We start from the raw sequence: 72089 nt of genomic DNA, 5'->3' as shown, positions 1-72089 counted from the left end.
TCTCAAAGTATGATTCTGATTCACATAATAATGCCATTTAAGACTTTTTTTCTCGTGTCGTATGCTCTTTAACATCAAGGCTTCCAACGCAGTTTGGGAAATTCCACAGACGCCAGAAATCTGCTCTAGCTTCCCGTTGGCTGGTTGTAGGACACGGCAAGCAATCGGGCTGGAGGGCTTTGCAGACATCGGACAAAACGCTGGACGCAGTGCTCGACGCCAGTTTGAAGCTAGCCGCCACAGCTAGCTGGTTTTGACCAGAGGCTAGAAGAACTTAATGTGGCATCATAAGTTGGACAGACTGCCTCGAAACCGTCTTCTGCGTCGCCTGCGCCTCAACATTTGTAGGATTAACATTTATTCAATGTTGATGAGCTGAAGATCCACATTCAAGCATTCCATCTTGCATTGTTTATATTTTCTCCGTTAAACTAGACAAGAGGAAGTCAACAAGCATGCCCCAAAACCGTACAAACATAACACAACACCCCTCTAGTGGCTTGGCAGTGAATTACAGAGCAACGCGTCACCTGGCCGGAGAACCATCGAATGACGCCATGGTCGCTGCGCCGTCACCGCAACGCGGGAGCATAACTCAGGCTTTACTCACTGTACCCCTGAGGTTCGATCGAACCCAGGTTAAGAATCACTGATCCAGACCCATATTTAAACTCTAAACAATTACGATACAATAGATCTGTATAACAACATACATCTAGCTAGCCTGGAACTCCAGACTCACCGCTGTTCCAGCAAAAGAGTCTGGGACCCAGCTCCCTATTAGCCTCTTTAGCCCAAACGAAATCGTCCGTGCAATCAGATTCGTTAATTTTTGTGATGTGTTCTTAATGAGCAATGTCACTCTTGCGCGTCGGAAGTCGTCTCTACAACAACACAGATGGCCAACGGGAGTGCCGAAAATATGTTCCTATCCGCGGTAAATTCAGTTTTGAATGACCAAAAACACATTGAGTCGCTAAAACTAACAGTCTGCCTCGCGCTAGCCATGTTAAATAAACTTCTCCGTTCTCTGCTCTCCTCGTATGTTTACGTCCTCGCGCTAGAGTTTCTTGTCGCTTTACCAACGTCACGTCCGTCCGTCGCTGATTGGTCCACTCCACTGTCTGTTTGCTGTGGCTTTCTCCTCCCTCGGAATTGGATCTGCGGAACAGTCGACAGACTCTATAGCTGGAACAGCGGTGAGTCTGGAGTTCCAGGCTAACATCCAGCTGGATGCATTGGTTTTAGTACATCGTGGGAAAAAATATATAAAGGCTCAGGCGTTACATCCTGGAACTGTTGTGACGTCACTCAAGGTGAAGAGCTGAACTAACTGCAACACCATTGTTGACTCCGATGTAATATCGCTATCCGATTGCGAATCGGTGGATATTTCTTGCAATATATTGGACTTTTCCGAGGAAATTTGCTCAAGTGATGATGAAAAAGAGTTAGGGGTCGAACTGCTGCTCGCTGCATATGAGATTTCGACCATTGGCAGGTGAAGGCATTTTGCATATTGATTGAAGGCAAGGCAAATTTAATTGTATCGTACAAGTAATTCAACGCTGTGCTTTTTTTTTTTTTTAAATAGAATTATCCAAATGATTCCGATTGTCCATGTGTGCACACTGTATTTGTAACTACTAAATACAGTGGCACCTCTACTTTCGAGCTTCTCAACAAAGACTTTTCAGGTTATGACAAGCCTCAATGGGAAAATATTGTCACTTGTTAAGAAAGAAATTTCATATTACAAGAAGCAAAAAATACTATACAGTACTGCATCAGACACGTATGTACTTCCTTCTTTCTGATTTTAAGTGTCGCGCCATAAGATCCTGCTGCCCTATTGGTCATAATATTTTCCCTCATGCTTCAGTAACTCGATTCTGCTCTCCTATTGACCTATTATTGATGGCATTTCAATTTGGGTGTTGCAGTATGATGATGTGTACAGACGCAACGGTCAGAATATTTTCGATCATGCTTTGTAACATGGCCCTGCTGCCCTATTGGTCAGAATATTTTTTCATTTAGGGTGTCCTAATTTATTCACATGCCTGCACTAGGAAATAAAAATATATTTTTTTGTTCAGAAATTAAGCGAGAGGGTCAAGGGCTGGGACAGTGATTAGTGAGTTCGTCTTGTATGAAGACGTTTTCTTTGGTACTAAAATGTTTTTTGTGGTGTAAGAACTCAACTAACTGACCTCACTGTCCATCCCTTTTCCAGGTGCGTGTGTGTGCAGGGGTGTGCGTGCGTATGTGTGTGCGAGACTGCTGATTAATGAGCAGCAAGGACTGATGGATTGTCCTGATCACAGAAGGGACAGCCTACTCTGGACAGACACACAAAGCAGAAGGGTATTGGCTACAAAAGAACACACCCACACATACTCACACAGATCCAAATGCAAACATATGTATGAGCACACACAGTTGGACAGACATGTATGGACACGCTCACATCTATTCACGTTTGCTACAGCTGAAACCATTACATTAGGAAGAGTCAGCTCTATCACAACTCTTCACCTGCTTTGTTGCCCACCTCACACACACACACTTGTCAGACTTGCACACCTGGTCTAGCAGAAAGAGCGCTTCTGACCCGCGTGGGCCAGCACCATCATCGTCTCATCTCTCTTCTAAAAGTTGTAATCAGGAGATGAAAGGTTTCTTGGCAGCAGCAGGTGAGGCACGCTCACACGCGCAAGGTCAAACTGGTTGGTATGTTCAGGCCTATGCAGTGAGCATGTAACAGTCCCGTCATGTTAGGTCGCTGTCACGGCTGTTGCTTTGCACTTTGCCAGGGTGACTGTTTGACTGAGTTCTTAAGGAGATTTACATCGACTCAGCCAGGGCTTGCTCAGCTCCAGTGCATCACATTTTGAATGTTCCATTTTGCAACACAAACACATGCAAAAGTATGGATGCGCACACATATACATACACTCCCCTCGAGCAAACTGATAAGGCCGGCTTATCAGAAAAGAAATAGGAGGGGAGAGGAGGTGGGGTCGCTGTGTGATAATGGCTTTCACCAAATCCCTCCTCTGTCACAGATTAAAATGCCTTGCTTGGAGAGCATTAGCAATCTCTCTTTTCATCTGTCTCCCCTTTTTTTCTTCAGTCTACCGCCGAGTGCCATCGGATTTCTGAGCCAATCTATTGTCACAGGCCTGCCACACATACAAGTAGAAGTCAACCTCAATCTGATAGGCCATTGTCTTATTCTCCCCATCGCTGATTCCTGCTCATGGTATTGATCGCAAAGCTGTCCCCCTCACATCTCATCACATCGTTCTGTGTGAAGGACCGAGTTTGTCTGTGAGCACATATTTGGACTTGTTTGATAGAAAATGTGGTTGAGGATGCAGTGGAAGGATCTTTTCAGACCGTGAAAATGCTAATAATGTACCTACTTTCTGCTTTAATTTCAAATAAATCGGATACGCACTAAGACTTTATCAAGGAGACAAAGTCAGTGGACTATGTACACACACAAGAAACTTCATTACGCACACCATTGTGAATGTGAATATGCAAGTACACAATTGTTCAAAAGTTGAGGTTCACCCACCCGGACAATTTGGTTCTCCATGAAAAGTCACACTTTTATTTGTCAAATAAGTTTCAAAATGAATAGAAAAGAAACAGGGGTTGGACAAAATGATGGAAACATCTTAAAAAAACAACAAAAACTAATTTAATATGGTGTAAGTCCGCCTTTTGCAGCAATTACAACCTCAATTCTCTGAGGTATTGATTCATCCAACTTGTGAATTGTTTCCAAAGGAATTTTAAGCCATTCTTCGTTAGAACACCCTCTAACTCCTTTAGAGACTATTGCGGTGGAAATTGATGTCTTAATTGACCCTCTAAAACTGACCATAAATGCTCAATAATGTTGAGGTCATTGTGCCGGCCATACGAGATGCTAGACTTCATTAGAATGTTCCTCATGCCATTATTTAACAATTATATTCGATGCTTATGATGCCAAAATGTTAGGTATTTCCATTATTTTTTTCCAACCCCTATAGTCAAGACATCGACAAGGTTAGAAATCATGTTTTGTTTTTTGTTTTTCAATTTGAAATGAGTTTCTTCTTTAAACTTTTCACTCATCAAAGAATGCTCCATTTGCAACAATTACAGCACTGCAGAACTTTGCCATTTTAGTTGTTACTTTGTTGAAGACTATCTGACATTATGTGTCAAGCATGGTGGAGGTAATGTACCGATCTTTGGTTCTGGTAAGTGGTAAAGTTGAACAAGGTAGAAGGGATTTTGAATAAGGAAGACTTTCAGTCCATTTTGCAATACAATGCCATATCCTACACACCATACAACAGGACAATGACTCAAAGCCCACCTCCAAATTCTACAATAATTGTTTAGAAAATGGGTTGATAGTTCGTGACTTTTTATGGGAAACACAGAATTGTTAGGGTGACCCCAAACTAAATGGTCGTATAAGTGGTTTATTCTGAATATTGATCTTGATTGACTAATATTGAGCTACACAGCTAGAATGAAAACATTTTGTATGCATTCAAAAGTTTTTTCTTTTGAATAAGTAAAAAAAGAACAAATACAAAAGAATAAGTATTCTACAGCAAAGAAATGAAAAACAGATTACAGGAAATCCCTAAGCATGAAAACTACAGTACAAGCACAAATTTTAATTTACTTATCCAAATGGGTGAGGAAAGCAATTCAAAAAAAGATTAACACAGGGGGCTGCTCAGCAAAGGTTTGCCACTGCCAAATACGGGTCTATAAAGCTTCAAGTTTTGTGCTGGACTGGTTTTCATTACGTTGTGTAGGTGTACCTAATGAAGTGGCCGGCGCGTGCCACAACTCCACCACTAACTCTTTCTCTTCCCCTCCCTCCCACTCGCCTCCTCCACCATGCCTCACAGGCCCGTCTGTCACCCCCCTATAATTATGAGGAGTGAGAGTAATGTGTTGCAGTATGAATAGGATTGTCGGCCTGATTGTGATGTATAGGCTTTCATTACCATGTCCAGGGCTGTGGCCTTCGCCATGTAGGAAATCCTATTTAGGCCCTAATTTGGGAGCCTCCCCGACCGTCCCGCCTGATAGCAATCACACACAGTAATTGTGTGCTGGGGCAAATGACATGAGTGGGGACTCAGACATGGAGGGAGGGAAAGAGAGGAGGAAACGAAGAAGAGAATGGAGGGGGTCCTGACAATGATATATCTGCATATTTTTATACCCAAGTTATTCTGTGCTCAATATTTTTGTTTTGCATGTACAGTATGTATTTACTTGGGTGGTTTGTTAGTGCAATTTAGGGGCCATATATGCAGAATTGCCCGTCAACTTTGATGTGATGTTATGATGGACAATTGCGCGCCCCCCTAACCCAACCCTTCATCATTTCGTCTCAACAATACCACTAATTGGGAGGAGGGGTTGCACTAACTCAATAATTATGATTTATGGGACAATCTCTGGAGAATATCTCACATTATTCCCTGATTTGACAACAACATGTAGCCAGCCCTGGAGCAATCAATATTTACACATTTGCCATGTCTAAGTAGTTAACTTTTAAATATTTCATTAGTTCCTTTTTAGGCGGGACTTAGTCCCTGCGATAACATTGAAGCAGTTCTGAAGCCACTTACGGGCTCGGAGATAATGAATGTCTAATTGACTCATTTAAATACTGTTTGCCTGCAGGAAGGCCTTTGCATTAAATGTTTGATTGCCCTCATATTAACTATCATTAATCCCCTCTGCTCTTAATAAGGACTTTATGGGTCTTTTTTTCTTAGAACTTCATCTACCTTACTATTCTCTTTGCATTATTGAGTAGAATATTCAAAAATATGGAAATGAAGAGGCACTCAGGATTTGAATAATTGTCTTTGTGCCAAAGAATTCCAATTACGTGAAAGCCTCTGTATTTTATGTTCTGCATCGGGTCATGAATCATTAGCTTTGGTCAATGTGGGTTGAAGACTTTGGCTCTTCTAATTTTTTTTAACCATGATACTGGTAGTGATAGGTTTTTACACCTGTTGTGTTTCTGCATTATTACTTCACCATGTCCTTTGGAGGAGGCTGCTCAGCACAGCAAACTTTATCCATCAGTTACAAAGTGTCAACAAACCTGACAGGCTGAGACACAAAAACTTGTCTGTGTTTATTGTTATTATTCTTTACTCCCGTAGATTGTGCTGTGCCCTAATCTCTGCAGGGATCTTACTGGACAAACATGACAAATGGGGAGGAGCGGCTCAGGCAAGCGTGGGCTCTTTGGAGAGGCTCAAGCTGGAAGTCTCAATAAGCCTGCTCAGTTCACCCTGGATCATCACTGCTGTGGCTTGCTCTCACCTTACAAGTGGAGATGCCAAACACAAACTCAATTAAAAGTCCGATAAATGTATGGGCATAAGAATGTAAGACAATATGAATCAAAAAAACAAAAATAAAACAACAAAAACAAATGGAGCTCCCATATAGCCTCATTCGGTACAATAGCACAATCCACCAAGATACAAACAGGATCACTTACCATACTATATATATGTATATACATATATTAGGGTTGTCCTAATCGTATATTTTTGCACCAGAGTCCGAGTCACCGGATTTTGAGAATCTCCTGTTACCGAGTCCTGATCCGATACCGGAAAAAATGTGTTGTTTTTTTAACAAAAGTTCCAAACATGTTACTATCCCACTGTGGCACCTTCATAATGTAAACTATTTACATAGAAAAATGCTGTCTTTATTAAAGGGAACCTCGGACTTGAACACTTGTAGGCTCTAATAAATCAAGTTCTCTTTTACTAAAATATGTTATTAGAAACACATAAAATATTGCCATTGATTTAAAAATCAATATTTAGTACATTTTGACCTAAGGAGGGTGTCATGTTTTATGCGCGCAATGGATGCTCGGGGTGATGACGTAGTTTTTCACGTCACTAGGCGAACACTACCGGTGTTCTGTAAATCCTTCTACGCGGTGAGACGTCCAACACATGTGCACATTGGTTAAAAGTGGCGAGTACTTACTATTTGTGTTTTTATTGAGTCTTTTATTACCTTTTCATTTCAAAGCACACTTATGCAAGTTTAACGAGGATTGACAGATTTGTGCATTTGAAAGTAGAGCTACCAAAGCTTCTCTGGCAAGATCAAAGATACAAACCTGTCAATCATCGTTAACTTTAAGTACCAAACGCAAGACAGATATTTTGGCCGCACTGCTTAGCGGAAGGGAGGGTGAGAGTCTGTGGCGCTGTAAGAGCATGAAGCAGAAAAACATAAATATATTTGTTTTTAATTAAAAAACCTGATCCTTTTCACCCCCTTCCCATCCTCCGAAAAATGACAGATCAGTCCGATTTCCAATCACGTGATCCGATCGCGATGTATGTTAGAGCAAAGGCAAACTGGTTACAAAAGTTAAAAAAATGTTTCTGATAAAATATCACAAACTTCAAGTTTCACTGCCTGTGCCAAAGGATATCATCTTTATTGTTAGGCTTGTTTCGTAGGTTGACAACATCTTTATGTTAAACCAGGAATGTGAATGCTATATTACAGATTGTATTTGAATATTTTGTTGATTGTAGATGCAAATGTGAGTGTGAATGCTGGTTTGTCTATATCCCAGAATTCACTTTAGGCTTGCATCAACCTAATGAGGACAATTGATCAGAAAATGGATGGCTATATATACAGTAGTTCTGATATTTGGATCTCATTAGGTTTTGCTGTTGTACCTAATGAACTGACCCGACACACACAAAACCTTTCCCGTTTCCAATTTGCTCATCAATCCAGATCAGATGGATGAAGCCTTGCCAGCTCTACTTTAGTACACATATTGCCTGAATACAAGCATGAATAAATGACTACAGTATAATAGGGTGGCTGTGTGAATGTACTCTAAGCCATGACACTGACAGCACATGGGAATATAACGCATGGAAGCCCGCAAACACCTCCCCACCCCCTTTGTGCTCTATGCTCCTCTGCACCCCGCTGCCTCTCAGCCACGGGATCAGCTGCAGACGCTAATGAAACGTCAGTCAGGTAATTGAGGTTCTGGCGGTGGCGGGCCAACCAGGCAGGTAGTCGGCCCGTAAGGGTGATGACACGAGGACGTTGGCAGCCACAGGAACCCAGCAATAGTCCACCCCCACCATTGCACCCAGCCCCCTATGGAGTATCATAGCAGTGGCTGCTCCAGAACCAGCAGGGTGTAAAATATAGTGTTTATGCTGACATTTCTCCATGTATTCCTCTTTGGACTTAAGGTGGGTGCACAACATTGTTAACCACATGTTGTGCAAGCTGCCCCAGAGTTGGAGTCAGAGGTTAAAATCCTTTGTTATTGCACCCCAGAGTGATGTTGCCAGCCCTGTCGCTTACTGACCTGCGCAGCACCCCAGTGAGTTATGGGTAATGTTTAATTCTCCTGCTGCGACAGCTGTGGATCCACATGGCAAATTGGATCCCACCCTTTCTTTCTCTTTGCTAGGATTGTGTTTGAGCAGGTACGGAGATGGAAGACATTGGCTATCCTGCTTGGCTGAGGTCTGTCACATTTGGCACATGGGCCTCTCACTCAAATCAAGTTTCTTTCTGACCATCATTGGGTGACCTCAAGTGGAGCTGCTTTATCCAAGTTAATGGGGAGTGTGCAATCACATGCGTGACCTGGGTGGAATGCTTTGTCTTCAACCTGACAGGATTGCTGACTTCATCACGTAGTACAGTACATCCAATCATTGAAAAGTCAAATGTTTGAACGAGGTGTCTTGTGTATTAGCCTGGGGTGAGGGAGAGGAATAAGTCACAGTTTGTCCCTTTTGCAACAGTTGATAAGGAAAAATGAATGCAATTACATCCCTCTTTAATATAGGACATATTCTTACATTCATGCGCAACCCCGTTTTTTTTTTTTTTTTTTTTTTTTTTTTAACACGTCGGGCACTCCCTTCAAGGTAAGTAGATTCTCTGCTCCAGACTTCCGATGGACTCACCGCATTTAAGCGGCTCTGGTTCACGTAATGACCACAGGGGTGGGATTCATTTAAGTCTGAGAGTAGTTGAATGGAGGTTTCCTGAGATTTGTGCAAATTGGCATACGTGAAATGTGAATTAACTGTAACAAATTGAGAAGGTGATCATCGCTGCACTGCTGGTTATGTTCCCACTGTTCCATATTCACATTGGCCTATTGGTTAGCACAATGTCTCACTGTTCTGAGTAACAAATCTCAGTTTCCGTCTTTAGAGCTTGCATTCTCCCCTGTGTTCACATGGTAGGTCCAAGGAACTCCCAGCCAGAGGTGGTTAGTAACGCGTTACATTTACGCCGCTACTTTTACTTTAGTAACATTTTGAGAAAAATATACTAAGAGTACTTTTACTAAGCCATCTTTTACTTGAGTACATTTGTGAAGACGAAACGCTACTCTCACTCTGCTACTTTGGGCTACACTTTTCGTTACATATTTCCTCTTTATTCTATATACTAGACTTTTTTTTTTTTTTTTTGCCAGAGACGCCAACAGTGGCTCAACCAGTTTCACGTTTGAGACGTCGCAACAATAATCATATGACTCCATTATACCAATCAGACTCAAGCTTGCTTTTCTATGATCACACCAGCCTGTTCAATCACGTGTCGTCTTTAAAGCACCGTAAAAAATTAAGTATTTGACATAGAGCGGCGCCATAAATATGACTCGAAAGCATGGATTTTAATCTCTCTCCCAGATTTTATTTGGCACCAATTGACCACAGATAACCAAAGATATAAGTCTTTTACACTGCTGGCCAACAGTATTGGCACTCCTGCAATTCTGTCGGATAATGCTCAATTTCTCCCAGAAAATGATTGCAATTCCAAATGCTTTGGTAGAAATATCTTCATTTATTATGCTTGCAATTAAAAAACACACAAGAGAATAGAAACAAAAATTAAGTCATTATCATTGTACACAAAACTCCAAAAATGGGCTGGACAAAAGTATTGGCGCCCTTTGAAAAATCATGTGATGCTCCTTTAATTTGTGTAATTAGCAGCACCTGTTACTTACCTGTGGCACATAACAGGTGGTGGCAATAACTAAATCACACTTGCTGCCAGTTAAAAAGGATTAAAGTTGACTCAACCTCTGTCCTTTGTCCTTCCGTGTACCACATTGAGCAAGAAGAAAAGAAAGTAGAACAAAGAACTGAGGACTTGAAGCAAAATTGTGAGGAAGCATGGGCAATCTCAAGGCTACAAGTCCATCTCCAAAGACCTGAACGTTCCTGTGTCTACCGTGCGTCGTGTCATCAATAAGTGTAAAGCCCATAGCACTGTGGCTAACCTCCCTAAATGTAGACTGAAAGGAAAAATTGACGAGCGATTTCAACAAAAGATTGTGCGAATGGTGGATAAAGAAGCTCGACTAACATCCAAACAAGTTCAAGCTGTCCTGCAGTCCGAGGGTAAAACAGTGTTAACCCATACTATCCGTCGGCGTGTATGAAAAGGGACTCAGGGAAGACAACACTTCTGACCCAGAGACATAAAAAAGCCAGGCTGGAGTTTGCCAAAACTTACCTGAGAAAGCCAAAAACGTTTTGGATGACTCTTCTTTGGTCAGATGAGACAAAAGTAGAGCTTTTTGGGAAAAAGCATCAACATAAAGTTTACAGGAAAACAACGGGGCCTTCAAAGAAAAGAACACGGTCCCCACAGTAAAACATGGCAGAGATTCCCTGGTGTTTTGGGGTTGCTCTGCTAACTCTGGCACTGGACTGCTTGACAGTGTGCATGGCATTATGAAGCCTGAAGACTCCCAACAAATTTTGCAGCATAATGTAGGGCCCAGTGTGAGAAAGCTGGGTCTCCCTCATAGGTCATGGGTCTTCCAGCAGGACAATGACCCAAAACACACTTCAAAAGGCACTAGAAAATGGTTTGAGAGAAAGCACTGGAGACTTCTAAAGTGGCCAGCAATGAGTCTAGCACTGAACCCCATTGAATACCTGTGGAGAGACCTGGAGCAGATGACCAAATCGTCTAAAATTCCAGCAGAGCATCGTAAGAAACTCACTCATGGATACCGGGAGCGGTTGTTCGCAGTTATTTTGTCTAAAGGTTGTGCTACCAAGTAGTAGGCCGAGAGTGGTAATACTTTTGTCCGGCCCATTTTTGGTAAAAATGAGTTTTGTGTAAAATGATCATGATTAAAAAAGTTTTTTCATTCTCTTTTATTTTATTTTGTTTCATTGCAAAATAAATGAAGATATTACTACCAAAGCATTTGTAATTGCAATCATTTTCTGGGAGAAATTGAGCATTATCTGACAGAATTGCAGGGGTCCCAATACTTTTGGCCAGCAGTGTAGTTAAATAAAAGGAAATATCACTTCTCCACTAGAGGGCGCTGATGCCCTTTGGAAAAATAATGCTTAATTTCTGTAGATTTTTTTCTCTCGGCGGAATTCAATCTGGGTTTTTTTCCCCTTTGACTTGATGTGGTTGTGTAATATGTTATAGTGCAGTATAATACCATTAATATCAGTTCATATAGATAACTGCTGAGAAAAAAACTATCGTTTAAAAAAAAAAAAAAATCAAACATCTTAAGCGGACTCTCATAATGTTACTTATTACTTGAGTATTCTTTTCACTAAATACCGTTTTTACTTGTACTTGAGTACATTTTTGGGATGACTATTTTTACTTCTACTTGAGTAATATTATTCTGACGTAAAACAACTCTTACTTGAGTAAAACTTTTGGTTACTTTACCCACCTCTGCTCCCAGCTTCCCCCCACTTTCCATATGCAGAATATGCACTTTAGGTTACATTGGCCTTGACATAAATTTGAGAATCAATGGTTTGTCTACAACCAGTCAGAGTTACACACTGCCTTTCAGTTCAAAGTCAGCTTGAGTAGAGGGGAAGTGCTATATCAAATGAACAAATCAATGATTAATACTCCATATATGTTACACTTGGTTGAATGGAAGACTATCGTGAAAACTGAGATTTAAGTAATCATTTTTTGGTATGTGGTGTTTTTAAATAATGACCAAAATTAGACACAATGTACGGTATTCCCATCTAGCAAAGTAAGGGAGCTTGAAGGACATCGGCTGACCTGAGGCCAACAGCAGCATAGAAATGGGGAATAGGAAGTCTAGATTTAGTTCACTCTGTCCTCCCTACACTACACTCTCCTATTTCTCCTTAGGGTTTTAATGGGAAGGAGGGGACAGTGAGGTTAATGCTTCGCTGTAAGCACTGCTTAGTACTAGTGATTGGGTTTACATCGTAGCAGGACTACCCCACAAGCAAAAAAATCCAGTGGAAATGACTTCTACCGTCCACCCTCTGGGCACTTGTGATTTTCAAGTCCTCTTCTTTCCCCTTTTGTAGCTCTGAGTCCAACAGAGGGCATAGGTGAATTTGATGTGATGATTAAAAGTTTTCTTCCCCAAGGTGACCTGAATAGCGGTGGAGGTGAAAGGCAAAGTCAGCGACATGAAGATGAGAGACGAGCATGGAGGTGACAATCTGTTTGGTGAAGTACTCGTGCAGACATTACACAAGACACGCTCCTACTGGGGCCTCCTCCTCCCCCCCTTTGCTGCAATCAATGATTGTATGTGACATGATAGGTATAAAGTGCCACACCTCGGAAAGGAAGCATTGACAATCTAATCATTGTCACATCAATGATTACCAGAAGGCATGATGCATTTGAAGAGACTTCTATCACATCTGCAATTACCTGCCTCTTCCTACATTAGGCCCCTCAGTATACAGCCTTTCTCTTAACTGTGTGTTCAATCACTTGCACCGGCGGCGGCCTATTGGTACAGCTGAGCGACCCTTTCCGCCCGACACTGACGTATGCCCACAATTAGCCCGGATACAGTTCAATTATTATAAACAGCCTGGCGCCTGCACACCTTTTAGGCTGTGATTAAAGCTTCATCTGGGCCTTGAAAAAGAGATCCCATCAGCAGCACATTGCACACACTCATGCTTCTCGTGCTGCCAAACCTACACTGAAAAGCCTGGATGTAGCTCCTCTTTATCATTCACACACGACTGGTGAAGCAATACTCCCAGCACACCGATTTTCAATTTAGACTATAGTATTTATTAATAATCTCTACCTTCTCAAAGCCCAACTTACACGATGCAACCACAGCAGCCACCCGATAACTTAAGATGGGTTTAGATATTGAGATAATCGGGTGCGCAGTTTTGATGAATGGATGAGCAATGATGAAGAGATATCAGAAAGAGAGGAGCATTAATCCAGCATTGGGCCAGAGCTATGGAGCCAGAAGGGGGAAATGGGGGGAGGGGTGTATGAGGGAAGGAGGGTCCAAAAGAAAGATAGCCTCTTGGTTGTGTTCTGTCAAGGGAGAAATTACACATTTACGGAGGTTTTTTCAAGCAACGACGGGCCCCATAGATCAAACCACTGGATTTATGAGCCAATTTTCAACATGAAATATAGACACAGGGAATCAATTTTACCCATGTTTACTTGCCTTCTCCTTTCTTTCTCTAAATCAAAAAGCATACACACAAGTTTGTAACCCCAACAGCACACTTTGATGATGGAAATCAACTACCTTACACTTTAAATGTGTTAAGAGTATCCTTTTCAAAGAGTTACTATATACAATCCAATTCAAGCAATTTTCAGCTTTTTCTATCACATTAAAGCAAAACGCAGTACAGGTGGAGTGTTCATAAATAAATCGTCATGGAACTAACACAGTTGTTACATAATAGTAGGAAAAGCTTATGTTTTGTTACCGCAGACTGAAATTTTGGAGAAAATACAAATTTAAAGTTTAAATTATTTTGGTAACACTTTATAATAACTATCCGTTTTCCTAGTTAATAGATCATTAGTAAAATGTTTACAAATGATTTATTGTTGATTTGTGAAGTATTTGTTAACAGTTTGTTGAGCATTTACAGGGTGTTTCAATATGGTTGACCCCATTCTAAATGCCCATGCTAGTTGATGGATCTTAATAAAACTATGTACACTTTATGTTGAAGGTCATAAGTTTTATTGGTTAAATATACAAAAAGTACAAATATTTGTTGGTTCTATGGCAGATTTTCATAAATGTGCAACATGAGCGCTGCCTGCAAAATGCCTTATCAAAATGCCTTTTCTTTTGAAGTGAACGGCATTTCTTAACCTGAAAAGATAGAAATGCCAAATGTTACACACAAAAAGTTGAAACGTTTCTACACAAACTGTGTTTTAGGTTAAGAACACCCCTGTAAATGCTTAAACTGTTAACAAATACTTCACAAAGTTTACTAATGATCTATTAACTCGTAAAACGGATCGTTATTATAAAGTGTTACCATTATTCAAAAATATAGGATTTTGAAAGTACTTAAGTGTTTCCAGACACACGTGGAAACCCTGTTTACAATTTTTGTGTAATTAAAGATTCCGAGTGATCCTCTTTTCTGGGCAACATGTTCACAATTTGCATAGAAATGATGTCAACATAGGTTAAACGACACCATTGACATGCAATTAGCAGAATTATCAGGAGGGAAACTAATTACGATCCCAGGACTGTGCCAACATACTGATCGGTGCTTAATTATTTCAGTAATGAAGTCTTTAGTTGTCACTTAATGTAAATGACACATAAAGTGGGGATGTAATGAGTCTACAGTCGCCCTGTCAAATGTGTATTCTAAAGTAATTTTCATTACATTGAAGTGCCTGATAATGGAAAGGTGCTTGAAATGTGAAACGTACATAGATTAAACATACATGGGCACATAAAGTGAAACAGCACAATGAGGTTTATTGAAACATTGAGTAAAGCATCATCAAGGTCATTGGAACACAAAATGAGATTTGTCCAAAATGATGGTAGCAGAGCTAGTTGAAACTACATCAGTATAAAAAAAAGCATCTCCACTCAACATTACAGCATTAATGGGCTACCGAAACATGGTCTTCCCAATCCAAATGCTCCTCTTTCATTCCAATTCATTTCAATTACCAAGTCATTCCCATTTTCTTCACCATGTCACGATTAGCTTAGCCTGGCAATTTACAGTTGATCTTTCTTCATCTAAAGCTCAACATTGGCAAAACGGGTAGGAAAGCAGTAATGGAATGAAATGTCACTCAGTCGTCGCCTTTGTCCCAATGATGGTGAGCAGCCCGAGCTTGGATGGGTCAGGTAGGTGCCATTAGTAGCTGGGAAGTTGCATTTTTGACTGCGTGAGGCATCCTGCTCTGCCTTGTCTCGCAGCCGTCATGTTTTCTTAAGGTGAGCCTTTGTTCCCGTGCCCATTTTGTAGAGTCCAGTTCAGTCCTCATCAAGGCTTCTTCACCTTCTTCACTGATGAAGAGCTAGATGCAGATTCTCGCCGTTTGCGCTGGAAAGTAATAAATGACACAATTTGTCAAAGGCAATTAGGTAACAACGCCACTTACGTAACTCTGTCCAAAGATTTAATTTATACTTTTAATCTGTTGATCAGCATTGTTGTTATTACGGCATTTAAAGAAAACATCGTCAGGCTTCTGATTGTTGCAGCTTGACAGTTGGCAAGCCTAAGAATTCATTTCTATGCGAGTGAAAAATGTTGAAGACAAGACTTTTTCTCCTAGAATTATTATTAAATGTACATGTATTATGTTTTGTTTAATTGATTGTATTGTACTTTTTACAATTCCTTGAGAGGATATTCAGCTCAAACTATTATGTATTGTCAAAAGTAATGACACTGAAACGATGTATCCAGATTCTGGAGATGATTTATGATTGCTTAAAGTATCGATACTCATATAGGCATGTGCCGGTATGAGATTTTGACGGTACGATAACCGTGAGCAAAAATACCGCGGTTTCACGGTATTGCAATTATAGCTCCCCAAAATTTTGAGATGTATGGGTTAAAAAAAAACAACTTTTTTCCATTGAACAGGATTTTTTTTTCCAGACCATAGTTACAAATTGGAACATGAATATATTGTTAAAATAAATAAATTATCAACAAAAAAATATTTGAAATAAAATTAAAATAAATATAACTTATAGAATATACTCACACTCACACCCTCATGTCAATATTGTTGTGGAAAGGTTTCATCTAAAAAAAAAAAAAAACAAACAAAAAAACACATTGGGAGTGAGACCTCACCTTGATCCAGCGAACGTGGATTTGTGCTTAGGGCAAGATCATCGTTCGCAATTAGCGATCTTTGATGCTATCAATTTTTCCCCTTTATTCAAGCGAATCAAGCTTGTTTTCTCACTCTGCGGCTGTAACACTCAACGAAGTTGCTCTCCCAGCTGAGCCTAGGCTAACATTCATCTTTGTAAGCTTTTACTTAGTTTGTATATTGAATTTGAAAGGAAAATGTGTGTTTTGTTTTTGGCGAACTTTTTCCATGGTGCTAATCTGTGGAAGCTACTCACATGGAAAAATCTAATTGTACAACATTTTAAATGTATTCATTTTGTATATTAAACTTACCACGATTCAAGAGCTCAATAAATTGAAGAACAGTACGCCTCATGTTTGGAGTAATTGTTTTTGGGTTAGCTGGCTGTGTAGCCGATAGCGTCACTCTCACACACAGCAACAAACGGGAGGGGGTAAGCGCTGCTGCGCCAAGCCGCTTCTGGCTGCATTTTTGACACAAGAAAAATAGCGAATACCGTCCTACGGTCTGACGGAAATTTTTTGTGGTTTTGAAACCGCGATGTTTTCACACCACGGTAAACCGTGAAACCGGTAACCGGCACATGCGTATACTCATATTGTCTTATTGGTGACTAATCGGTTTTATTCATTTATTTATGTTTTCGCACTACCATGGGTCACCAGAATTTATTGCCATGGGAGAAATTTGATTTTGCACTAGACTTGATACTAAATGGAGAATATTTTTGCATTTTCCTTGTTAATGAGATTTTTTTTTTTTTTTAAAAATCTTTTTGAGTATCGATATCAAGTTATACATTTTAGAATCATGACAACAGTGGTATATTGGTAGTTGCGCAACACAAAGAACAACATCAAACATAAGCATGCAGAAAGAAAAATACAGTGGTACCTCGACATACGATCGCTTCGACACACGATCTTTTCAACATCCGACGTAAAATCTGACTCGCCATTTATTTCTACATCCGACGACAGGCTCGAAATACGACAATTTATCACAGCGCCGCAGTTTCTTTGTTTAGCCGGAAGACTGACTCTCTTGTGAGAGAACTCGACACTGGTTACAAGAAGGTTAGTGCATGTGGGGGGGGGGGGGGGGGGGGGAGTTGACGCTTACTATTGAAATGAAGACATAAATGATAGCAAAATATGAGCATGGTGCGTGTGCATCCGTGAACTGGGTCAAAAATACGGCCGTAGAATGTCCACCTCGACGTTCTCCTCCGACCTCCGTTCACCAGTCTTTATAAGTTAAGGTGACAATTCTTACTGTCACCACCTCGCCAAAGAAATCGGCACCTTTGTCAGGTTTCTAACCATTTATTCCATCCACGTGTGCAACATAACACGCCTAGTATCCGCTGCAGTTGACGCCAGCATCATAACATTAAAAGACAAAGTAAAATAGAACCGCACTCTCTATCTCATTGTCACATCAACCCCGTGGTGCGTTCAGTTAGAACAAAAAACATCCGATACATTAGAACCTGATTCGATACATTATTACAGTTATTATTATAACTATTATTAAATTATTATTTCTATTTTATTCATAAATTATTTGCTTTGCTTTTTGTAATTGCTATTTGCAATAGTAACAATATTCATTAAGGATTTAGTGTAGGTTTTTGGGCTATGGAACAAATTAATGGAATTATAATGTATTCTATGGGAAAATCCTGCTCAACATACGACCATTTCGATTTACACACAAGGTCCTGGAACGAATTTACTTCGTATGTAGAGGTACCACTGTACACCTTTGAGCTGGGGACATGGGGATGGTGTGTTGTTCATGGGTAACTTGACAGTGGCAAAAAACAAACAAACAAACAAACAAAAAAAAGACTAGAATGCCGAGAACAACTTTTTTCTATATTTTTTGTTTACGGCTGTACTAAGATCAAACCTTCACAGATGTGCTACTCCTGGATACTAAAGCTATTGTAGGTGTTGCACTAAGCCAACTCGTTCTTTATTTAAAGTAATTCAGCCACACTTTTGATCGCGCATACCACTGCACTCAGGTTTTCATTGGTGTTTGCGGACTAGATGTCGAAAATAACAACATACCACAATGTTACACTTCTGTGCCAATTCAACATTCCATTAATCAATTCCTGTTTCATACATCCCAAGCAAACTCACCGAATTGGGTGTCAGTGGAGCTCCCACCACGTCAATGATCTGCTCCTTGGCTTCAATCTTAATGTCATCAGTGCCAGGCCACGCCTGGGCTTCTCCCACCGGAGTCGATGCAGTCATGCTGTTGGCGCCACTGGGTTCTACGACTTGCGATGCAGATGTCGCCATAATGCTGCATGCGCCTCCGTTGCCAGCCTTCAGCAGAGCTTCGTAGCGGTGGCGCAACATCTGTTGTTCGTACTCACAATTGCTGTGTGCCTGCTTCAGCTCGTAAAGAAGCACCAGATCGCTTCGCAGCTCGTTGAACATCTGCACAATTTCTTCTGTCGGCATTGGATTAAGATCTGTCGTATGAAAACAAATCCATTAATGAAAAAAAAATCATTTGAACCAAATATGGACAAAACCAAACTAAAAATACTGTATGTGGACTGACTCCAGACATGGCACGTCTATTCCAAGGCTAGGCAAGTGCTACACTGAATATTTTAAAATGAACAGATAGGCCAGGTCATTGAGGTAAAAAAAATAAAAATAATGATAATTAAAAATGTAAGTGGCGGAAAACACTCAGGTGTCTTGAAGTTGCACTCTGAGTTCCTCAATTTGGCCAACTTTCAAAATTGGCTGGTATGCATGCGTGATACATCATTGGAAACCTTAAAATCTCAATTTTCTGGTGGAAGAAAGTTTTTGAACAAAAGGGCTTTTTTTTAAAAAAAAGAAAACATTTATTTTAAACTGCGAAACCCTATCTGGAGGTGAGGGCATGAGAGAGCAGAATTAAAGACGCCATGACTTTAACGTGATATTATCGCGTACTTACCTTGTTTCTAGGGCTGTCCCAAACGACTAATTTTCTCCCGATTAGTCAGCCGACTATTTTTACGATTAGTCGACTAATCTAATAATTAATTAAAAAAAAATTTTTTTTTTACTAATTTAGCAATGAAATTTTTGTTGACTCTTATAAATTCACAAAAAACATATTGGAACACTCAAATCATTTATTAAAGTACAAATAAACACGTAAATAACAATAATAAATCACAAATAAACAATGGGTTCAAATGCTGATAGAATTAACTAGTGTAGCATCCCGATTGAAAAGATGGTCTCTTAAACTGATGGTTTACAACTTTTATTCCATCCTTGATGTAAACACACCGTAAGAGCTACGGTGCACACAAATAAAGCAACATAATTAGAAATTAACAGAAACTTTTCACCTTTTTCCTTTTAAACCTTATTTATATATCAATGAATTGCCTATATGAATTGCCTTTACCTTATTACCTTATCATTGACAATCTCTCCCTTGAGTGCAATCACTGTATATACTGTATATATTTATGACCTTTTAACCTTATATAATTTTCTATACCATAAAATAAACCATAACATGAAATAAACCTTTCAATTAGCATTAAGAACAATACTAATAGCACTTATAGGCCCATTGTCAATGAAACATTATTATTTAGTAAGGCGACAGCACCCTCTGGTGTACAAAAAATGAAAAAAAAAAAAAAATTACAAACTGCGTGATGGCGCTTAAGGTGTTTATTCACGGCCGACGTGCAGCCAAGCTTGGCACTGAAGAGACAGGACAGAAGAGTGTACTCTCCTTTGTTTCTTTGAAATAAGTCAATGTTTTGGACACTCTGGTGCGCTTTTTTTGGCTTTGTGGCGCTTTCCCCGCTTGCAAACAGAGCATCCGACATTCTAACTTCCCACGCATATATTTTTTTAACCCTTCATTAACCGCCGACGGGATGTTGTGCTCGTCGACGGATTTACGTCATCGATGACGTCGACTATGTCGACTAGTCGGGACAGCTCTACTTGTTTCGATCCAAAAACTCCATGTAGCATGTAACACTGAGTGTCAAGACACAGCCTTGAATGGCCACAGCTGGATTTTTGTGGGATTTTATGGGTGAAACATGGTAATATACAAGGGTGGTGATCCAGAAATCGCAGACCTCAAGGTCTTTTTTTATGGATCGATTATTTATCATCTAACATATCGGGGAAAATGCGACAATAACAAAAAAATACAATTAAGCGATAGTTATGAGGTAGATATCCGTGACTTTTTTTACAGACGCCATTTTTGTCATTGTGACGTAATTCGTTTAAAAGTTTAAAATATGCGAGTGAATAATTTTTTTAAGTCGTCTTTTTTTTTTTTTTTTAAACGAAATATTAGACATCGGATAATGATTCTAAGCTGAAAATTACATTTTTGAATAATAAATAAAATTAATTACCTTTGTTTTATGGCTGGATTGAAACAAAAGCGGTTACGCGACGTCTGTAAACCGGGGTTTCCAGGGTAAAACGAACAAATTAAAAATAGTTCGGGGGCTAAGTGCGCCATGAATCTGCTATGGCAGCATGTAGACATATTGTTCTATCAAACACAACAGTTGTTTTGGCTTAAAATACAGTAGTTTCTTTAAAAGAGGACTTCAAGAGCAGAAACTGCTTTTTCAGTCTTGTCTGTGTTTTCCGCCAAGTGTAAAAGGCTATTGTTTTTTAAATAATAAAACAAATTCCCCTTGTATTATATTTAATTATAACTAAATTAAATATTATTTACAAATGTTAGATGTGTATGTAAAGTTGTTTACTTCTATCTCAATGAATGCAACAAATAGAGTCCACATAATAATGTAAATGCTCAGTCAACATTAATCTACAAATCAGATACAAAAGGCTCGTTATCAGTATGCATCTACATATTTGGTCATACACTAATAGGCAAGCACTTAAGCTACATGAAGAATTTCTGTTGCAATGAGTTATACAATGGTTCCACTCACCCACTCCCTGATCCACAAGAATCTGCTCAATTGCCTTGATCTTCTTCTGGCCCACAGATCCTGGCAGTTTCATCTTAAATCATAAGACAAAACAAAGCATCAGAGAAACAAGCACACACACGCACAGATGTGATTTCCCATAGGCAAGGCATATGATGATAAACAAATCAGGCTTTTTAATTCGTATGAAATGCACTTCAGCGAGCCAGATCAAAATGTCTTCATTCACTGAACTCTGTCTGACTGATTAGCGGGGTTGGAACTCCACTCTGTAGTTGGGCTAATGCATTTCCCATCCTGAGCAGTGCCTCCTCATCAGTCATGAAGATGAATCAGGCACAACCATCGCTGGCTCTTACAAATACTATCATGTCAACAACAGCATTAATCATTAGAGTGCTAATGAGGGATAGTGAGCTGAAGTCAAACATTTTGGCTGTAGTCTAATGTAATTCCATATCTTACTTGAACTGGTTCCACAAAATAAAATACAAAAATCTGCCTTACGATAAAGTTCACTCATTACATTGTACACATAAAGACAAGCCAAAAAAAGGTAAATTGTGGAACTATTATGGTCATTTATTAAATAATTGGTGAAGGCAGCAATGCTCCAGACACACAGATGTACTTTAAATGTATACGAGTAAAAGCTTTTGTATAAATTCTAATTGTGATATATAAGACTCCAAAAAAAGACAGATCAAAACACATTTCCAACACTAAGTCAGACCAAAAATAATGATCTAGTTATAGATAAAGTTTGTGTTTGTTTAAATTTGGAATTTGGAAGGTGGGTGAAATACCACTAAAATGGTCTTGGAACAGCAGTTGTACTCACCCTCTGGCTGCGCAGTGTAACTCCAGAAGATTTAAAGTCTGGGAATTTGATGCCTGCTGTCTCTGGAACAGCCTGATGGGGACAAAAAATAAAATAAAAATACAACAAAAAATACAACGTTAGACATAGTTTTACCAGTTTTGACTGTCAAGTAAACAACCTTATCTGTCAGACAAAATAGGTTATAATCTTGGTCGCAAAACATATCCGTAAATTAAACTGATGGTTTTGTATCAGTATACTTTAATTCAGCTAATGATCATGCTCAGTTTTATTCAAACGTAGTCATAGACTATGTAGTAAAATATAAAAATATTATCCATACTCGTTCCTGATCTGTTATTCAATCAGGTATGTTTTTAAAACATGTGACCCCTTTAAAGAATTCCTGTGCTTGAGTGCTTACTGGTTTCTCCGTTTCTCTTTTTTGTGGAAGTTTCTTTTTGGAAACTCTCTTTTCGGCTCGTCTCAACTCCGTGGTGGTGTCGGCAGCTTTTATGAGTTTCTGCAAATCCTGAGCGTTCTTTTCCCGCTCCTTCTTCCTTGTCTCGATCTTTCTCAGCTCTTGGATCAGATACTCTTCTTCTGCCACCTGTAGGCAAAACAGCAGAAATACAAGTAATATTGGAAGCCTAGTTATCTGCATTACTGTTAATACTATATTTTCTTCTTTATTAGAAACCATTTTACCACTATATTTGATATTAGCATACTGCTCCTGGGAAATCTCAAATTCATTAATATCTTTGTTTATATAGCAATAACAACATAAAAAAAGCTAGTTTTCTCACTTGTTCAGGTGTACGATTGAAGAGTTTATCCAGCTGCTCTTTGCGTCGCTTTTCATGACCAGCGTCAAAGATGTAGATCTTGGGCTCTGTCCCTGAAGGTGCACGGACCTTGGTCAGCTTGCCACAAATGCTATAGTAGCGCTCTTTGAGGTCTTCTACGGACCGTTTCTAAAAGCATGATCACAGAAGACTTTTATTTCCAAACATATAATTAGCCCTTATCCTTCAACTTTAGTTCTGCAACCTTTAATAAAGAACAATGTGGGGTGATTACTCTGTACTGCTGGTGATCGTAGCGGTCGTGGACTACTACAAAGCGCAGGTCAAAGCGTTTACACAAATCAAACAGGTGGTCCGTCTCTGCTTTAGTCCAGCCGTCGTCATGGAGATGCAGCTGGTATTCCTGCTCGGAGTACACGGGTACTTGCACTGTCTAATCAGGGAACCAGGAGAAAGGGAATAATATACTTCTTAATTAGGGGAAACATCTATGTTTTCTGGCTCAGATGAGCAATGAGTTCCCTTCCCACCTTGTTGAAGCGGGCAAAAGGGTAGTCTTTGCCTTCCTCTGCCACCCGTCGCCAGTGGTGAAATATGGCACCATCCCTTCGAGCTGGATTGCTGAAGGACATCCACTTCCAGGGTCGAACCTTTTTACAGCCCAGCTTGGCTTTGACTGTCCTGTAGCCCTGGGTAGTGTCACTAGGAAGGAGCGGTGGTGCATCTCTGGGGGTTGACAGAAAGAACTCGATTTATATATATGTTTTAACATAGAAATCTGTAAAATGAAATGAGCAAGGAAGACATGCAGAGTTAAAGCCAAAATATGAAGATGACATAATGGATAGTCATTATTGAAAGCACACTGGAATAAAAGCACAGTCTTCAACCACGCCTCCAGGCACCGGCCTGTTTACAGGCCAAAGTACTGTTAAGGATTGAGGAGCAGCAGCAAGATAAAGCAAAAACAAATACAGTTGAATCAAACACATTGAACAATATATTTTTTTAAAATCTCAAATCAAGCCCAGTCTGTAGTGTTTGGATATTCAACAGCAGCAGCAACAAAAGCTTTTAGTTAAAAAAAAAAAAACAAAACAAAAAAACATACTTTTTATCAGAATACAGCAGCGCATAGACCTCTCTGTGCATTCCCTCCGGCCTCTTGAAGGTCAGCGTTTCATTTGTTTTCTTGGATTTTTTCTGGGATGGAAAAATAAGAAATACATTGCTTTTACGCACACATCGTATATTGGAAGCGCTTTATCGAAATGCATTTTTCCTCATAAAGTAGTTATCTGATTAAATAGCGCGGTACTATACATCAACTCAAGTGAATGGAAACATAAGTATTGGTTGTCTCTCACCTTGTCAGAATTGATGAGGTCCTTCTTACTGATCGGGGCATCATTATCTCCGCCAGTCAACTCCAAAATGTCCCTCACATCAGCGCCGGTAGCCATGTTTGAAATGCTGTAAAGTGACGCTTCGCAGAAGTTGTAAATACTAGGTTCTCGTGCACCAGCGCTTATCCATTGATTTCTACAGAACGAGTTGGTCACTGCACGCTAAGGCTAACACCGCCATTTCTGCTTATTTGTTAACATAACCGCGCAAAACAACGGAGCCAAACAGTTTTGGAGTTAAGTAATTTTTTAGATAGTTAAAACGGGGACTTATTGTAACAATTGCGATAATATGATTTAATATTCCTTACTATTGTTCTCGTTAGCCGACAATAAAGTAGCACTTCCGGCCCCACAGTTGACGTTGACGTCAGGTTTGTTGTCTGCATTACCTGTTGTCAATAGCGCCACCAGCTGGAGTGGAATATTTAGGCTAGATGTCTGAAGCGCTCAGTGAGCAAAGGGAGACGGGCGTCGTCTCTTGTCGGCCATGTTAAATTAAGACCGTTCGATAAATATAGTATAGTAAATTTACTTCAAATTTAATATTATTTCTAATATACATAAGTATTAAAAAATAGCATTCAGCCATGTTATTACAGTTACCGTTTATTCGTGGAGAAAATCAGTTCCCTAAGAACTTTACAATTTATAAGAAATAATAATTAAAAAAAAAAAAAAAAAAAAACACTTTAATATTCATTACAAGACTGTTGGTGAAAGCCGTTTTGCCATCTGTGTGCTTCGGTAACAGCAATAAAACTTAAACGGAAGTACGTATTTTTCATTTTTTTTTACTTTAAAATTAAGATTGAAATGGTAATACATGATACAAAAAGAAACCCTTGACTTGAATTTAATAATTTTGCTTAAAACAACAACAAACACTTAGGGTGTTTATTTGAAAAGTCAGACTCAATATTGTATGTACACTGGAATTGGTGCACTGGAACACACACACAGAAAAAACACACACACATAAACAACATATACACAATACTACCACATTTTTTTTTGTTTTTACTTTTCCAATGTAAATTGAAATTGTTTTATTTTTCAGGAGCAATACGGAAGTCAGTTAGGCTTCCGTTTTCAGTTTCAAAATTCTACATCCGCCCTTTTGGATTTTTTTCATCCGCCATTTTCAAGAGGTGGTACGCAATTAAGTAGTTTGAGCTCAACCGTCTCCCGAATTTCATATTTTACAGAAGTTCAACGCATTAAGTTCTACTTGGGTAATAGTCAAATAACATGTCCAACGAACAGAGTGAAAGTATTTCCGAAAAGGCTGAGGAGCAGCAGCAGACACCCCAGCAACAAGGGTAAAGCCATCCTCTGCATTTCTTTGTTAGCTCTAGCATACCGTTTTAACTGAAGAACACGATTGTGACGATTTAGGAACGTCGTGGAAACGTCATACTGATTCGAGGACTTGCTGAGTGAGCGTGGGGATTCACAATGTCTTTCTCTTGAAATTATATCATTCTATTTCCTGGCTATATGCTTAATCGGACGGTTTGCTAAAGACGTGCAGCCATTTTATGCTTGAGTTGTAATCAGCGACGCACAAGCAAGCTTATTTGTATTTCCTTTGAGAAAAGGTAATATCATTTTATAGCAAAGGGGTGTATTTTGACGCCGAAATTATTTTAACATCTTCAGTTATCAGAATTGAATGTGGCCATCCTTTTTGTGTCATAATTCACACCGGAGGCCCAAATAAGGCCCAAATGAGGTCGCTGTAATCATGATCTCGATCATATAAGCGTGTTAATACACTGTCGTAAAAAAGATTCTAAGACTTTCGTTTTAAGTAAGCACCACGTTTTCGTCATTAACTCGTTTTCTTAACTCATCAAATTAATATGTTAACTCGATAAAACTTGTAAAACTGGTTGTATCTTGGATTATTAGGTTTTGAGGAAAAAACGTACTGTACATTTCTCAGTGAGCGGAACTTCAAATTTTAATTTTTGGCTATAACGTGCAAGTGAAATTTCAAATACTATCTTAAATAAATAAATATTTACATTGTAGAGTGGATGGTGTCATGTTATGTAGTTGTGTCTACTCGCACAAGCTAAACTATTATAAGTACTATTTTTTGGTTGCTTTTTCACAGGGAAATGAACGGGAAAAGCAAGAACGAGGGCAGTTCTAGCAGGAAGGAGAGGCCCCAGAAAAGAGGTGGAGGTGGGCGCTTTGAACCTTATGGAAATGTCAACAAGAGATACCGAGTGTTTGTCAGCAACATCCCCTACGATGTGAAATGGCAAGCCCTGAAAGACCTAATGAAAGACAAAGGTAAGATTTCTGGAAAATAGGTTTCATTCAGTCCAAGAGATTGAAATGGAAAGTGGTAGTTTGGGCTTTTTGATTGGACTAGTAGTGCTTTTTAAAGGGCTTAGGGATTTTCAGTTGCACATCCTCTCTGGAGAACTTGTGTGGTTTGGAGAGCGTCCGAATTGTATTTTAGTGATCAGCTAACGATTTGCAGTAGGCGTGCACTGAAGCTGTCCTCTTGGAGATTGGCCAAAATGACCATTCTATTTTTTTTTTTTTTTCCTAAGCAAAAACCTCTAGTGGTTTTGAGACATGTGTTTTAATTCTTGATTTCACAGTACAAATCAGTAATGGCTAGTGGCATGTGCTAAATGAGATTAAGTTCATTTCAATGATTGGCATGACAAATAATCTGTCTTGCTCACTCTTGGCTCTTTTCAATAAAGTAAAATGTGAGTTTTTACGTCCCCGCCCCCAAAAAGTAATGAAATTTGAATAGCCTGAAGAGGGAACTTGGAATCCCCTCACTAATGATTTTGGAGTGAGTATTTGTCCACCCAGTATGTGTGGTTATTTATTTATTATTGTATCCTTTTCATTTTTCCAAGTGACCTAGCATCTTGAATCTTTATAGAAGCATGTTTTGAAATGCTTATAGAGGACTATTTTAGAAGGGCTAACTAGTATTTATCTGACTGTGGAGTTAAATTGTATGTTCTTCTTTTAGGTGTGCCCATGACAAGTAAAATGTTCTCTCAGCAGGTCTCCAAGTTGTGCCAAAAAGAGCGTGTTAGGATTGTTTGGGGTACAGGTCTACAAAATGAAACAACTTCTTACTTCATACTGTCCTTGTCTTTCGAGGTTTGGTCCATTTGTTGAACTGGGCCGATACCAGAAGTGAACGCAAGGCTGTGGTCGACGCTGAATCTAAATTGTTTACTTTATAAACAGTGCGCGAAGAAAAAAACTTTAGAGAATCTTCTGCTCGCTTATGTCATTACTTTAACTGAGGCTATGGTTCGATATTTATAGGTTTTCCCACTCGGCTGTTTGACAAAGGTATTCATGCATTGACCTAAGGTTTATGATGGTGTCTCAGTGCACACTGGTTAGCAATGAAATGAGCCGTGGTTTTGAACTGGGTTTGCAGACTTAAAACATTTGTCAATCATCAAGTCGTTGTTTTATTTCCAAATAGGAAGACTTATGGCAAAACCGGTATAGCCTTTGGTGCTTTGGGAGAATCTTCTAAAAAAAAGGACAGGGTATGAGTACATTTGGTTTAAAGAAAAAGTTTGCTTTTTGTAGACCTGTACCATATTGTGCTGCGACTGAGGTGCTGGAGGAAGGCTCGGGACTTCAAGTCTGAGCTCACCGGCCGCCTTTGTTGTTTCCACTCTAAACCCCAATTGTTCTCTCGGCTTCTCTCCCTTGGTGTGTGTCGTCTGGGATCTGATTTGTAGTGGGTGAGGTAACGTACGTGGAACAAATAATGGACGCAGAAGGCAAATCAAGGGTAAGTGCAAATATATACAAATACAACATTTTTGAACTATCCTTGACAAACTTGTGTTTGTCAGCTTTAGTTTCTCTTTTCATTGTTGGGCAATTGTCAGCTTCTGAAAACTGATGGAGCGGGTGAGATTGTGACATGTTGGAGGCATGTCTTTTGTGGTGTCGCCTGAGACCTTGTCGCGAGGTCTTTTTAGAGTTGATGCTTTTTAAGGACTTCAGCTTTTTCTTTAGCTGAGATAGTTATATGCTCTAACATTACATACTCGGTTGCTGGAATTTCTTCTAATGACCTTCAGAAGGTGTAGTCTGCAAGTGGTGGTCGGAGGTCTTAATGATGGTTGTCTAATCCAAAAATGTGTTTATAATGAAGAACATATCTTCTGGAATAGTAAACTCCAATATTTCAGTACTGAGGAATCCAATTTCACTGTGGATTTCCTCTTTTGGTGTTGGAGAGAAAAAAATTAAGTAGGTGCCTGCTTTGTTATTGATGATTATTATTTATTTTTATTTTTTTACATTTTGGAAAAGTTTTGACACTTGTTGTGGCCAAGGATTTAAGTGTGTTGTAATATATAATTTGATGTGCATGATCTCCATTTTGTGTTAAATATTTTGTGAAATGCAGTCAATTATGATTTTTCTCACTTGAATCTACTTTTTATTCTGGGTTGTTCCGTGGTCTTCAATCAACAAAGGGTTGGGCGTAAGTAACTATTTTTCTCTTTGACAATTATCTGCCTTTTTTTCCAACCATGTGCTTTCTTGGTGTTGTGATAACATTTTTTATTTGGTCTGTTTAGTGTGGTAGAGTTTAGGACTGAAGAACTGATGAAGAAAGCAGTGGAGAAGGTCAACAAGCACAACCTCAATGGCCGCCCCCTGAAAGTGAAAGAAGTAAGCCACAATAACAATGTACACCCCACCCCCCCAGCCTTCATCTTCCTTCTCTAAATTGGTCTCTCTTGATTTTTTTAAGGATCCTGATGGTGTGCTCGCGCAATGGAAAATGAGCAAGGGACAAGGAAGTGGAGGGCCTCATGGTGGCATGGGTGGGATGGATCGCATGAACATGGATAGAATGGGTCCTGGACCAAATGGACCTATGATCAATATCCCTCCCAGCTTGATGAACAATGCCAACATTCCCATGGAGATCATCCATGGTCTTCAAGCAGGGAGAATTGGCAACACAGTCTTTGTTGCGAATGTGAGATTAATTTTAATGGGGAAAACTAGACATGATAATTCAATTGATACAATTTCTAACTCTGTTTTATATACCTTCAGCTGGACTACAAAGTGGGCTGGAAGAAGCTGAAAGAGGTGTTCAGCATGGCTGGCTTAGTAGTGAGAGCTGACATCCTTGAAGACAAGGAGGGCAAGAGCAGAGGGATGGGAACCGTAACATTCGACATGCCCATTGAAGCTGTCCAAGCTGTCTGTATCCTTACAAAATGCCTGGCTGTCAATTAGTCATTGAGATATTTAATCAAAGTTGAAAAAATCTCATGCACCTCCCTTCTATTACTTCCCTTAATGATTTTACAGCAATGTTCAATCAGCAGCTGTTGTTCAATCGAATCATGCATGTAAAACTGGTATGCTGCAAAATACACATCTCCATTACAATCTATCTGCTCTTGTAAGTATATATTTTTATATGTTGTTTTTGTTTGGCTCTAAGGATGAGAAGTCTATGCCCAAAGATTTTGGACCACCTGACAGAGGTTCATCTCTTCCACGTGAGTCTAAAAAAATTAAATAACAAAAAAAGTTATTTGTTCAAATTAGTGCTGTCAAATTGATCACGTTAATGGGCAGTAATTAATCACGTTAAAATATTAGACACATTTAACGCATGCGCGGAATGACCCGCTCATACATTGTCTCAAACAGATTACAATGACGCCGTTTTTTGCACATTGAGAGCTAAGAGGCAGAGAAAGGCGAGTGGACACAGGCGGTCATTGGACCGCGCCGTTTATTGGCATAAGCTTCGGCAACTCCTTCACAACAAACATAAGTATCATTTAGTGAAGGCACAACAAAAATAATTTTCCTATCTCTCAAAAAAAGTTCACAAAAAGAAAAGCGCTCAATGCAAAGAGAACTGGCATTCCCAATCAAAATAGCTATGCAAAATACACATAAACTTACTCAGACTTTGGTCAAACTCTATTCAAACATATTGTTTAGCTCAACAAATGCACTGGATGGCAATATGTAGTCACAATATAAAAACTATCAGAGGTCACCGAGCGGTGACGTCAACAATGGCAAGCTACTAGTTCATTTTTTGATTGAAAATTTTACAAATTTTATTAAAACGAAAACATTGAGTTGTTTTAATATAAAATTACTATAACTTGTACTAACATTTATCTTTTAAGAATTACGAGTCTTAATGTTGACGCAGCAGAATAGTCACATCCCTGTGTCTGCACAGGGATGTGACTATTACGCTGCGTTAACATTAAAAAGAAAGGGCATGTAAGGTACTTTTACTTGTAGATTAAAATATAACATAATAAGAATGCATGCGAATAAATGCAGTTATATATGGCGCAATTTTCCTAACTCTAACACTATCCGTGGATCCCTTTAACAGAAAGAATGTTAATAATGTTAATGCCGTCTTGTGGATTTATTGTAATATATTCAGTATTTATGTACAGAATGTTGAATGTATATATCCGTCTTGTGTCTTATCATCCCAAAATTAATTTACAGAAAAATATGGCATATTTTAGAGATGGTTTGGGTTGCAATTAATTACGATTAATTTATTTTTAAACTGTGATTAACTAGATTAAAAATTTTAATCGTTTGACTGCCCTAGTTTAAATCTGTCATAACAATTAACATAATACTACTAATAACACTAAAACTACATAACTACTAATTGGTTTAAAAGTTAGTTGCCAACGAATTCGATATTCGATTTTTGCCTGCGGCTATGAGCAGTCCTGTTTGGGTCCTTGTTTGTACGTAATCCGAGGCGCGCCGTCGATTAGGGCTAGTCAGAGTTCACTGCTTGGGTTGCTGTTGCAATAACATTACGAAGTGTCGAGAATTAGATTCTTTTGTGTTGTTAGAGCCAGTGTGCCGCCGTCAGAGGTGAGTATATGAAGCCAATTGCTTTGTTTGTATTCTTTGTTGTTGAGACATTACTACTTAGCACGGAGCCCCAAGCTTGTTAGCGATTATGCTCGTCAGTGTTCTAAGGCTCCGTTTGTATTGTGTTTTGGAGAAATATTTGAGTTATTGTTCTTGGGAAGTAAAGTAGTCCATAGAGTGTTGTCTCATTTCTTTTCATAACAGAAACACACATAAACTCATTCATATAATAGCTTCATCTCCTTTCAACACTAACTCCCATTCCAACTAAATTGTCATACAACAGAGCGTGCTTTGAAATTGGATTTGGATTGCATTTATGGAAAACTTTGATAAAGAAAACTGATTCATTAAAGTCTGCCTCCTCCTTACTCGATTTTGTTGTTTAGTTTAAAGAAAGTAAATGGGTCATTTACACAATTTATATCAGCGCTTTGCCTACAAGAAAAAAAATGCCAATCAGCAGTACTTTTTTATATTTGAATGAACAGGACTTTGGTTTAGTATTTGTTTACTGAGAAATTATTTGTATGTTTTATACTCAGAACGTTTATAAAAAACTTTAACAAGTTTTATGTACTTAAAACAGTGCAGTTGTAGATTACAGTTAAGTCAGGAAGCTGTAAAATATTATTTTTGAAGGAAATAGACTAGTCATCCATTTTGTCTTCAGTGTTACTTACAACATACCTAAAACAACTTCATAAAAATAATCGTTAGTTGCAGCCTTAATAACATTGCTTTTTTTTCCCCCCCCTATTGGTTTTATCCCCACAGGTGGTTTAAGTGGTATTGGTTTGGGCTTGGGACCTGGTGGCCAGCCTATTGATGCTACCCAGCTTAATAGAGGCGGCGGTGGAATGGGCAACATGGGCATCGGAGGTTATTATCGCCATTTCTTTTATTTAAAAAGAATCCCTTTGGTCCCTAATTAGTGTCCCGTCTTATAGGAATGGATGGAATGGGCTTTGGCAACATGGGAAATCGTATGGGAGGTATTTACTATATTTAAATATATCTTTTGTGTGTGTTGTAGTTTGTATTAAAAAAAAAAAGTTACTCATTTACTGTATTTTTGGTTGAGATTTAGGAATGGACAACTTTGGAGGAATGAACAACATGGATCGTTTTGGCTCTTCTGGAATGGGCAGAATGAATGGTAAGGAGTTCTGCTCTATACAAAGAAATGTGTAAGGTTTGCTGAATGTCCAATGGTTGGATCTCATGCTTTCAGAGATGGACCGAGGTATTGGTGGTGGCTTTGACCGTGAGTTTGGTCGAAATGATATGGGCATGCCTCGCAATAGTTTTGGAGATTCCTTTGATCGAGGTTTGAAATTTTGTTTTAAGTGTCTACAATCTTCCACAGCTGTACTAGGAACAGTGACTGGACCGCTCAATTTTGTCTTTTCTCCTCTTATTCAGGGAATTCAATGGGTATGGACCGCATGAATTCTGGCATGGACCGTCTTGGAGCTAACATGGATCGTGTTGGAGGAATGGATCGAATGGGCATGGACAGGATGGACCGCATATCCGACCTGGACAGGATGGGCTCTGGCTTTGACCGACTGGGTACCGGGATGGACAGGCTGGGGCCTAGTATGGACAGGCTTGGAGGTGGCCTTGACCGGATGAGCTCTTCAATGGATCGCCTCGGCCCAACTGGGTTCGACCGCTTGGGTCCATCAAATCTGGATCGCATGGGTTCTGGTCTGGAATTTGGCTCCCCAATGGGTATGGATCGCGTGGGCAGCACTGGGCTCGACAGAATGTCCAGCAATTTTGACCGCATGGGCTCTGCTGGAGGTCTTGACCGCTTTCCATCTGGAGGCCTCGATCGTATGAGCTCTGGAATGGATCGGATGGGATCTGGCGGTGTTGGTGGTCAGTTTGACCGTTCTACAGACCTGGATCGCGGGTTCGGTGGCAATTCCTTTGGAGGCGCAGGGGTAGGAGGCCCTGGAGGTGGAGTAGGAAATCCCAGAAAGGGTTGCCAGATCTTTGTCCGCAATGTATGTTTATCTTCTGTTCAAGTTATCTGTACCACCAGGGCACTCTCATATGGTCTGATTAACCCTTTGTTACTTTTGATTATAGCTTCCATTTGACTTTGACTGGAAGATGCTCAAAGACACCTTCAATGCATGTGGTAAGCTTTATCACGTTTATTTGAGTGTAATATACTGTATTTAACATGACTGGAATTGTAATTTCTCATGTATAACCTCAGATCTCAGGTTAAGAAAATTTGTGACAGTTCATTATCAACTGCCATGGACAAGTATACACATGAATTATAGTCCATTTTTAACTGCCATGAACACGTACACACATTAATTAGAGACAAGCATTCAATACTAATGGTAATTATTGTTTTCATTATCTGTAAGCCATAATTACCTAAATTTCCCCCACAAAACAAATCTTCACATATGTCTTCCTAATGAGGTTTAATTTTGTAAAATGTCTAACAACAAACTTAATTTCAATTATATATTAATAAGAGATCCAACGATATTTTTAACCATTCTGTGTAAGTTGCATGTTTTTCTGTGCTTTTCTTTTCAGGCATGGTCCAGTATGCTGATATCAAGACTGATAATGGAAAGTCCAAGGGTTGTGGCGTGGTCCGCTTTGACAACCCGGAGACTGCTGATCGTGCATGTCGTACCATGAATGGCTATCGTCTCAACGGGAGAGAAATTGATGTTCGAATGGATAGGAATGCATAGACTGATTTGAGAGCAGTTAGTATTGAGTTGGAGATTTTCATTACACTATGGTCTAAATTTGCCATACAATTTCCTCAGTCACTTGGTTTAAAATTTGTCAAATTGTCATAGTGAAACTGTTTTAGGAAATAGTTTTTAGTTTGTAAACGTTACTTTTATAGCCGTCAGTTTATTTTCTGTTATGCTTCATCTGACTACTTTCTTCCACAAAATGTTTTGATAATAAACAATTTGACTGGTTTTCTTGTGCATTTCACACCCATGGGTCTCCAGCCTTTTTGAAATTGAGAGCTACGTCTTGATATTGGTTTATATGAAAAGCTGGGTATTTGATACAAACCTTTTTTTTTTTTTTTTTCATTTTATGCTTTTCATGTAATTTCTCACAGAAAATAGAAAGTTGGTAAATATTGAATTATATCAATTTCTGCTGCTTTCTACATTTTCTACAAATCTAAATGTTATCACTGGTGAGCAGAAGTCTGCAGGTTTCAAGGAATTTTTTACACTATCATTCACCTTACGGTGATTCGATGGGGGTAACTTGCTTAAGGATATATCGAAGTAGCCTCAAAGATATAACCCGCAATCTGTAGGCAGGAGACGACGCTCCCATTTGAGCCGTGCCTGTCCAGCAAGTAGACATTTTCCTTTACAGTATATACTGGTCCTTCTCAAAAAAATGGCATATTATGATCAAGTTCAGTATTTTCTGTAATGTACTGATAAACATTGGACTTTCATATATTTTAGATCCATTACACACAACTGAAGTAGTTCAAGCCTTTTATTGTTTTAATATTGATGATTTTGGCAACAAAAAAAAAAGTCAAGAAAAAACAAAAATCCCCTTCTCAAAAAATTAGCACATCATGAAAAGGTACTCTAAAGAAGCTACTAACCTAATCATCTGAATCAAAAAATTAACTCTAAACCCCTCGAAAGATTCCTGAGGCTTTTAAAAACTCCCAGCCTGGTTCATTACTCAAAACCGCAATCATGGGCAAGACTGCCGACCTGACTGTTGTCCAGAAGGCCATCATTGACACCCTCAAGCAAGAGGCTAAGACACAGAAATTTCTGAGCGAATGGGTTATTCCCAGAGTGCTGTATCAAGGCAGCTCAGTGGGAAGAAAAAAGTGTGGCAGGAAACTGCACAACCAGAAGAGGTGACCGCACGCTGAGAAAGATTGTGGAGAAGAGCCAATTCCAGACCTTGGGGGACCTGCAGAAACTGGACTGAGTCTGGAGTAGAAACACCGTGTGCTGGAAAACGGGCTACAGGTGCCGCATTCCCCAGGTAAAGCTACTTTTGAACCTGAAACGGCAACAGAAGCGCCTGACCTGGGCTACATACAGAGAAGTAGCACTGGACTGTTGCTCCGTGGTCCAAAGTACTTTTTTCAGATGAAAGCAAATTTTGCATGTCATTCGTAAATCAAGGTGCCAGAGTTTGGAGGAAGACTGGGGAGAAGGAAATGCCTGAAGTCCAGTGTCAAGTCCTCACAGTCAGTGATGGTCTGGAGTTCCATGTCAGCTGCTCGTGTTGGTCTACTGTTTATCAAGGGGAGGGTCAATGCAGCTAGCTATCAGGAGATTTTGGAGCACTTCATACTTCCATCTGCTGAAAAGCTTTATGGAGATGAATTCATTTTTCAGCACCTGCTCACAGTGCCAAAACCACTGGTAAATGGTTTACTGACCATAGCATTACTGTGCTCAATTGGCCTGCTAACTCCCCTGACCTGAACCCCATAGAGAATTTGTGGGATATTGTGAAGAGGAAGTTGAGAGACACCAGATCCAACACTGTGGATGAGCTTAAGGCCATAATCGAAGCATCCTGGGGCTCCATAACACCTCAGCAGTGCCACAGGCTGATTGCCTCCATACTACGCCGCATTGAAGCAGTCATTTCTGCAAAAGGATTCCCGACCAAGTAATGAGTGCATAGCTGATATAATTAATTGAATGTTGACTTTTTTTGTATTAAAAAACACTTTTTTGTATTGGTCGGATGAAATATGCAAATTTTTTAGATGCTTTTTCTTGACTTTTTTTTTTTTTTTTTTTTTTTTTTTTTTTGCTAAAATCATCATTATAAAACCAGTAAAAGGCTTGAAACTACTTCAGTTGTGTGTAATGTATCTAAAATATATATGAAAGGCTAATTTTTATCAGTACATTACAGCAAATAATGAACTTTATCACAATATGCTAATTTTTGGAGAAGGACTAGTATATGGGTGTATAGACCCCAATCACCAACGTCACACAATCACGTGATCGCTGTATTGTGCCGCCATACTGTCCGTATTGTCAATGATCGTAGTTTGTAAAAGTGGATTCACTTGCAAATTATGGACGCCCCGGTGCTTTCAGACGCTGTAAACTCATTGGATGAGTTGCATAAAAGCCGTTATTTGGAAAAGCTTCGGTCGATCCAGTCGTCAGATCCATATTTGATGCCCAAACCGATGTTTCCTCCCGTCCGGTGTTGTGCCGAAAAGTAGCCGCCCTGCGTGAAATGTCCCCCCTGGGCCCTGATGGGAGCGCCCACACGGAAACGACTTTCTTGTACCGAGAATATGTATTATTTTACTCTGCTTGAACTAATAAATGTCATACCTGTCTGATTGTCATTGGGATATGGTCGTGAAAACTTGTAGACTAATACATTTCTGTTCAAAGATGGTTATGTGGCCCAGTTCACGATTTGTTACTAAAATACATTACTAATATTTTGTGTAATTTAATTATTTAAAACTGATCTTACAGTCGTAAATCCATTACTGTAATGCGTCCATTAAAACATTTGATGTTTTCAAGTCAATAAAGCGTTATAAATAAGCGCTCCCGGCAGGGGGAACATTTCACGCGGGGCAGCTATTTTTCGGCACACACCGGCCCGTTGTCGATCAAATTTCATTTTACAATCGTGACAACGGTGACGCTCAGCTGACCAAATGTCGGTTTATATTCGGGCCGGTGCCGATTTTGGGTACCCGACTCTTCATCGTGACATAAACTGGAGTATGATTGGAAATTTAAATGTTGTGGTCTCAGGACGAGCTCTCACGCACGGGACGGGACCGGACGGGAGGAAACATCGGTTTGGGCATCAAATATGGATCTGGCGACTGGATCGACCGAAGCTTTTCCAAATAACGTCTTTTATGCAACTCATCCAATGAGTTTACAGCGTTTGAAAGCACCGGGGCTTCCATAATTTGCAAGTGAATCCACCTTTACAAACTACGATCATTGACATTACGACACACAATGACGGACAATATGGCGACATTGATCACGTGATTGTGTGACGTTAGTGATTGGGGTCTATATGTAATAATAATACTTTTATTGTAATAGTAGGTAACGTATGTGATAATATATTAATATAGGTGACCATTTTTGAAAGGCTGTAATGTTTTTTGTAGTTTAGCTACTTGTATTTGAAAATTGGGAGAACGCCAGAAAAATCTTACAAGCGCCAGTAGAAGATGCGAAATTCCATGGAAGATGGGCGGGGCCAGGAATTACAGCCCAGTAAAGTTCCGCCCTTGCAGCATTTTAACCAATGAAAATCCAAGAACCTCCCCCAGGTACATGGCAGGTCGACCCAATACCGGAAAAAGGTCAACAGTCACCGGATTCAAAATGGCGGCCCCCTTGTGTCACTTTTACCAGGTAAGTATGTGTCTTTTGGTATGAAAAGAGCGCTCAAAAGAACGCGTTATGCGCATTGTCATTCTTTCTGACAAAATTGGAACACGTGTAGCTGTTTGGCCTGTAGATTGTATTGTTTTTCTTCAATTAGAAGGCGTGTGCACTGTAGCTAGAAAGTCAACTCGTCTCGCAACACTTTCCCGTTGTCGTGCCATGATGGAGACATATGTGAACAATATTCCAACAAAACTAACAACTTAGTTGAAATCCTTAAAAACAAATAATAATTTTAACGTGCCTCTTTCAATTTAACTTTACTACCTATAGATATATAACATCTCGTTTCATACTCTGGTTAAACTATTTAAGTGTGATTAGATTACATTTTGTATTTCTATTGATCATAACTTTACGGCTGTCTATCGCCAGGTATATTTAAGAAGATACTCTTTGGCAGTCCCTTCATCTTTCTTACTGCTGCACAACAGAGCAAATGTCTTCAGAATACGGAGCATTCTCAAAAGCTCTCTTCAGGTATGAGTACAAAGTGATGTGTATCTGGATGTTCTCAACCTTTTTGTATTAATGCCATTTCCTTTACGTTTTTTTTTTTTTTTTCCGTTTTTCGGAGTGCTCCAACAAACGTGTTTCAAACATCTTGTATCTATGCCTCAGCCATGTCGCTACAAAATATCAAAATATTTCTGACATTCTACAAAGGTGCCTCAGTCCTCACATCTGCAGGCGAGATATTTGTCAGGGGAGAGGGGTGGAGGAAGGAAAGGTTTCCTCAGTGAATTCCTCGACAACTTGAAGCAGGAGATGAGCAAAAACAAGGAAATGAAAGAAAACATCAAAAAGTTCCGGGAGGAGGCCAAGAAACTTGAGGAATCGGACGCACTGAGGCAGGCGCGCAGGAAATATGTTTGTATTTGACCGCACACATTGTATTTTTATGTTATTTATTTGATTTGGTGTGGTAAAACATTGTCATTTCCCCAGAAAACAATAGAGTCCGAAACAGTAAAGACTTCTGAAGTTCTCAAAAAGAAATTGGAAACATTCTCAGACACAGTAAAGGAGGTAAATGCCGAAAGCCTCTCACTCAGTCTATTTCTTGTCCAATGATGCATATGTGGTCCAAGTTGGCTGGTCAATTTGTGTTCTCGTGACTAGGGGCTGGAGGAGGTCACACGTACAGAATTTGGAAAGAAGATAAAAGAGGGAATGGAGGAGGCTGCCAAAACAGCAAAGACCTCAGCAGAGAGTGTCTCAAAGAGTGGAGAGATGTTGGGAAAGACTGGTGCATTTAAAGCTATATCACAGGTGTGTGGTTTTTTCCCACTTGAAATGTACTGGTTTTGCAGGGGCAAGAATTATAGGCAACATTATTGAGATTATATTTTAACTTAAGGTACGAGCCTATTACTCCTGACTTTAAGGGAAAGGTACATGCTTAACTTGTCACCAGCCCAGTGCAGATCACAAACAAACAACCATTCATTCTCACATTAATACTGGACAATTTTCTGATGAAAGTTTGAATTTACCACTTTATTACAGTACCTTAGAGTAAAATAGGGTGCCCGCAGGGTCCTAAAAAGTCTTAAATCCAATAATTAGAATTTAAGGCCTTTAAATGTAAAAAAAAAAAAAAATCTCCTATTATTTCACAAAAGGCCTTAAATACGATTTTGAAAGGTCTGAAAAATCTATTGACGTTACTTTTATTTAGAACTAGAATGAACTTCTGTATCGCTTTTAAATGTTTAGATTTTTGAGGACGCTATAACGTAATTACAAAGCGGAAATGCCTGTGGTTCCCAGTCATTTTCTTTCAAGTCTTTTTACATTTGTTTGCCATTATCGACGTGAAATGGGCCTTAAACTGTATTCAATATGGTCTTTAAAGTCTTGGGTTGTTGAAACCTGTTGAGACCCTGAATAGGGATATCCCGATGCAATTTTTTTGGCAAGGCAAGGCAAATTTAGGCAAGGCAAATTTATATATATAGCACAATTCAACACAAGGCAATTCAAAGTGCTTTACATCACATGAAGATCATAAAAATCACATTTAAATCAATACAAAGTAAAAACCAAGACAATCAAAATAGGAAATAAAATTATAGAGCCTACCCACCAACGTCATAAAACCACGTGCTCGCTGTATGGTTCCGCCCACTTGTCCGTCATTTTGACTCTGTATTAGCATTGTTTTCAATTGATGGCGGAATTTAAAATGCATTTCATGGAAGACCCGGTGCTTTCTGATGCCGCAAACTCACTGGATCTGTTGCATAAAAGGCGTTATGAGGAAAAGCTTCGTTCTATACAGTCGCCAGATCCATATTAGATGCCCAAATCGGTGTTTTTCGACCCACTGTCTTCGCCCTGTCTGCCTGACATCTGCTACGCTGATATTTACAATAATCTTGTCCACACAAAATCAGCCTATTCCCACGAAAATTTGAAAAACTTCAAGAGCTTGGAGGTTTATAAATACTTCGTTGCTGGTTGGGTGAAACAGGTCCTCGTTCGGCAGGAATCTATCTTGTGCTTGGAAAGGTGAGTTACGAAATTTTCAATTCAAAATCTTCTGTTATTGCTAACATCCACTGTCAAGTCTAATGTATTTCATGTCGTTTGTCAATGGAGTTAAGGCTTTTAATGTTTATATGGTTTAGCGATAGCACTCTCACTACATACATACGTGTATGTTGTCGGCGATTAGCCTCGCAATGATCTTAATTGTGGTTATTTGTCAGCCCCGTAGACGAGGCCAGTTTCTTTCACTTGGTACCAGCTAAATATTATTCAAAAAAATAACGATGGTGGAAGAAAGGGAAGTCACAAACATCTTGAATTTGAAACTATGTCGTACTACGCCGTATGTTGTCGGCGATTAGCCTCGCAATCATCTTAATTGTGGTTATTTGTCAGCTCCGTAGACGAGGCCAGTTTCTTTCACTTGGTACCAGCTAAATATTATTCAAAAAATAACAATGGTGGAAGAAAGGGAAGTCACAAACATCTTGAATTCGAAACTATGTCGTACTATGTCGTATGTTGTCGGCGATTAGCCTCGCAATGATCTTAATTGTGGTTATTTGTCAGCCCAAAACCCCCTAAGTATATCTTAAATGCATCTTACCGGATATAAAATGACTACTACATAGTCTGTGGTGATTTTTTGGTGCCCAGTTTTCACGTCGAATTGCAGCCGTCCATTTCGCTCTCCTCTTTGGATCCCTCGGAATACGGTAAAACTTCAAGTCTCTCCTTCCATCTTCTCTGTTAGTGCAACCAACAGCCACACACGCCTTCACCATTTTGATTATTAATGTTAAGGAGCAGAAAAACACGCCGTAAATAGGAGAAATGTACGTAGCCGTAACAGGTTAACACTATGTTTTGACGGACAAGTGGGCGGTACCATTCAGGAGAGCGGAGCTGTGACGTCACGTGGGTAGGGTCTATACATAAAAATCGCATTTAATCACAAATAGAATAAAAATAAATAAATAAAAACAAAAACTACTACAATAATAATAATTGAAATCAGCAATGGAGATAAGCACAAGAGGAATAGAAAGCAAGTAGATTGAAATATATAGAAAGTTATGGATATGCAGTGCTAAACAAAAGCGTTTTTAGCCCTGATTTAAAGGAGCTAACAGTTTGATCATACTTCAGACGTTCAGGTAACTTGTTCCAGAGGTGAGGAGCATAATAACTAAATGCTGCCTCACCCTGCTTGGTTCTTTTTCTTGGAACATGCAGGAGACCGGATCCAGACGACCTTAGGGGTCTAGATGTCTCATAGGAATCTAACAAATAAAGCATGTATTTTGGTCCAGGGCCATTAAGTGTTTTGTAGACGAGCAGTAGTATTTTATAGTCTATCCTTTGACTCACTGGAAGCCAGTGTAGCGATTTCAAAACCGGTGTAATGTGGTCCAGCTTCCTTGTATTTGTGAGGACTCTGGCTGCAGCATTCTGTACTAGTAGCAGAACAGATGATTTGCCTGCATCGGTATTCCGACGAATATCATTTAGGACTTTGATAAGCACGGTCTCGGTGCTGTGTTGTGGCCGAAATCCAGACTGAAATGAGTTAGAAAGATTGTTTTGCATCATAAAAGTCTGGATCTGTTCGAACACAACCCTTTCGATAATTTTCCCCAGGAATGTCAGATTTGATATTGGCCTGTAATTACTAATGGTTGAGGCATCCAGATTAGGTTTTTTAGGAGAGGTTTTATTACTGCAGTTTTTAAAGTCTGTGGAGACTCTCCTGTTTGGAGAGAAGTATTTATAATCTAAAGTATGTCTGGCTTCCGGTCTGGGTTTTTTCATGATTCTGATCCGATACCTATGTTTTCAGCGCATTAAAAATAATGGAACCTCTAGAATTCGTATTTACTTTTGTTTTGTTGTTGACTATAATCATGTGGGGACACAGAAATGTACAGTTGTGTGTCTTCTGCATAGGTGTAATAGGAGATGTCATACTGTTCCATAATCTGAGCTAAGGGAAGCACATAGATGTTAAATAAGAGTGGTCCAAGAATTGACCTTTGAGGGACTCCACACGTGAATTTGGTTCGTTCTGACTAATGGTTTCCGATAGACACAAAGAAATCCCTATCATGTAAATAGGATGTGAACCACTGAAGAATAGTGTCAGTAAGCCCTACCCACTGTTCCAATCTGCTGAGTAGTATGTTGTGATCGACCGTGTCGAATGCAGCGATGAGATCAAATAATAGCAGAACAGATGATTTGCCTGCATCGGTATTCCAACGAATATCATTTAGGACTTTGATAAGCACGGTCTCGGTGCTGTGTTGTGGCCGAAATCCAGACTGAAATGAGTTAAAAAGATTGTTTTGCATCAAGTCTGGATCTGTTCGAACACAACCCTTTCGATAATTTTCCCCAGGAATGTCAGATTTGATATTGGCCTGTAATTACTAATGGTTGAGGCATCCAGATTAGTTTTTTATAGGAGAGGTTTTATTACTGCAGTTTTTAAAGTTTGTGGAGACTCTCCTGTTTGGAGAGAAGTATTTATAATCTGAAGTATGTCTGGCGTCCGGTCTGGGTTTTTTCGTGATTCTGATCCGATACCTATGTTTTCAGCGCATTAAAAATAATGCAACCTCTAGAATTTGTATTTACTTTTGTTTACAGAATAAGCTGTAATGCAACAATCATTCTTTGCCAACCAAGTTGAAAAAATACATGAAAGGGCAACTGAAGACCTTTCCGAATTTTGGTGTAATTTTATGAATATAAACTTTGGACGAGTTCGTCAAAACAACCATGACATTATCAACACGTAATTGTAAGGATAATTTGCGTTTTTTTTTAGTTTTTTTTGCACTCCGTTAATGGTCCCGTCGCAAACCCGGAAAAGTGACGTAGGCAACAGAAGACTACCCACAGCTAGCATAGCAGCAACAACGATGTCAGTGATATTTCCACCAAAGGTAACCATTCGGGATCGCTCTTTCGTGACGCTACCGATGGCAAAGGCTCCCAGGAAAGATGAACTACAATTAATCCCTACATGTTTGAACCTGAGGCGTCAGATGACGGCGATTTACTTGACACAGCAGATGGCGTCACGACGCCAATTGACAGCTCGACACTTCACGAACCGGAGAGTGAGTGGTAAGTCCAGCATCGTGTTTTTTTTTATTAGAATGCGATTACATGGTTGTATATTTTTCCATGCTCTATACATAGCTAAAACTGGATATTAGGTAATGGGACAGCTCCTACCGATCTAAATATGATAAAGCTAGCCCAAATGTGGCTAAATGAATGATATGTTATTGATATTTCAAAATAAATGACAAAATCATTTTATTTTCCAGGTGTTGCTGTAAACCGTCAAGTAATAACCCTTCCAAGAGTATGCCTGTGTCATCAGGAGATCCCAGACGTGAGAGCCAAACTTGAGGAGGCTGAAGCACTGACAGGGGCATGAATTACATTAAAAAAATAAAACCATAAATTGTTAACAACATTGACACATTTTGTTGACTGTTTAATGTATTCTATTGATATATGATATATTGTAATTATATTACATTCTGAAAAAATATTCAATAGGCCACAATAATAAATGATACCAGATTTATGTTGAATCAGCATTAGCTTTCGTTGTCAGATTGTGACACAACATGTTATACCAAGCACACAATGGCACACATTAAAGAGCATAATTTTAGTAAGCAACACAAAGTTAGGATAGCAACGGACTAGCGCAGCATTGAAAAATGATAATGGCAGTGGGAAATATGTATTTACTCTTTTCTGTAGCATGAAGTGTTCTCTATACAAAGATAATGCATTATCATTAAAATATGAAGGTAACTAGATTTTTCTTTTAAAAAATGTGTACTGTATATATGACTAGTTTATGATTTCATGTCATCAAAATTTGCTACATTTATTTCTCCTAAGTCATCGTCATCTGATGTCACAGAAGGAAGAAATTTAGCATCTGGCAGGCCTCATAGGATCTCTTCAGTCGTCATCGCTGGACACCGCATCACTTGGGTCATCATATGACTCGACCCACTCTCTCTTGATTTTGGGAAACTGGGTGGCAACTGACTTGCAACGCTTTTTTCATCGTGTTGAGGGTTTCCGCCACTTAATTTTTTATGTTTGGCTTCCTGGAGAAAAAAAAAATCACAGCAGCATGAAAATATTGGATGAATCCTAATTTTAATTTAATAATAATTTCTTGGTGATTAAATAATAATGCCCCAGTCATAGCAGCATCTATTTGATGCTATTGTTCCCTCTTCAAATAGGCAGACCTTGATGTTGAAGTATAAAAAACAACGAGCCAAGGACCTATTTGGTGCTGGGGACATTTGAATTTACATAACACCTATTGATATAGTAATAAAATCCCATGAGTAGACGACATGTCAGCCAACCTATCTACTTATGACAGGCCAACAGCAAAAAAAAAAAAAAAATGTCGCACTTCAACAAACAGGCAGTAGGAGTCCCCCTCGTTTATCAAAAAAAGCCGTTAATGTTCTACTTACGTCTTTGTAAAACCAAGGTTGCATTGTTGTAGGTTTTCAAAGCTGTCGTGGCTGAAATGATGAAAACAATGAGCCGATTGGGGACCTGTATGCATGCTAACAAAAACGGTCCAAACCTTTGCAGGAGAAGTTTTTTTTTTTTTTTGGACCACTCCTAGAGTCGAGTCTTCCTGTGAGTAATTCATCGCTACACATCGAGATGGCATGACGAATCCCGCGAGTAAAACCCAGAAAATGTTTGCAATATATGGCGAGGATAGCGTGGTGCTATATTTCCGTCTTCAGAGTGGTGGCGAGGCTTCCTGGAAGTTACGTCATGAGGTAGGGGTCGGCAGGACGGCGCGTCCCTCGTTGCTATGGTGTTGCTATGGCCATAACTCAAAAACTACGCGGTCAATTATTTATTTATTTATTTTTTTATGTGACTTTTTGAGAGAGCGAATGACGCATTTAATACAATTCAACTGAGTAAAACACTTAAGAGCGAAATCTGAAAAGCTCTTCAGTTGCCCTTTAAACAGTAAATATATATATCCCAAATTGTTTAAACTTAAAAGCTATAATACAACTCCATTTTACGAAAGAAATAACAGTCAAAAGATCAGGAAAAAAAAAAAAAAAAAAATGTTTGTGCCAGCCATTGTTCGATGACTCTGCTGTATTTTTTTTGTCCTAAAGAAAGCCGTAATGGTACCTCCTTGAGAAATGCTCTGTTTCCAAATATTACACAATTCTCTTTCAAAATGATTGAATTCTAAAGACAACAAGTACCACACAGTGGACATGTTTGATTTACAGCAGCCGAAAAGCGTGAAGATGCTGAAAACATGCATACTGGATCAGGTCTGAACTTGTAACCAAATCTGATACAGTCTGATTCTCCAAAAATAGCTGTATTTGGCGTCAATGCAAATAATGAGTATTGGATCTTGACAAGTTGGCATGGTGGCCGAGTGGTTAGCACGTTCACCTCACAGTTCTGAGATCAAGGGTTCAATCCAATGCTCTGGCCTTCCTGTGTGGAGTTTGCATGTTCTCCCCGTGCCTGTGTGGGTTTTCTCCAGGGACTCCGGTTTCATCCCACACCCCAAAAACATGCGTGGTAGGCTGATTGAACACTCTAAATTGTCCTTAGGTATGAGTGTGTGCGTCTGTGTGTGTAGGTGTGTGTGCGTGTGTGTGTGTGTGTGTGTGTGTGTGTGTGTGTGTGTGTGTGTGGTTGTATGTCTCATTGTGCCCTGCTGGCAACCAATTTAGGGTGTATCCCATCCACTGCCCGGAGTTAGCTGGGATAGGCTCCAGCACCCTGCGACCCTCGTGAGGAAAAGCGGCATGGAAAATGAATGAATGAATGAGCATTTTGACAACACGCGTGCGAAAAAAAGACGAGAGAAGTAGAGAGAAACCTTTTCATGTCAGGAACTGCGCTGTTTGTGTCTTGTTTTCAGGGTATGGAAAGTGTAAAAAAAGAGATAGGAGACCTCGGCCACACTGGACCGTATCGGCCTCCTGCTCGACTCAGGAAGAGAAGTGAATTCTCCTCAAAGGGAACCTCAGATGGCAACAAGGTCTTTGAAGCCAACGAGTACGTGAGTGGCCACCTGCTTTGCTTTCATGCTGAGATGGGCGTGCCACAGCCATGGTCTCCTCTCTGGACCAGCGTGTTGATTGAAATACAATTGAGACTTATTTTTTGTGTGTTTTTTTCAGGGAAGCCATGGGTATGGTGCTCCACAAGGACTCCAAATGGTACCAGCAGTGGAAAGACTTTAAAGACAATAACGTTGTCTTCAATAGTAAGGAAAACAATAATTATGATGTATGCCACAATTGCCTGTTGCTTTTTTGTGACATAAAAATGAGACCAAGCTATAGTTTGTGTGTTATAGCCCTAATGTTTTGCTTAATATAGGAAGGCTCAAGGTTTCGTGCTATGTCTGACTGGTAATTTGGAACAGTTCTACGTACTAAGTCCTTAGTTCAAGCTAAGAAAAGTCCCAAAGCATGATGCTGCCATGACCATACTTCACAGAATGTATGATTGTCTTGTAATCACAAGCTGTGTTGTTTACACAGAACATACATTTTTGAAATACCTTAATTTCTTGAGAATACTTAGGCTCATTTTATGCACATTTTTGTGTTTTTATAACAAAGGCTGCCTGATTTTCTGGAATCTATGCTCAAAAATGGAGGAATGATCTATAATCTGATAGACTGTGGTAGGCATGTGCTGGCATCATATTTTGACGGTATAATAACCTTAAACCAAAATATCACGATTTCACAGTATCACGGTATTGCAATTACAGTTCTAAAATGTGTTACTTTGAGATATCTGGGTTTAAAAGAAATCCATTGAACAAGATTTTTATTTTTCAAAACATATTAGCAAATTGTAACATAAGTATAATGTTGAGTTAAATCAAATAAGAAAAATAAAAATAAAATTGAAATAAATGCAGTCCTTTAGGCTAGCCCAAACCCACAGCTCAACATTATTACCATCAGAGCGAAAATATTTGAATTATTTTCCATAAAAAGCACATGTTTATGACACGTACCTTAGGGACTGTATGATGGAATTTGTGATTTTGAAACCTTGACGTTTTCATACCAAGGTATACCTTGAAAACTGTAATTGGCACATGTCTTGACTTGGGTTTGTTTTTTTTGTTGGTTTTTGTATGTGTGCTAAGCAGGGGTCTTCAAACTATACCACACAGGACCGCAGTGGGTGCAGGATTTCATTCTAACAAAACAAGATGACACCTTTTCACCAATCTGGTGTCTTACAATTGTTATCAGTTGATTGCAGTCTGGCACTGCTTGTTTTAGCAGAAACCTTGTTGGTTAAACTGTCTGTGCAGTAGTAACAAAAACCAGGACTCACATGCCTAGGCCCATGAGGACAAGTTTAGAGACCCCTGGTGTAAAGAGAAGTTGACAGTTTTGGCTGTCAATGCTCAGGCCTTGTTTCAGATGTGATAATTGAGTGGTGAAAGCAAAATTGGCAAAACATAATAACATTTATACACATTAGGGGTGGTAACCTCTTGGTACCTTACGATACAATTTGCAACACAGCTCACGATAACGATGATCTCACGATCTGGCGATACAACGATTATCGAAAGGTCAGGAAATCATTCTAGGATATTCTCAAAACAACTAATAAACAGAAAAACAAGCTATTTTCATCCGTCTGCTGTGAATTGGAATGAGTTTATCACTAGTAGACGTTCAATCCATTCGCTGCCACCCTCCAAATGGATTGGACTTTTGGGGCATTTCAGTGTCACTTTCTGTTGATCTACAAAATGGTAAATGACCTGGGAATCTCCCCAAAGGAATAGGCAGTTATTCAAACTCAACAGGAAGTGACCTGTGTAAGCCACAAAAATAGGAAATACTGGCTGTGAATGCTCTGAATTCTAATGAACGTAGGTTCATTCCACCCCTCCCAGTCTAAATGGATTGGGTGTCTCGTGCCGTCAATAGGAGCCATGGAGTTAACAGAGACACTTACGTATGGTGGAAGATTTTGGTAGCAACAAGTTAGTTCCTTATTTTTATTTATTCAAACATTGACACCTTTTTAAAACGATATATCGATTCTTGGCAGGAACATATCAATAACCTTTAGAGATACAGAGTATCACGATATATCACCATTCAATATTTTGTCACACCTAGGCCTGTCGCGATAACAAATTTTAGTATGCGATAATTTATCTCATAAATTATTGCAATATGATTGTGCCACCCCCCCCCATTTTTTTTTTAAAACCGATTTACAATAACAGTAAGAATACGGCATATACAAATAGATCAACTACACCCATTTAAACGCGATAAATGTTTACTCTTAAATTCAAAAATACTTTTTAAGAAATCACAACTAAAAACAATAGACCATGCCTCTTAAGTAAAAGACAATATTAATACCGCACAGAAACACAGAATAAATAAAATGTGTTTTTCAAGAAAAAAATAAAATTGCACTTAATAACAAGCATTTAGGCAAATGAAAACTTTCCCCCTCATAGCTTCTGCTATGGTGTTCCATAGGGATGCAACTATACAGTTAAGTCATGGTTCGGTACGATTTTTGATACGGGGGACACGATTTTTGACTCGATGCAATACATTTAATGCTCTGAAAAAAAAAAAAATCAATTGTATTTTTTTTTTTTTTTTTTTACTAATGAGCAAAAATTAAATTGCCATCATATAAACATGCATTTTAGTGCATAATATTTATGTGCTTCTTACTGATCTGAAGAAATTTTGTCTAAAAGTGCTGAGAACAATCTTTACTCTTTGTAAAGTGACGCGGGGCACACTGTTGATTGCTACAGCCCTCTTAGTAGCTAGGTTTACTACATGAGCAAAACATCCTATTTGTGGTCCGAATCCATCCGTGTCGCGTACTGAATTAACAATATTTGCAGCATTATCTATAGTCACTGGTATGGATTGATTTGGCCTGCTTAACTTCCATTCAGTCGTGGCGGTTTATAATTCATCGATGTAGTATATGGACTACGTGTCCCATAATCACTCTGGGCTCACGTAGCCAATGGAATGGGACGTAGCACATCTAGTTTGCCAATTCATGATATCTAGTGTGTTCGCGCATTAAAAAAGTTGGCAAACGCCACAGAATTCACGTCTGCTCATTACTGCACAACACCAGCATATGACAATCGACTCTCATAAACAGGACGAGTTTGAAACACAGCGCTCTTAATTGCCACTCAATGTTCATCATGTCCATTCAGCTGTGCGTTGTCAAAGCGAGGTTGTTCGTAGCAGCCAAGTCGGTAACAATGTTTTGGCGGACTTCGTTTTAAATACTTGGAAGTGCACACAACAGTGATATGATGATCTGCTGCATCATAAATCACTTTGTGACTTTCCACCTCCATGATGAAACGTTCTTCATCCATGTTCGCTGATGTTTAAACCGTTAATAAGCAGTGTTGTCAGTAACGCGTTAGTTAGTAACGCGTTACTGTAATCTGATTACTTTTCTCAGTAACGAGTAATCTAACGTGTTCATTTTTCTACACCAGTAATCTGATTAAAGTTAGTTTCCTTAATGTCTCTGCGTTACTATTTTTTCATTGCCTCATAACGTATGTAGAATGAAGAATATTTTAGTCATGTATGAAGAGCATTTCCAATAGAAAATGCTAAAATAAAAGGTTCCCGGTACGTGTTTCCATGACAACCTCTTAGCTATTTCCTGTTTTGATCTCGCGTCACGTGTTGTGGGACTGAGGCGGGTGGACATTCACGCCGAGTGTTGAGACGTTGTGAGGGAATGTTGATCTGTGGATATCCATGAATGAAGGTGAGTATTTTTCCTTCATTCTGGAGGGTATCAGCAAAAGTTTGGACCCCCTACATGCGTGGCCGTTTCGTAGCTTTGCCGTAGCAACCATGGGCAGTCATCGCTCCAAGTTGGCAAGCTTTGTTTACATCATATGCGTGTTGCGCATCTATGCCGTGAGGTGATGTGTTCGTTTAGCATCTGTGGGATGTGATGTAAGTCCGATTGAGTGTAAAGTGCTTAGTAGCCGCCACGTTTTGTGGCCAAATTGACCGCGTGTGTGTTGAGAGGAGTACTTCCGGGTTGTGCACGCCGTACGCGCCCGCCACCACCTTTGCAATTTTGTGCAGTCAGTTTGCATTGTTTTACATTGGCATTGATATGCTGTTAACCGTAACCCGAAGTTCAGAAGTTTTGACATTAGGCTTAGTCTTAGGGTTAGCGGGGTTTAATTGGTCGTTGGAGTTGATTTCAACAAATTCCAAGCAGTTTGTCAGATATTTGTTAGTTTCTGGGCTCCGGAGTGGCTAAGCTTGCGCGGAATTCTGATATTCCCCTCTAAGTTCAATCATCGGAAAGTCAATTACATGTGATGACATTTTTCTGTTGTCATTCTTATGTTGAGGCGACAAAGGGAGAAAAATGGGTAAAAAGTAACTGATAGATACTTTTAAAGTAACTTAGTTACTTTGATAATGAAGTAATCACTATCAATTAAGTAAGTTAAATCAAGTAAAAAGATTACTTTTTTGAGGCGTAATCAGTAATTAAATTACTTTTTCAAGTAATCTGTGACAACACTGTTAATAAGACACTGGGCTGTTGACTCCAGGCCCGGATCCGCCCATTTTGACGGATGCGTCTCAAACAAAAATAAAAAATCGCCTTAACCATTCGGCAGGCTCTGGCATGCCGGAGATGGTCCGCAGTCAATCCGAGCACTGACGCAGCCGGTATAGGTTGAAAATTAGGATATAATGGGAACAGATCGGCTCCGGCACCATTTTTTGCTGGAACTGGAACGAAGATGCATTTTGCGTAGGTGGTAACAAGGAATCGGAACTTTTAACAGCACGTCTGCTGCACACGCGCACGCACATGCACGCGAGGCGATAAATCGCAGTGGAAAAATTACCACCTTCATTTTTATTTATCGTGCGATAAATGGAATTATTGCATATTGCGACAGGCTTAGTCACACCCCTAATATACATTTATTAAGCTAGACATTACTGTTTGAATTTGGATGATTATGAAACTCTGCCACATCCCCAATTATAATCTCAGTTGTCGCTTGTTATTTACTATATTTCAATGGTTGTACAAGTTATAGGTCACAGTAATGGTGGGGAAAAAATCAACTGCTGTATCCTGGTCCCCTTTTTATACTGCTAAAACCTGGGGTTTAACAGGGATATGTACATATATTTTTTTTATTATTTCATTGAATGTCACATTGGCTTAGCTGCTGGCATTGTATGAAGTCAAATTTTAAGTTTAACCTTGTTCATACAATACATTTTTTGCATTCACCTTCTTTCCCAAACTTCATTCCCTTTCCAGGGTTCTTTGAAATGAAGATGAAGTATGATGAGAGTGACAACGCTTTCATCAGAGCATCACGGGCCGTCACTGACAAAATGACCGACCTCATAGGTGAGAGATTTAATACTCTGCAGTTTTCATGCTGTGAGACAGATTTAACGCTATAAAGTACAGTAGAATTGCTGGAGTGAACCTTGAAGTTATGGTAATTTGTGCAAAGATTCAGCCTATAGCCCCCATTGAAACTTGTAAGAATCAGTTGCCGTTGACAATAATTTATGCAGTAATTTAAAAATATGTCTATTATTGTGCTTGTAGTTTCCATAATTGTAGGTACATTGGCCAGTCCATATAGATAAACAAAGCACGCATCTAGTCGGTTTAGAAAAATATGTAGAAAAGTACATGTGTGCATGTAACTGAATTTTTAATTGCAACCATCTGTTCAGCCATTCTGTGGTTGTTTGTTGCTAAATACTCCAACGTGTCCAGGTGGACTGTTTTCCAAGACTGAAATGTCTGAGGTACTGACGGAGATTCTGAAGGCGGATCCAACCTTTGATAAAGATTCCTTCCTCAAACAGTGTGAACATGACATCATCCCCAATATTTTGGAGGTATGCAGACAACAGCGGGGGTGTTATGGTGGTGTTTTGTTAATTCAGTGAAAAATACAAATCCAGACAAGAATCAATGTTGCTAATGGTTACAGAGAAAAATGTATTCCAAAGTATGGAAGTTGCAGTCAAATGTGATCATAAACAAAATCTCTGATCCAAACCGCAGTCATTGTCAGACAGGTATTGCTTCATCTATTTTGGGAGTCATCTGTAGTTTGAAATTTTAAAATGACTTCCATGACCATAAATTAAAATATCTTGGTTTAGATTTCCATTGGTAGTCTTAAAAATCTAAATTTTCCCATACTTGAAGAATATTGCTACTTCCTGGGCTCCATATTGCAATGTATCAAAACAACAAATCATGAGACCACATATCGTATTTTTCAGACTATAAGTCGCAGTTTTTTTTCATAGTTTGGCAGAGGGAGCGTCTTATACTCTGGAGCGACTTTCAGTGGGGAGAACAAGTATTTGATACACTGCCAATGGGTTTTCCCATTGACAGTGTATCAAATACTTGTTCTCCCCACTGTATGTGTGATTATTTACGGTCGGGCCGGGCCGACTTCTCTCTCGCTAACTTTTTTAAAAAATAAATATATATTCATTTATTTATACTAAAATGATGTATGGATGTTAAATAAAATAAATAATTTGGATAAAACGAGAAGGCGCTGTGCATGCCTGCGCACGTAAACGCAGTGGTCCTGCTCTTTTCCATCTTCCCCTCCGCGAGCATCCTGGTATTTCCTTTTCGATATGGAGCAGCTATAGGAGTGAAAAACTAAAGACAGGGGAATTGAAAAGCAAACAACTGCGGTAGGAGTGGGATATGGATAGGATTCAAATTGATTGTCGAAGATACGGAAACCTGTGTCTACTTTGCTGAATGTAAACGAATGTGGCGCTTTGGTCTCATATGAGAAATATATTTGACAAAACTTTCCAGCATTATTTCGTTGTGTAAATGCATTTATGATGATCATAGAAATATGTAGACTGTTTAAACATTGAGAAAACGTTTTTTTTTTTTTTTGTGGTTTTTTTTTTCCCCCAACTCGACGAGATTAAAATAAATGTCAAATCCACTATCCGCCTGTTAGAATAGACACACAAATATAAAAGATATAAATGTGTATTGAATAGCCATCTTACAGTCTTGTTTAACTGGGAGAATACGTTACAAAAGACAGGCTTTATTTTGTTATTATATGCAAAAATGCACTGGCATCGTTACAAACGTGATCACACAAAACACAACCACACATCGCATCCCCGCATTTCCTCCTTTTCTTGAGTCACAAAAAAAAAAAAAAAATTTTTTTTTTAAATTTTTTTTTATAGGCTAGTGCCTACAAATAAAACAAAATTTCAGTTTTTTTCTGGCTCGGGCAAGCAAATCAAGTTAACTGATCGGGCCGGTCGGGTCGGGCTGGATTTTTTTTAGGCCCGATCTAACTTCTAGCGTCATGTAATGTTAGCATACCGTACACCTATTCAGCCTGTTGTTCTCTATTGTATTTAAGTTGCCTTTCAAGATGACATGTCTGTTCTTGGTGCTGGATTCTAGCAAATAAATTTCCCCCCAAAAATGTGACTTATACTCCGCTGCGACTTAAATGTTTTTTTCCTTTTCATTGTGCATTTTTTGACTGGTGCGACATATACTCGGGTGCGGAGTATAGTTCGAAAAATACGGTATGTCATTTTTGTCGCTGCTTGAATTCAGTCCTATCCCTTTTTTTCTAATGTCTTCACTCTGGTTGTTGTTGTAGTGATGCACAGCGCTTAGGGAAGCTGAAAGGCATAGACTGCTCTAAGATGCTAAAAACATTTAAGTAAATGGAAAGGGTAACACAAACCACTTTTTCTCCCTTTTTTTCAAGATTTGTTTTTTCAGCACGTTTATACTGTATGGTGTCATTAGAAGTTGAATCTCTTGTCGCTTACACTATGGGTGTACGTAACATTGTTTATTATTATGGTGGCAGTTTAGTGAATTTGAAAGTAAGCACAATTTAAATCGAATGTTAAAAAATTTATGTTCTATGAATTCCTTATGAACGCCAAGCACCACCCTCTGGCGGTCAGCAGGTATGAAATAGAACGTACGGTATTTTGGTTTACCTTTCAAGGGCAAAATTATGAAACTAAAACAGTCGTCGTTGAGGCATTTTTCATAGAGTACTTGCATTGGAGGTTATCATTTTTCAGGTATGCTTAATGAAGTTATGTCTTGTTCTTCATGCAGGCAATGATCAGAGGGGAGCTGGAGGTGTTGAAAGACTGGTGTTATGAAGCGGTACAATTTTTCTCAGTATTAGAAGTCTAGAAATGCAGTTTTGACAGTTGAACAGTAGTGATATCTCAGGGATTCATTGCTGGTATTTAATTATGAATCTGAACCCCCCCCCCCCCCCCTTTTTTTTTTTTTTTTTTTTTATATTATGCAGACATACAGTCAACTAGCACACCCAATCCAGCAAGCCAAGGCCATGGGATTTCAGTTTCACTCAAAGATCCTGGACATTGACAGTATTGATGTAAGTTGAAACATTCTACCAAACCGTCAAATCATTTTCCCCCCAAAGTTGAATACAGAATACAAAAAGTAAAAACAGCAGCTTGCTCCTTCTGCTCAGAGAAGCTATCCTTAGCGAATTCCCCAAATCTCTGACAGATGGCCACCACCGTTGGCGCCATGATAAATTCTGAAAGATACGGTAATTGCACAAAACATCACTACAGGAAAAAGAACAAAGAAAATCCTATGAGACAGCCCCACTTTTATCATGAATCATCTCACCATGTTTTATTATTGAACTAACTGAAGAGGGTAATCATCTGTGAAATGACTCGAGGATGTTGCAAATACTTTATCCAATTGGCAAATGAATAAAATCAATCCCGACAAACATTTGGAAAAAGAGAACTGCACTTAAAAAAATGAAATAAACCGAAGTTTAAAAAAGAGAATGCTCTGACACTGACACGGTTCTTTTTAATTTTACTGTAAATGTGGAACTTTCTTATTTCCTCCTTTGAGTTATTACAAGCATAGTATTCCAATATACAGTATCAAAATATGTGCGATTAATCTTATTTATTACTTACTTAAAGCAAAACTTGGTAAATCTTCAATTTTGGTCAATTTTAGCAATGCCGGTGGACAAAAGCGGTAGTGTTTTGCCTCAAGGAAGACTGTGTTTCCCATGAGGACCAGCGCACGAGTGCATAGTGTCGTAAAATCCTCATCTAACGGTCACCTGCAGATGGATTAAACTAGGGGTCCCCAACCTTTTTTGCGCCACAGACTGGTGTTCTGTCAAATTTTGCACCTTTATAAAATTTTGCTCCCAAAGCTTTTGTGGCGGTGAAAAAAGCCCTCTCTTATATATTCAGTTGGACTCTCAATGTTATCCAATGGTGCTAAAAAAACTATTTACCGTAATTTCTGGACTATTGGGCGCCCCTGATTACAAGCCTCACCCAGTACATTTTTAAAGGAAAAACCATTTTGTACATACATAAGCCTCTCCTGGCTATAAGCCGCGTGTGCCCACTTAGTAACATGAGATATTGACAAAGAAATACACAGTTTTCAAAACTTTAATAACGCACCTTAACTTTTCGTTCCAAACACCGCCAGCAATCACGGCAGTTATATAGCAGCGGCACGGAAGTTACATAGCATCAGCACGGCGGTACAGCACAAGTTGGGCTGGTTATTAATAACATTAAAGTCTTTGTTAGCAATCTTCATCTTCCTCCTGTGCACTCAAACCATGGAAGTCTTCACCTTCAGTGTCTGACATGAAGACGCTCAGATACACTTCGCCACGCACCTACTCAGTCTCTTCTTCGCCGCCGCCTTCAATGTCTCCCATAATGAGGCAAATGCACTCCTGAGCCCGTGCTGTCGTCTTCGGCACGCAGCAGACTGGCCCCTCGAAACCCGTTGGTGATGGCGGACTTCTTTCACACTGTTTCACATTGCCAGGCTCCCCCGGCATACCTGTGCAATAGCTGGTCTTCGCATAAGGTGAGTCTTAGCAAACGATCTCTTGCCGCGAGTCGTCAAAACTTCCCATACAACTCGGATGGGCAATTTATTTTTTCTAGCGTTCTCCATGATGCAGATCTGCCAATTATACTCATGCACAAAGACGAGGGTCCGCCACGTCTATTCATGCACAATGTACAACGTTAAACCACCGGTCATAGTGCAAACAAGCGTCTTCCTCGACACTTTATTTCCACGTGTCTCACTCCCACATTTTATGCTCGAGCGCCCCAGGCAGCCGTCAGAATAATGCACAAATTGGCCGCATCATTGCACACGGCGCAGGATCCAAAATAAGGTGGAAAAAGTAGCGGCTTGTAGTCCGGAAATTACGGTACATCATAAATTCATGTGCAACGGAAATGGCATAAATTAGTGCTTAACGACACGGCGAAGTCGTTTAGTGAGAGAGCTGCGTGCAGTTGTTGTATGCAGCTAACATGGCAAACGTAAGTTAATATTCCTTTCTTTAAAGAAAGTTTGTTGTGTGTACTTTGAAATCGCTGCTTTCGCGGTCATTTTTAACGTTACGTGCATGCCAAATTTGTCAGAACACCGGCAATGTGCGGCAGAAAAATACAGCAAATATAAAATAACATTTGTTTTTAGCCCCGTCGTGTTAAGTGCAGGGAAACTACAACTCACCCTCTGAATCAGTGGGAGGCCTGAGCTTGTTTCGTTGCGACGAGATGGGAGAGTGAGAGAAGCCCGCTTCACAAAAGTACAATGTTGGAAATTGTAGCACAGTTTTCAGTAGGGCTGTCCCAAACGACTAATTTTCTCCCGATTAGTCAGCCGACTATTTTTACGATTAGTCGACTAATCTAATAATTAATTTTTTATTTATTTATTTATTTATTTATTAAACTAATTTAGCAATGAAATGTTTGTTGACGCTTATCAATTAAAAAAAAACATATTGGAACACGCAAATCATTTATTAAAGTACAAATAAACACGTAAATAACAATAAAAAATCACAAATAAACAATGAGTTCAAATGCTGATAGAATTAACTAGTGTAGCATCCCGATTGAAAAGATGGTCTCTTAAACTGATGGTTTACAACTTTTATTCCATCCTTGATGTAAACACACCGTAAGAGCTATGGTGCACACAAATAAAGCAACACAATTAGAAATTAACAAAAACTTTTCACCTTTTTCCTTTTAAACCTTATTTATATATCAATGAATTGCCTATATGAATTGCCTTTACCTTATTACCTTATCATTGACAATCTCTCCCTTGAGTGCAATCACTGTATATAATGTATATATTTATGACCTTTTAACCTTATATAATTTTCTATACCATAAAATAAACCATAACATGAAATAAACCTTTCAGTTAGCATTAAGAACAATACTAATAGCACTTATAGGCCCATTGTCAATGAAACATTATTATTTAGTAAGGCGACAGCCCCCTCTGGTGTACAAAAAATGAAAAAAAAAAAAAAAAACAAAACCTTACAAACTGCGTGAAGGCGCTTGAGGTGTTTATTCACGGCCGACGTGCAGCCAAGCTTGGCACTGAAGAGACAGGACAGAAGAGTACTCTCCTTTGTTTCTTTGAAATAAGTCAATGTTTTGGACACTCTGGTGCGCTTTTTTTGGCTTTGTGCCGCTTTCCCTGCTTGCAAACAGAGCATCCGACATTCTAACTTTCCACGCATATATTTTTTTAACCCTTCATTAACCGTCGACGGCATGTTGTGCTCGTCGACGGATATACATCATCGATGACGTCGACTACGTCGACTAGTCGGGACAGCTCTAGTTTTCAGTGCTATCCTAGCGATGTCAGGATATTCCGAAATGACTTTAATCCAGAACCTCGGTAGAGTTGTTGTCTCAAATGTACGTTTAAGGTCGCCGTGATTTGCGATCTCTACAAGCTGATATTCCTGTTACACAGACATGCTCGAATCATTCGGTTTATTCTCATAACGGGTCATGAATCCAATCCTTCGCAGTTCGTGGGTCTTTAGTGATTGGGAAGTGGCATAAATTTTGTTTTCTTCGAGGTTGTAGGCTCATCAGGTTCCTTTTCCACGTAAAAAATCTGTCCAAAGACATCTGTTTTTCAGTCATTCTAGTGTGGGGGCTAATTATTTCCGGGAGCAAATGTGCTTGGCAACGACCTACGTCATACGTTATTATGGAGGCCAAGCGCACATAGATATACAAAACAAGATTTACTGCTAACAGCCACATCAATGCATTTCTACGACGACCTCCTATCCTGTAATTGTATATCTAGAGTAGATAGGGATATTGATGTGTTAAGCGGCACAGGCCAAAGTCAATCGGCCAGAATGCAGTCATTAATAAATTATTTATTGTTTCTGCGCTGCCCGGTACCAAATGCACCACGGACCGGTACCGGTCCACGGCCCGGTCGTTGGGGACCCCTGGATTAAACGACATTTCTGTTGTCAGCGGCTGTGTGAAGGATGAATAGTAATGAGGTAATGAATCCAGTTGTGGGTAAACAATAGCGTTTGAGGTCAGGCCAGCGAATGAAAGCCGGGCCAATGTTTATTCTTGAGTGTCCTTTTATCCATTTTTTCCTCCTCAGACAACACTTTGTCTTTTTTTGCTCCGCCATCTTTGTAGATTTCGCGCAAAAGTGTTTGCATCGACTTCCGTCTTTATATTGAATGGGGAACGGGGGATCTGATATATGCCGTAAAGCAGTCGGCACATTTGTATTTTTATTTTTGTGTGGCAGGATTCCTGCTACTCTCCTCAAACTTAATTAGTGTCGGTGAAAGTGATACAGACCCCCTCAAGATATAAAAGAGGTGTCATTCAACTAGTTGTCAGTCGACGCATCACAAAAATTATAATGAGTGAAACATGTGCGCCGCCATCTTTGACATTTCTGCTGCGGACATCTGGTTTAGACAGAAACACAAGAAGTGCAGCTGAAGTAAGCAGTGTGTTAAACTGCAATATCAAACTAGAGGAACCCACTGAATCTCCAAAAATGGATTCAGCACGACGTTGATGAGGCTCCGTGACTTTCTGTGCTGTGCGTGGTTGTGTGAACTCCTGGAAGCGCCTATATACTGTATATGGTTGGAAGTGGAATGTTTTGACCAGCTACAGGATGTTGCTCGCTAACCTAAAAGATTGTATGTTTGTTCTTATCATTTCGTTGATTGTTCTTGGACAAAATTCTGACAACCTGTGCAGCCTGTGTTAACATGAGGTGTAGATTGATATGCTCGGCCACTTCAGTGACCAAAATTAGGCGAAATTACAAATATTAAAGCTGCTGAATGCATAAGGGCTGACACAGATTTTGTTTTTGCAAGGAAACGATATAAGGTAATTTTCATCTAGTTCGGTTATAGTTATGGTATTATGAGTTCATCGCACATGTACATATAAACACAAATAGTTTGTCACTCTTTTTTTTATATTGCAGATATTGATCGCAATAAAACTTTTGGACAACATAATTCCATTTCTTGTTTTATTTGAATAATTAGTGCATGTGCAAAATATATAAAATATAAATATAAATAATTTATAAAATTATTTGAAAAATATTAACGAAGGTGGAGCATAAATCGAGCCTTCCATCATCAAGGTAGAATGCACGTAGTCTCAATATATGTCCATCAACATGAGTGTTGTTGTGAGGCACATTAAGTTGTCTTCCCTTGCCTAACTTTGTTTTCCACCTGTAAACAAACAAACAAAAACGTGTTACACTTGAATTTATGCATTTAGGGTAAAAGCCCATGTATGACTTGTAGTTTATAAGTGTTTGTTTTCCAATTCTTTGTCGTTGAAGCTAATGGCGTCTCAGCTGTGACGCAACACAGAATTGTAGTCAAGTTGAAGATATTTGTACCTGTTATTGCTTTGTGGTGGCACTGTCTTGGTTCCACATCTGCCTTCATGAACACAAAATTCCCATATTCATGTACTAGGACAGATTCAACTGGATGCTTCGGACCTTTTCAGGTCCCTGATTGTGTTTCCATCCACTGCCATTAAATCAATAAAATGCAAAACTATTTTGGTTGTGGCGACTGTCTGCCATTTATTCATGTTGTCCTCCCTTGTTGTGGTGATGGCAGATGGATACAGCATTTTCAAATGGTCTTTTTTGAGGGATTTTGATGAGTGATGCCACTCCAGTTCCACTGTTGCTTGGGTTAGAGAAAGTGAAAAACAGAAGCTGTGAGCAGAAATGCGAAAGTACCCCGGAAACTTGTCTTTAAAGGTTGAAAAGTTACCTAGTGTTGCTTTAACTCTTACTTAATTTTTAATGCCTTTTTGTTTTTCTCGTCACGTTAAATACTCTCTCTATTGTGTATGTCCCCTTCAGCTGGCCATGGGTAAGATGATGGACCAGGGACCAGTATTGATTATCACCTTTCAAGCTCAGTTAGTGATGGTAATACGAAACACCAAAGGAGAGGTGGTGGAAGGTGACCCGGTAAGTTGCACACAAAGCTACACACTTTAATGAACACTTTCAGTTTAAATACAGATATTTTTGAGATTTTTATTTGGTATCTTGAAATCCGGTATCTGTTCCACTTGGCAAATAAGTGCAACAATGTGCTTCAAGATTTCAAAAAAATTAAAACTTGTGATTGTAAGGTGGAAAAGTTCTAAGAGAATTACATCTTTTTATGTTTTTTAGGACATTCTGTAGGTATTCGTGTGTGTGTATACATTAATAACATATATATATACACACCTCAATAATAACTTCATGAGCTGCAAATCAGCCTAATTGTCTAAACTAGGGCCTCAGGGACTTGTGATGGTGTTATAGATATCAAGGCATCCATTTAAACAAACAGCCTCTCACGATTCATGATGTATTGAATGTCTCCAGTAGGGAGATTTAAACTGCTAATCATCAACACGATTGAAATTAAGCCAGTGTAACCTTTAAACCCATGCAAAATCGATCGAGTTCTGTTTTGCCACATTTGAGAAGAGAGATGAGTCATGTTCTCGTTTTCTCTCATTAGGATAAAGTACTGAAGATGATGTACGTGTGGGCCCTCTGTCGAGACCAAGAGGAACTCAACCCGCATGCTGCTTGGAGACTTCTTGACATTTCTGCCTCAAGCACCGAACAGATCCTTTGAGACTCTTTTATACCCACACAAGTAACACTTTCTCTACCGGAGGAGAACATCCTCAACCTAAACACTGTGTAGTCAGACAGAGAGGAAACATGATAAAGAGGGCTCACTGCAGAGAAGGTTTCTGCTTCATTACAGTGTCTTTTTCATGTCTCTCTTAAGAGGGCGATAGAGTACTACTCATGTACCTGAGGCAAATCTATAAAGTTCTGGATGCATCACGCCCTTATCTATATTTGGAAAAGATCAGTTTAGATGGGAAATTATTTTGAAGAACAAGACAAAAAAGTGCACCACTTGCTCTCCAAATTATTATTTTTTTTCTACTGAAGTTGTATAATACTCATCCAGTAGAATTGTCCACCTGTCAAAACAGTCTATATTCATGGTAAAAATAAGACCTAAACACACACACATTCTGAGGCATATTTGAAAATAAATGATATGTTGATAAGAATCAAATATACTTTCCTACCGTTTTTAATAGTTCTCTCTCTGGGTGATGATCTGCACAAGAGTAATTATTTTTTGATTAAAATTCCATCAAAATTGTGACAGCTGATGTTTTTCTTCATTTTGGAGCTAATTGCTAAGTTGCAGAGTGAAGTTATCAGAACTTCATCAGTCATTCACAATGAAAATTGTGCATGGCAATAAATCGTGATAAATGTTACCATATTTTTAGTTGATCTGTTTTTACTTGAAATGTGATGTACTGTATATTAGAATTGGCTTGACTAGGCATAGAATGTCTTCCCTCTATTACAATTATGGGATGGCAGTTTATACTGAAAGGCGCCATTATGTATGCTGTTCATTGTTCTTCAACTAAAAGAGGTGTTAAAGACTAAATGTTTTTCGGTGTAGCATTGCAAACACCCCGTCAATGTTGTCTAAAGATTGTCTAAAGGTCATACAAGATGAGTTTCAGTGCTGAACCACCTTGAAAATGTCCAACAATTCTTAGCTTCTTATTCCAACTATCATTCCCATACCTCCAAATATTACGTGTTTGCATTCACAGAAGAGTGGGTGAGCGTCCCCCTGGAAAACTGTGCTGTTCTTTATTCAGACTGTGAGCCTACTTTGCTGCGTGTCTTTGATCAGTATAGGTGCACATGGCTCATACCGCAATACTTCAACACTTGTGGCAGCCGTGTACAGATGGTAGCTCGCAGAACACGGCGCAATGTTTCATGCATTTGCAGCATCCCATTTCAATCGGCAGGATTGATTACAGAAGCTCTGAGTGTGAATTTTGGTGAGTGGCTTTGAACAGACCCGCATGCTTGCTTATACAGCTCTGTATGGTCGTGCGTGGGTAGCCCAGCAGTTTCTCTGCTCCCAACACTGTCCCCTCATGATGGATCCTCCTTGTTGCTGAGCTGTGCTGAGGTTGCATCTCCTCCAATGTAGTACTCATCGCTCTAAATGCACCCCCACAATCTCCACACACGGATATTCACCGAAGCCACCCTGGAGGATGCATACATAGGGGACTGGTCAACTGGATCTGATTAGAGACACACTGAGCCAGAAACTAGCTGACACAAGTGTGGGTGTGTGTGCGTAGATCTGTGTCTGTGTGTGTACCAGCACATCTTCCTGATGATGTGGTAAACCCTAAGGGAACTTGATTGTTTCGGGGGACAAAAAAAAAAAAAAAAAAACCTTCAATGTATTTTATGTGCACTAAGTACATTTAGGATGCCTTTTAAGTGGGTTGCACTGATCATCTCTTACTTTTGCAGACTAATTTTCATAACTGGAAGGAAATGGCAGAAAAGTACACAACCCATCTTTAAATGCAAGAGCTCCATCTTTTCAAGTTAATTGTACATTTTTTGATTCCGTCGATGGTAGTCACGAGGGGTTTGTATTGCCTCATATCTGGCGAAAGGGTTCGTGTCACGATTCGATACAATCCAGATTAATCTCGATACTACACTTGAAGACTATTAGAGCAATTTTTGTATATCACTTTAGAAAAAATAATAGCATTGGCGGAGTTTTACTTGGGTGGGAGGGGCATGAAACAAAAGTCCAAATATCCATCTTGCCTCTTCGGTCCTCGGGTGGTTTTGGCTAAGCACAGCAAAGGACCGTTTCTAAAGTGCTAGTCACATGATCTGTTAAAAAAATATGAGATACTTTGTCGAATTTTTGTTCATTTCATTCATTTTTGTTGTTTATTTCATTGCTCTACAACTTTTAGACAACATTTTACCAGCTAGGTCTTTATTTTAAATCCATATATAGAAAAGTCAGTTACATGCATTGACATTTTTCGGCCACTGGTGGGGCACTGTCCCGCCTGCTTCCCCTTAATATCTGCATATGCATAAAAGTACATAAAAGCATAAAAGTATCTATTTATTCCGGAAATATTATCCAGCACTGAAGTAAAAATGTTTTTGTTTTAGGTTTGATCAACATCTGGCTTTCATTATAACATTTTCTCTTTTAGTGGAAACCTGCTTCATTCCAAACCTGCTTAAATGTAGGCTTTTAAATACTCCATGCCTCCGTTTTTACAGTATAAGCCAAAATGAGCCCAAATTTCAGACTTTTAAAAGGACTAATCCGAGCAAAATGACTGGAAGTACCCCGTCTGCCATTGCTGAGGTGTGCCGCACGGAGTCAACATCAGCTAATGTTACTGTTTACATTGACTGACACTGGGCTGCTATAAGTGTGTAAACCCTTGCTGTAATGGCGGCCAACCACTAGATGGTGATGTACACACATCTCTACTCAGATTAGTTTAATGTTTTTGTTACTTTAGCAGACTGCAAGGCAATTTTGCTGTGCGCTGACAACTACTGGGCCGGATTAGAAGTGCAGCCACTGAATTGTTTATTTTCACCAAAAACACGTGTAAGGATCAATAGACAGATTTTGAATTGATACGAGAATTGTGTGACATAATGTCGCGATAGATCTCAGAATCTCAGAACCTAATCGTCATTTGACAATACAGTAAAACCTGGATTTACAACTTACTGCATCAATAAAGCTAACTGTAAATCTACAAATTAATTCCCAAACAACTTTCAGTTTAAAACATACTGCCAATGCAAGATCTGTTTGTTGTTTGTTTTATTGCTTTACAACTTTTATAGACATTTTAACGGCAAAGTCAATTTTAAAATCATATGCTGTATTGGAAAGTCAATTACTTGCAATGACATTTTCGGCTATAGCCCCTCCGCTTAAACTCTGCGAATGCCCAGTTTAAATATTTTAATGTAAGAAATATGTGTATTTTGAGGTGGCATCCATTCTGAAAGACCAGGACACAGCACACCATTGAAAACAATACATTTACATGATTCATAGTTTAAATAAAAACTAATGTTCTATGTATTTCTCATTTGTTATCTTATTTCCAAAGGCAGTAGGCTAATGTGTCTTGTATGGTTGTGGAGAAGATAACGATGGCGTGCTGGTCTTCCTATTGATGAGTTTCTCCACACACTGAAATGCAAAGTTGGATTTAGTTCAGAGCACTGCAAATGAAATGCAGTGGTCGCCACATGCGGGGCTGTAAAAGACCATAAGAAACAGACCACTGACAAAGGGAGTATGCATCTGCATTAGCCCCCAAAAACACACACGCTCACTCACAGGCACACACTGAGGTGGTGCTGGGTCACGTCCCATGGAAGTGGGACACAAGTGTCACATTGACTCGCTCACTTGACGGATGAGTGCAGACATCATGCTGAGGCCTGGGATCTAAGCTGGCAGCGGCAAGCAGGGCTGACAGGCTGAGTGACAACAGCTCGGAAAATACAAAATGTGTAGGAAAAAATCCACAGCATCAAACATACTGAAGCATCACTATTGAGTAAAGTACTTTTGACTGTCAAAGCTCTGTGATTATTGCTAGATTTCATTTTGGTGACATTTTAGTCTATGTACCTTACACAATAACACCCTCAAAACTAATTTTATATCACAGTAGTTAGCTCGTGTAAAGTGTCACGTGCCTGTCAGATTTCCTTAAACAGCTGCCCCATTTTCATCTTCTGTCATCTGACTGAAGTCCTATTAACTATGGCGCCCTTGAGCTCCCCTGACACTCGACCTCCTTCGGGATGATTTAACCGAGATTATCCTGTGCCAAGGCTCAATTTTCCTGATATTTCCTCATTCTCTGTCGTTTGGGGAAAACAAATAGTGTTATGCATCACATGTTTCTAATGTGAGTTTAATGTAACATGACGTAGCTACTCATACTTCATCTGAGTTCAACTACATTTACTGCTGCGCTGATTCTCTGATAGACAGGAAGTTTTGGAAAAAACTTGATGAAGGTCGCAGATGCACATGCGGGTGTGCATTTGTGGGTGCTCCTTCTAACTCGTATTTAGCTGTGCACAGAAGCCCTGTGCCAGTGTTGAATTTGGTGGACACATACTGTACTGGTAAAAGTATTGTCTTGGTAAAAGTGTGACCTGCAGAGGACAGTTGCCATTTTCCTACACTGAAAGAAATAACTGGTGGATTTACTTGATAAAATCATTGTAACAATTTGCACTTAGTTTTATTAAGTAAATTTTATTGCAAGCAGTAAAAGTAAGTGCAAATTGTAACAATGATTTTATCAAGTAAATCCACCAGTTATTTTTTTTTTCCAGTGTATCCTCGGGGTCAGGTACCTTTGTATAATATCCTTTAAAGAGACACTGAAGTAATTTTCCAAGATTTTAAACTATTTTAATAAGAATTCACTTCGACAAGTTTTACACTGAATGCATCTGTAATAATCAGGTTAATTTCAAAACCCAACAGCGGGATTCGCTGATTGCTTCTCCACGCCAACTTTAGCTGTTTCAAATCACGAATCATAAAAAAAGCTAGCCCTTTTTTTTTAATTTATTTTTTTAAAGAAAATGTTATCCATTTCATCTTTTCATAAAGCCTTCCATTGCTATTGCAAGTCTAACAATGTTCAACATCTAATAATATTGGATAGGTTTTTGTTTTCCATGGAAAGTCATATGTTCTTATCTCATTTTCGTACATTGCTCAGGTCTCACAAGATCTGCTAGTGATATCAAAGTGAGATTTATTAACAGAAATGACCACACTTTTAATAAAAAAAAAATTGCTACAGAAAGTGTTGTAGGCGGATTTGTTGGAAGAACATATACTTGCTCAGCATTGCAAATGAGTGGCAAAGCTCGCAGTTAATTTATGCAGGGATAGATGTGGTGTTCTTGCAGTAATAGGCTGTGAGTGTATTCTGATCTGTACTGTGTCTGTCCTGCCATGCACGCCCGCGAGCTGTTGAGACGTGGAAGACGTGCTGCGACTCCCAGGACTCATATTATAGTGCAATTGTTAGATGATGGCTCTGACAGTACGCATGTCACTGTGTGTGGTCCTGCATGTGTTGATGCTGATAAATAAAGCAGACTTAAACTGCTGACTAAAGGTCATAAAACTCTCATCTTCCTTCTGTTTTTATTCAAATTTGACATTTTTTCCTGATTGCTGTAACACTGATATTATAGTGTAAGCTAGGGTGACTAAACGTCCTATTTTGCCCGGACATGTCCACTTTTCACATTCTGCCCAGGCGGGGTTTTATAAATTCATGAAAATGGCCGGTTTTCATTATTTTTCACGGGACGAATTAGTGTGTGTTAAAATTGACTGACGCTTTGCACAGAATACTATGATACTGTGCTGCCAGTGACTAGTTTCCAGAGAGGCTGTCCATATGTTAAGACTTTTATTACAAATAATATGTATATAATAAAATGCTCATGTACCCAAAGGACTAATTAAGTCGAAAACACCTTTATTCTACTTTGGATACAAATTTGCACATGCGTGCGCAGTCACAGACTGGCATCGTCACGACAGGAGCTCACAGGCTATCGGTATGTAAACTTGCTAAACTTACTTTTCGGCAACTGTTGACTTTTGTCGGAGCTTTGTACTGGTGTGATCTGCAAAATCCTGTTTGGTGTCGCATCGTTGCGCTGCTGATGATTGTAAACTTTGATAGCAATGTTTGATTTTGCCTCAGCTACCGGAGCTCGTTAATAAGGTAGCTGTCAGTGAGCTAAGCCGTGCTAGGCGTTATGGGAAATGTAGTTTTGAACTGCTGTGTTTGGAAAGAGGCTGGTTGAATCGTTGGTCAGTTTATTTCAGTTATTGTTTGCGTGCAATCTAGAACACTGAGAATAACAATTGAGAGGGGATAACAATTTGTCAACAATTGTCGTGATAGTAATTTATAAAAATATTTAGTTGGCACATAGCCTACTCTGTGTGTGTATTGACTGGACTATATTTCAATGGGTCTGCATTATACTATTACTATTTCTTATCATTGTTTAATTTTTTATTTCATTTATTTATTTATTTGCATTTTTAATTGCTTGATTATTTTTTTAGGTATAATAATGCCTGTTGAGTAACCTCTGAGAATTTGAATTGTGTGTTTGGTTATACATCTAGCGTTTTTTTTTTTTTTTTTTTTTTAAATAAAACTGAATTTTTCTATCCAGACGGAGAAGGCACACTTTAAATATATTAAAGTGATATAGGCATCTTTGCATGAACTTTGAGTAAAATTCAAGTATCTCAAGGCTGGGCCGAGTGTCCTCTTTTTTGGAAATGAGAACATGGTCACCCTAGTATAAGCCAACTGAACGACAGACTGAATGATAGGGTTCTCAACTATCATGCATTGATTGTGTGTCTCACACTTTTCAGGCCATTCTTATGCCGCCCAAAAATAACTCAAGAACTCTAACAAGTATTTATTCCACGTACGCAATACAAATTTGCTAGTTGTAATTTGTAAAAACCCGACTGGATACATTTGCTCATGTGTGAAGCAATTGCCCATGGGGTACAGGCAGTGGCAAACTATCACCAAAAAGAAATGTTGATACTGTACCAAGTTTTGCGTTCAACAAGGCATAGGCTGCTAAATATTGAAGTGCAAGGTCAAGCGGTTTACCTAGTTTGTGGCACACATGTTGCTTTGTTGATTGAATGAATCTTAATTGCCAATACATCACCAAACGTTAAGAAAAAGACATGAATTTAACTGACGGACAGCGCAGATAGGAGTAGGTGGCATAAGTTGAGAAACTTGGAAAAGCATGGTTTTGTGAAAATTAGGCAACAACAATTTTTTTTAAAAAATGATCACAAAGGCATGCAAGATTGATACTCATGAGGGGCAGTTCATGCCATTGAAAGTGCTTGCAAATTTTGATTGTGGCTTAATTTCTCCGATCTCTCCTCTTTCCGGAATCTCTGTCCAAAGTCACGCCTCTTATGAATATGCACAAGCATGTTTCTTAAACATTACATTTCATTATTGAACGTAATTATACTGTAAAAGTGCGTAGTTGTTATAAACTGTCTCTGAAAACGTGAAACTAGTTTCAACAAAATAACAGCGCCAGCAATCCTAGGCAAGTATTAGCACTTTAAGCAAACTGACAAGTGGCAGTTGATGGTGTTTTTTGTTGTTGCTGTTGTTGTCGTCTCCTAATCTTTTCCAGTGCTGGATGTTTTTGTAGTTGTTTAAAATCAAAGCCAGCCCAGGTTTTTATTGAATTTGAAGCTCATTACAGCATATGATTACAGTATCATTCTGAGGGATCAATTTTGGTAATTGTGATTAAGTTGAACTCATTTAGAGCTAAAGATATGTTTTTGAGTTCTTTTAGGTTTTTTAACAGAGAGGGATGTAGGAATGTCTGCTTCTACATTGAATTTTAAGTCATTAAGACAGTGGTGAGGTGTGCTGCTTGTGTGACGGAGGAGTTCAAAGTGGAGGTGGGACTACATCAGGGATGAGCTCCAGGCCCCTTTTTGTTCGCTATGGTAATGGACAGGATGAAAGACTAGGTTAGACAGGAATCTCCATGGCCTATCATGTTTGTAGATCATATTGTAATCTGTAGTGAGAGCGGGAAACAGGTGGACAAGAAACTAGAGGTCAGGATATTTGCTCTGGAAAAGAGGTGAATGAAGGTTAGAAGTAGTAAGACGGCGTATCTGTGTGTAAATGAGAGGGACCCAAGTGAAAGAGTGAGGTTACAGGGAGAAGAGACTAAGAAGGTGGAGTTTTTTAAGTATTTGCGTAGGCTCAACAGTCCAGAGCAATGGCGAGTGTGGAAAAGAAGTGAAGAACCGTGTGCAGGCAGCCTGGACCGGGTGGAGTAAAGTTTTCCCGTGTGATGTGTGATATAAGAGTTTCAGCTAAAATGAAAGAAAAGATCTATAAAGCTATGGTGAGACCAACGATGTTGTTTGGTCTGGAGACAACACCACTGGAGAAAAGACAGGAGGCAGAGCTGCAGGTGGCAGGGATGAAGATGCTGAGGTTCTCTTTGGGAGTGACCAGGATGGATAGGATCAGGAATGAGCTTAGGGACATCACATGTTAGAGAATTTGAGAGAAAATTAGAGAGGCCAGAGAGAGATGGTTTGGGCATGTCCGGAGGAGAGATGGTGAGTATATTGGCAAAAGAATGCTAGCCTGGTACTCTAGACTCACCGCTGTTCCAGCTATTGAGTCTGGCCACCATTAAGCGGATAAAATTTCCAGGGCGGAGCAAGCCACAGCAAACAGACAGCGGAGTGGACCAATCAACGAAGGGCGGATTTGACGTTAGAAACGTGACGAAGGACTTGCGCTCGGAAGTAAACATACGAGGAGAGTGGAGTTTATTCAACATGGCTAGCGCGGAACAGACTGTTGTCAATGACTTGTGTCGATGTGTTTTTGGTACTTTAAAACGGATTTTATCGTGGATTGGAAGTTGGAACATATTCTCGGCTCTCCTGTTCGCCATCTCTGTTGTTGTGGAGACGACTTCCGACGCGGAAGAGTGACGTTTCTCGTTAAGAACACGTCACGCAAATAAACAAATCTGATTTGACGATTGATTTTGTACTTGCTCGAGAGGCCGTTAATGGGCTGGGTCCTAGACTATTCTCTCAGTGTTTGAAAAATACAGGGAGAACAGTCTGGCCGTGCCAGGCAAAAAGGATGCTGGATTTGCATATGCCAGGCAGGAGGTCTTGAGGACAACCAAAGAGGTTTATGGATGTAGTTAAAGAGGACATGAAGGTAGTTGGTGTTAGAGCAGAGGATGCAAAGGACAGGGTTAGATGGAGTCAACTGAATCGCTGTGGTGACCCCTGAAGGGAAAAGCTGAAAGAAGAAGAAGAGAAAAGGTTCACTCAGATGCTGCCATATGAAGCGACAGACATCCAATTTATTATTACAAGGAGGGCTAGTGGTCATCCTTCACCAGTCAGTCAATTATTAGCAGGGCCGGGCCATTTGGGGGCCCTAAGCAAAATAATGCAAAGGGGGCCATATTTTTGGCCCACCGTTTGTGTACTGTGAAACCCATACATGCAATCCAACCCATACGTCCATATTTTGTATATTAATCAGATTTTGTTGCACTGCATACTTCAAACTTCTCACCCCAAATGATTGTCAATACTTACAGTAGATAGCACCAAACCTTTTTCTAAAAGAGGAAAGAAAGAAGTTAAGGAAGAACTTTTATTTTTTTTAAGCTTGTAATCAAGTATCAAAACTCACAAAAGTCCAATAGAGCAAACTGTAGTAAACAAAATAGAATATAAATTAAACAATTGTCAGATTGGGGGCCCCCTAGTGCTCAGGGGCCCTAAGCAGCTGCATAGTCTGCGTATAGGCTGGGCCGGCCCTGAGTATTAGCCTGAAGCTGGTTTTCAGGGTGCATTTCGATGCTCAATTTCACCAAAAGTGAATCAGTTTTTACCAGGTATATGTTCCACCACCTGTTCTGAAATAGGTTTTCAAGAGTGATATTTTTTTTCTTAACAAACTTGAATCTCCAAATAAGTTTTTGTCTCTACTACATACACTTGTTAGAGCTCAAATCCTAATACTGAGTCTTTTCTTTTTTGTCATTTGTCGTAGTTTTCTCTCTTCACCCTCAGGGACACATTTAGTCTCTGTTTCATTTCAATTATCATCACTCCTCGCTGTTTCAAATCAAATCCTCTGTCCAAACCTGCCACGCCATCAGCTTGCTCAGTCTAATTGCAAGGAGCAGATCTTTTATGAGAAAAGTGATTCTGCTGAGAGGAAGAAAAACAATGGATGCAAATGCTGTTTCTATTGATCGGCCACTGTCTCTGCCCCTCCCCCACCAGTCTGGGCTGTGTTTACCTTTCCCGTCCAGAGGTCTGATATGTCGTAAAATTTAGTGACCCCAGTGCCCATACTGTATTAGCCTCTGCAGGAGTTTTAAGTGCACCAGAATGGCTGTAAATACATGTGACGCTCCTCTGCAGACACGTACTGCTTCATAAGTCGCCTGGAGGAGTGTCAAACAAGGCCATTAACTTTTAGGCCCACAGTTGGGCCCACACTGGCAGACAGAAAAAGAAAACACGAAAGGACATTTATCACAGCAGGAGGAGAAGGTTATATATAAGAGCTTTGACAAAAAAGGACACAAAAGAAAATCAGAATGTTGGAATTCGCTCCACTTAGATGACTCAGTTTGATGTCCATTTGTCAGACCTGAACAAAAAGCGGCTAGAGAGCAGACCATCACCAAAGTTTATAAGCCATCTAAGGGCAACACATTTAGTGAGATACATTAGCATAACAATTCACAAGATGATTTTTTTTTTTTTGCTAACTGCGTCGTAAAATTGCATCAGACTGTGTGTATACT

The 72089-nt window shown here is 39.4% G+C and overlaps 3 protein-coding genes and 1 long non-coding RNA gene across 6 annotated transcripts in view; 3 read left to right on the top strand and 1 right to left on the bottom strand.

Annotated features, from left to right (window-relative positions):
* The window catches only part of LOC130919284 (uncharacterized), a 21616-nt gene extending 17412 nt beyond the window's left edge, over nt 1–4204 (top strand). The window contains exons 3-4 of the long non-coding RNA XR_009063935.1: nt 2237–2367; nt 3137–4204. This is a non-coding gene — a long non-coding RNA (uncharacterized LOC130919284). The remainder of the gene's footprint in view (nt 1–2236; nt 2368–3136) is intronic.
* A 10651-nt stretch (nt 4205–14855) lies between these two features.
* dmap1 (DNA methyltransferase 1 associated protein 1) lies at nt 14856–24658 on the bottom strand. The gene is made up of 10 exons (XM_057840171.1): nt 24229–24658; nt 23973–24064; nt 23392–23587; nt 23136–23294; nt 22862–23029; nt 22477–22662; nt 22071–22142; nt 21230–21302; nt 18405–18745; nt 14856–15458 (listed from the first exon to the last, which is right to left on the bottom strand). The coding sequence occupies exons 1-10, from the start codon at nt 24322–24324 to the stop codon at nt 15399–15401; spliced, it is 1443 nt and encodes a 480-aa protein (XP_057696154.1). The 5' UTR covers nt 24325–24658; the 3' UTR covers nt 14856–15398.
* Nucleotides 24659–25370: 712 nt separating this feature from the next.
* Nucleotides 25371–34176, top strand: hnrnpm (heterogeneous nuclear ribonucleoprotein M). Of its 3 annotated transcripts, XM_057842227.1 has the most exons (16): nt 25371–25589; nt 26390–26571; nt 28014–28066; nt 28764–28771; nt 28869–28962; nt 29045–29275; nt 29356–29509; nt 29617–29666; nt 29753–29810; nt 31963–32067; nt 32136–32180; nt 32276–32344; nt 32420–32515; nt 32611–33200; nt 33286–33337; nt 33757–34176. In XM_057842227.1, exons 1-16 carry the CDS (start codon nt 25519–25521, stop codon nt 33918–33920), a joined length of 2022 nt encoding a protein of 673 aa, XP_057698210.1. In that variant the 5' UTR covers nt 25371–25518; the 3' UTR covers nt 33921–34176. The 3 variants fall into 3 exon arrangements, with proteins under 3 accessions (XP_057698210.1, XP_057698208.1, XP_057698209.1); XM_057842225.1 differs by having other exon boundaries at nt 25373–25589; nt 28014–28771; nt 32270–32344; XM_057842226.1 differs by lacking the exons at nt 25371–25589; nt 26390–26571 and having other exon boundaries at nt 26583–28771; nt 32270–32344.
* A 3117-nt stretch (nt 34177–37293) lies between these two features.
* timm44 (translocase of inner mitochondrial membrane 44 homolog (yeast)) lies at nt 37294–62992 on the top strand. The gene is made up of 13 exons (XM_057842046.1): nt 37294–37610; nt 38019–38123; nt 38310–38513; nt 38592–38672; nt 38766–38915; nt 46114–46250; nt 46376–46461; nt 51567–51659; nt 52041–52165; nt 54423–54473; nt 54625–54714; nt 60585–60695; nt 61243–62992. The coding sequence occupies exons 1-13, from the start codon at nt 37443–37445 to the stop codon at nt 61360–61362; spliced, it is 1521 nt and encodes a 506-aa protein (XP_057698029.1). The 5' UTR covers nt 37294–37442; the 3' UTR covers nt 61363–62992.
* Nucleotides 62993–72089: the final 9097 nt, after the last annotated feature.

The sequence above is a fragment of the Corythoichthys intestinalis genome, chromosome 7 (genome assembly GCF_030265065.1).
Source record: "Corythoichthys intestinalis isolate RoL2023-P3 chromosome 7, ASM3026506v1, whole genome shotgun sequence".
Taxonomy (NCBI): Eukaryota; Metazoa; Chordata; class Actinopteri; order Syngnathiformes; family Syngnathidae; genus Corythoichthys; species Corythoichthys intestinalis.
This window is presented reverse-complemented; position numbering and strand designations above follow the sequence as displayed.

Excerpts from the sequence above, each read along its gene's own strand:
- dmap1 (XM_057840171.1), bottom strand. The coding sequence starts at position 24,324 with ATGGCTACCGGCGCTGATGTGAGGGACATTTTGGAGTTGACTGGCGGA. Across the intron at positions 22,663-22,861 it reads TCAATCGTACACCTGAACAA|GTGGCAGAAGAAGAGTATCT; the intron begins GTGAGAAAACTA and ends TTTTGCCTACAG. Across the intron at positions 18,746-21,229 it reads TCTTGTGGATCAGGGAGTGG|ATCTTAATCCAATGCCGACA; the intron begins GTGAGTGGAACC and ends TTCATACGACAG.
- hnrnpm (XM_057842227.1), top strand. The coding sequence starts at position 25,519 with ATGTCCAACGAACAGAGTGAAAGTATTTCCGAAAAGGCTGAGGAGCAG. Across the intron at positions 26,572-28,013 it reads AGACCTAATGAAAGACAAAG|TGGGTGAGGTAACGTACGTG; the intron begins GTAAGATTTCTG and ends TCTGATTTGTAG. Across the intron at positions 28,963-29,044 it reads GCCCCCTGAAAGTGAAAGAA|GATCCTGATGGTGTGCTCGC; the intron begins GTAAGCCACAAT and ends GATTTTTTTAAG.
- timm44 (XM_057842046.1), top strand. The coding sequence starts at position 37,443 with ATGGGCGGGGCCAGGAATTACAGCCCAGTAAAGTTCCGCCCTTGCAGC. Across the intron at positions 38,514-38,591 it reads GGCAGGCGCGCAGGAAATAT|AAAACAATAGAGTCCGAAAC; the intron begins GTTTGTATTTGA and ends TCATTTCCCCAG. Across the intron at positions 52,166-54,422 it reads TCATCCCCAATATTTTGGAG|GCAATGATCAGAGGGGAGCT; the intron begins GTATGCAGACAA and ends TTCTTCATGCAG.